Raw genomic sequence first — 55,474 nt, 5'->3', positions numbered from 1 at the left:
GGTGGATACTTGTCCTGTGTATGCTCCTAGCTCAAGTATTTCACCTTTTATAACACCTCTCACGCTATATTCTTTGCGGCTTTCACAAACCTGCTTCTTGCACTAAATCTTAAACTTGAAGGTGGAGACTTGGTGGTTATAGCCCCTAACTGGAGAATGCCCTGACGGGCAAAAAACGTTGCTGTACAAATTACCAATTTTGCTGGTTTCTGGAACCAGGACTTATGCCATTCTGAAAGTGTCACTGTTTGGATTGTTGTTTGGATTGCTGTAACATTTCTTATGAGTTAGACCAGACTTTCTTTTTTTTTAAATTTTTTTTTTCAACGTTTATTTATTTTTGGGACAGAGAGAGACAGAGCATGAACGGGGGAGGAGCAGAGAGAGAGGGAGACACAGAATCGGAAACAGGCTCCAGGCTCTGAGCCATCAGCCCAGAGCCCGACGCGGGGCTCGAACTCCCGGACCGCGAGATCGTGACCTGGCTGAAGTCGGACGCTTAACCGACTGCGCCACCCAGGCGCCCCAAGTTAGACCAGACTTTCATGTGAGAGCAATAAAGTGAGAATGTCTTCTGTGAACATGCTCCTACTTTAAAAAGGATACAGATTTAGATTTTATTAAAAAAATTTTTTTCAGTGTTTATTTTTGAGAGAGAGAGAGAAAGAGGGAGGGGCAGAGAGGAGACACAGAATCAGAAGCAGACTCCAGGCTCTGAGTTGTCAGCCCAGAGCCCGACGTGGGGTTTGAACTCGTGAATTGCAAGATCATGACCTGAGCCGAAGTCAGATGCTTAACCGACTGAGCCAGGCAGGTGCCCCTAGATTTTATTTTATTATGATTTACAAATGAATGTAAATCTCCTTTTATAGGAGTTAGACATTTATCCTCAACAATTAACCACTGAATTCATTTTCATGAACAAGCTTTAATTGCTCAAATTAACTTCATTACAGAAGTTATTCTAAAAGCCAATTTCATTTCAAACTGTAGTTATGCTTATTTGAATTCAATAAATCATAAGATGAAAATAAAGTATGTAAAAATTTAGTTCAAAGGTACATTCTACTATAATATCCTGATAAATAGAACAAAGTTATCTTTATTCTGCAACATAACATGTATTTTTCTTGGTTCCTGATATGCAACATCTACTTATTCTCAGGTATGTACATTTCAGTTTATCCCCCCTCTATGGGAAAATGCCTAAATTTTAATTTTACATCGTCAGTAGAAAATAGATGATTATCTTCAAAAAGTTAAAGTTTTTTAACTTATGTAGATGATGTCATAGATACTGTTATTAGTACATATGAATCTTAGTTATTATAACATGACCAAAGAATGATCCATAAATGTACCTCACATTTATTGCAAGCATAAAGAGAGAGCAAGAAAAAGCAAGAATCTACTCTCTGAAAGCCAGGCTGGTACTCTTTCAATTAATTTGGTTTTTTCTTGCCCTCGTAGGACTGTGGTACGAGGATTCATGGAACGGTCAATGCAGAAATTCTCAGGAAAGAACATTTAATTTCTCACCTACTATTAATTTCAGTATGAGTCACCAGATTTATTCAGGGACATAGAATGGGATCTCAACTCCTCTCCAACCGTCATTGCTATACCAAGGGCTTTATATATTTTCCAGAATATATATATGTTACCTAAGATAGCAAAATAAAATACTTGATGTATATTAACATGAAAAGTGCATGCAAATCTATATTTGTACAACTGATTGAAAGAGGAACAAACTATGCAGTGCTAGCGCTTATTACTCAATTCTTTCCTCTGGTGGTAGGTTCTAAGCAAAAAACTGCTGGTGGTTTGAGAAAATGTGGTGGTGAGTCCATATCGGCACCCAGGACCCAAAGCAAAGTACTATTTCTGAAGAGTGGTTGAACTCAAAAAGCAAGAATCAAAATGTACAAAGGGACGGAAAGGGTCTTAGTCTCTTTGGGTTGTTTATTCCTCACAGTTCTAGAGGCTGGAAGGCCAAGATCAAGGTGCCAGCAGATTCAGTGTCTGGTGAGAACTTCCTTTACTGGCTCATTGGTGGCCATCTTCTTGCTGTATCCATCCTTGCATGGCAGAAGGGGTGAGGGACCGCTCTGGGGTCTCTTTTATAAGGGCACTAATCCCATCATGAGGCACCACCCGTATGACCTACTCACTTCCCTAAGGCCCCACCTCCTAACACCATCACGTTGGGGGTTAGATGTCAACCTATGAATTTGGTGCAGGAGGGACATAAACATTCAGTTCCTAACAAGGATGCATTACTATTTATATGTAAAGAAGCCAGTATTGTTTAGATGCACTCATTATATGGTAAAATTAGAGCCTATTCGCTTAAAAAACAATGATATCCAAGTAAAATTTTATGGGAAAGAATTTAACCAATAAACTTGAATCAAGAAGACAGTGAAATGTTAAGGAGAACACGTATCAAGTAAATAGTGTTGGTTCTTCGAGTGACACAGAAAAATACCTAAAATGGGGGCGCCTGGGTGGCGCAGTCGGTTAAGCGTCCGACTTCAGCCGGGTCACGATCTCGCGGTCCGTGAGTTCGAGCCCCGCGTCGGGCTCTGGGCTGATGGCTCGGAGCCTGGAGCCTGTTTCCGATTCTGTGTCTCCCTCTCTCTCTGCCCCTCCCCCGTTCATGGTCTGTCTCTCTCTGTCCCAAAAAAAAAAAAAAAAAAAAAAAAAAAAAAAAAAAAAACGTTGAAAAAAAAATTAAAAAAAAATACCTAAAATGATTACAATACTGTAATTTTGCTAACACACCAAAAGAAATGTGTCCCCCAGTGAGCAAGGGAAAGGTATCTTCCTAAACTTTTTTGAGGTGAATGCCTGCTTCAGAATAGGCAATTTTACCCTAATCCATGTAGGCTCACAGAGGAGAAAAGGGTTGGCAGTTTCCCCTACTGGTGATATCAGCAGATTGTGCACTAATTTGACAGAAAGAGGTGAGCTGAAGAGTGGGTGGTTTTTGTTTCCTGCTTTTCTAATAAATCTGTTACAAGTTTTCCAGTCACTTTCATGGTAAAGTCACTACATGGTAAAGGATGTCTCGCTAGTTTTACAGACATCTTACATATTGAAAAAAAAAAAACTAATAGGAAGAAAAAGGCATTCAATATTAATATTGTAAAGAAAGGGTTTTATTATAGTATTTAATGAAGATAAGCAGCAATGTTAATACAAAATTCTTTCTCAAGGACATTTTGCCCCTTGCTGTTTAGGAAGGTACAAGTAAAACACTTTTGGAGGCACAAAAGACACAAAGTTTCTTGTTAGGGTGTATCAGTAGCCCCGGAATCTGCAAGCCCCTTCAGAGCTCAGATGACTAAGGCACCGAGGAAAAGAACACACCTCCCCAGGGCGGTTTCCATGTAACCTCTGCAGAGAAGGTGAGCAAGAATTGATCATGCAAACCAGGACATGGTTGAGAGTGAGAGGGTGCTGTTAATAATCACACCAAAACACCAGGTGCAGGTGAATCAGGAGTGGCAAGCTGGGACACACCCAATAAAGACATCCTCTGTAGCTCTAAGAAGTAAGGGCAAGTCGGGTATTGACGCACTGGTTCTCACTCCAATTTGGAAGACTCACTGCAATAGAATTTTGCACAAAGACTTTGTGAGAGGCCTAGGCGGGAAGCCCTGTGCTCTAGAAAATGCATATCGTGTGTGTGTTTACCCTTTTAAAGATAACTATGGTTTGAACAGATCAATTAGATAGTTAACATAAACTTTTCCCCTCGCATTTATCTTTTTAAGAATTTTATTCATTTTCTTCCCAGAGAAGGCATGTACTCTAGAAGCAAATGCCTTCACCCCCTCCCTTTAAAAACAAAACAAAAAAATTATTTATTTATCTGTTTGTTTATTTATTTTTTAGAGAGAGAGGGAGAGAGACGATCTTAAGTGTGGCACAGGGCTCCATCTCACGAACCGTGAGGTCATGATGACCTGAGCTGAAATCAAGAGTCTGATGCTTAACGGACTGGGCCACCCAGGAGCGCCCCCTCCCTTTTTTAAGAGCAGATATCCGCCCCCCCCCCCGAAAACACATATACACCTCCAACCCTCTTTTTCTTCTACTGAATGTATTATTTATTTTTAACTGTGGTAAGATACACATAAAATTTACCATCTTAAACTTTTTCAGTGTATAGTTTAGTAGTGTCAAGTCTACTCATCCAACCCTACCTTGCAGATCAGATGACTAGCATACTAATGAAAGAAAGACCACTAGTAAATTCAATATTGAGTTTGAACACAGGCTTATAGGCAACTAGAAACATTCCAAGGTATTTACAAGCAAAGGCAACAATGGCATGGATTCCCCCAAATATGTAGAATTCTCTAGATTTTAGCCTGTTAATTTTCTCTCCTTATTACTGTAGCAGAAGTCATTTAAACCATTATATTAACTGGGAGATTTATGTTGAGCACCTGCCTTGCACAGAACCTCAACTCATGAAATAAAGGTCAGGCAGTTCTCAAGGAAAGCCATGATAGTTCTGTCATTGTGGAAAATATTATATTCTATGAAACAGTGTACAAACAATGCAAAATAACACTATAAACTATAGACTATTATATTACTAGTCTTTTGAAAACGATGTCTGTAAATAAAGCATGAAAGAATTTTAAATTTTAGGAACTTCAAGCATTTTCTTTAAAATGCTCTGTATATGCTTTCTATATGATCAGGTCTTGAGGTAAAATATTTGATCTTCAGAAGTGCAAAAGGATTCCCTGTTATAAGTAAATTCTTATTTTCTTAGAACTACAAAATATTTTCTTCTATGTCATAAATTGATAGTAAGCATATCATGTACTAGGGATAACAACTAAAGATCAGGCAAATATACTTGTTGAGAAGGCTTTAGAAAAGAATATACATTCAGATTTTGAAATAAAATATCCCTAAAACCATGGCCAATGTTCAGCTAGCCAGGAAGTACCAGTTTGGGCGCTGGGACCATTTCTGAAAGGCCTGCATTCTGGATGGTCAGTGTCTGCACCTTACCAGTGTTAAATATTTTGATTACCATCACTACTTACAACTCTATAGAGTTACTAACTAATAAACATAAAAAGACAACTAATAAACATAAGACAACTCAGAAATATAGGACATAAAAAGACATTACGATTACCAACAGGTTGCTGAAGGACAAACTTGTGTCTCTTACTGCCACATCAGTGTTAAACATCATTATCAATAAAAGTTAAGAACTTCTTTACCAAAGAGCTTTCTTCAAAGACTGAAGGAGCACTGCCACACCAAGAAATGCGCATCTACAATTATTATTAAATGTAGGCGTTTAGAACAGTCCAATCAGCAATCTCTAAAAAGCTAGTATGTATTCATTAAAGCAAAGTACTGCCTAGATATGAGTGTCTTAGGGAGTTGCTTGGCTAGTTGAAGGCTGGGGTTTCACTTGTATATTCAGTACATAATCGTGACGGAAGGAAGAGCGGACAGTGCGATTCATTAAGGGCTGAAGGGGGCGGAAATTGTCCACCATTCTTTTCTCTTTCTCCCCCTCCGAAGTGAAGAGCAGGGTCCGAAACTGCTCAAGCTAGAAATAGAAGTAGGAAGCATAAATGATTTCAATGGCGTAACAGTTTAACTTCATGAATAAATTACTTTTATTTTTACAATTCCAAAACATTCGTCTAAAACTAGATACAGAACAACTTATTTCTGGTTAGGAATGCCTTCACTACTAGACAGGGAATAAAATGTATGAGGAGGAGGGTAACAGGAGGTGGTGAAGCCAGCAGGGTACTTGGGATCCAAAGACTGGGGGTCAAAGGCCCTGTCCCCCCCCCACATTAGCCCTTTGCCAAGGACAAGTTTTCATCTTTGATTCCAGGAACCTCATCTTTAAACATTTTTTTTTTAAATGTTTATTTATTTTTTAGACAGACATAGACAGAATGTGAGCTGGTTAGGGGCAGAGAGAGAGGGAGACAGAATCTGAAGCAGGCTCCAGGCTCCAAGCTGTCAGCACAGAGCCCGGCGTGGGACTCGAACTCACGAGCTGTGAGATCAAGACCTGAGCCGGAGTCGGTTGCTCAACCAACTGAGCCACTCAGACGTCCCATCCAGGAACCTCATCTTTAAATGGGCAAAATAACTAGCCTACAGAATACTATAGGGAAGGCCTGATGTATACAGTAACAGTGCCAAAAATGTTTCATTTTTTTCAAAATGTAACTGAATCATTAATGTAAACAATGTCTTCTTCATTGCTCACTGTACCTGGGCATTGCAGGGGAAGGCAATGCATATGGATGTCTTCTTCTTTTTACATTTTTTTTTAAGTTTATTTATTTATTTTTGAGAGACAGACAGAGAGCGAGCAGGGGAGGGGCAGAGAGAGGGAGAGAGAGAATCCCAAGCAGACTCCGTGCTATCAGCACAAAGCCTGATGTGGAGCTTGAACTCACGAACCATGAGATCATGACCTGAGCCGAGACTAAGAGTTGTATGCTCAACCGACTGAGCCACCCAGGTGCCTGTAGTATGGATGTCTTCTTAACAGGCAGTGAGATGCCCCCAGCCAGCACTGTCCAATAGAACTTTCTGTAATGACGGAAATGTCCTCTGCGTGATTCATTATCATAACCACTAGCCACATATGGCTACCGAGTGCTTGAAATGTGGCTAGTGTAACTAAGGAACTGGATTATTTACTTATTTATTTATTGAAAGTTTATTCATTTATTTTTTAGGAATCTCTACACCCAACGTGGGGCTCAAACTCACAATCCCAAGATCAAGAGTCACATACTCTAATGACTGAGCCAGCCAGGTACCTTGGAACTGAATGTTTAATTTTTATTTTAATGTGTTTATATTTCAGTGCAAATGGCCATGTGCAGCTAGTGGCTCATGGACTGGACAGTGCAGCTCAGTACAAAGAGGAGCAACCCCAAGTCAAAAGCTTGTTCTCTAATATGGTGATAGCATCATTCGCCCCCCTGGCTTTCCGAGCCACCTTATTATGGAACACTGGACTTCAAGCCCGCTGTAAAATCTTTTCACAACATTTCTCCTCAGTCAGTCAGGCACGCTGCAGCTATGGAGAGGACAGCCTGGGGCACAGTAGGCAAGCATGTGAAGATGTGTTTCGATCAGGCCAAGTAGAGCTGCGGAGGCAGGATTGTGACCAGGGGCGAGTGGCAAACATAGGGACCGTATTTGCAAATTACGCATATACCCTCAGAAATTAAGAATGTGTCCAAGTACTTAAGATTTATTTTTATTCAACTAATTGCAAAAGATTAGAAATCGCTCAAGTATCAGTAAGTTACATTAGATCTATAAAATGGACTAGTACATAGCCATTAAAAGTGATATTGAAGATGTTTATTACCGATAAAATGTTTCACATATCACTGAGTGAAAAGAGGAACAAAATGGTATGTCCAGAATGATTCCATTTGGTGAAGAAAATTATGTATATTTATATAGATAAAAGACTAAAAGGATTTATGTGTACGTGTATAGATATACAACTAGAAAGATTTACCCAAACAATGACTAACACTGATTATAGGTGACTAGGATTATAGATGACAGCTAATGTTTTTTTTCTTACTGAATTTTCTGTGTAGAGATTTCATTTGAAAACTCCTCACATGGGCCACTGACTCTCTGATTTATTTATTTTACTGACTTATTTTTCAGTGTTAGGTTGATTTTTGACGTTTATTTATTTTTGAGAGAGAGAGAGAGAGGGAGAGAGAGAGAGGGAGAGAGAGAATGAGTGGCGGAGGGGCAGAGAGAGAGGGAGACACAGAATCGGAAGCAGGTTCCAGGCTCTGAGCTGTCAGCACAGAGCCCGACACGGGGCTTGAACCCACGAACCATGAGATCATGGCCTGAGCTGAAGTTGGACACTGAACCAGGGAAGCCAGCCAGGTGCCCCAGTGTTATGTCAATTTTTAAATGTGAAGGATAAACGCAGACTAAACATATAGGTCACCAAGCCCAGGCTTATGAACAGGTAAGCTCTATGTTTTGCCATTTGTTTTTGGTGGCTTTTATCAGACAGATTTAAAAAAATTATGTGGTCTAATTTACTAGTTGGTTTCTTTAGGACTTCTGGTTTTGATATATAGTGAAAAAAGCTTCCTCCATTTGGAAGTATAAAAAGATTTTCCTACGCTTGTCCTAGCAGTGTTTTTAACATTTAATATATGTGGAATATATTCTTGCATAAGGTCTGCATGGTGGATCTAATTTTTCTCCCCCAAATGCCTGCCCAGTTGTCCTCGCATTAGCATTTACTGAAGAATCTCATCTTTTCTCCCCATTGAGATGAGATGCTACCTTTATCACAAACTAAATTCTCATATGTACTTAGACATATTTCTGAACTTACCGCTTTCTTCCCTCCAGTGATCTCTTTATTTGTGTGCCAGTACCATACTATTTAATTATTGTGACTTTATAAGTTTGTAGATCTAATCATCTCTCATTTTCTCTCTCAGAATTTTCCCTGGCTATTTATGCTTGTTCGTTTTGCCACATGATTTTAGAAGTAGCACATCTATCTAAAAATCCTATTGGCATAGTGAATGGACCACATCAAATTTATGGAGAATAAACAGTGGATAATAACGAGTCAGGGAGAATTGACATCTAAAGATATCTTTATGGTGTCTTCTGATTCAATAACATGGTATACATTTTATGAATTCTTCTTTTGTGTCCTTCAGGGATATTTTAAGTTTACTTGTTAAATTTTCTTAAGCTTATTCCAAGGCATTTTATATTTTTGTTTCCATTATAAATAGGGTTCATTCTTCCATTGTAACTTTATATCATTGCATCCTTTAACTGATTGTGATTTATATATAGTGATATATATATTCATATGTGCTTTAAATGTATTGATTTCTAGGGGCACCTGGGTGGCACAGTTGGTTAAACATCCAACTCTTGGTCTCGGCTCAGGTCATGATCTCACAGTTTGTGAGTTCGAGCCCTACACTGGGCTCTGTGCTGATGGCATGGAGCCTGATTTGGATTCTGTCTCTCCTTCTCTCTGCCCCTCCCCAGCTTGTGTGCGCGTGTTGTCTCTCAAATAAATTAAAAAAACTTAAAAAATCAATGTATTGATTTCTACAAATTAATGTTATACTCCACTAATTACTAAACTACCTTATTTTTAAAGTAGTTTTTATTGTTTCTCTAATTTATTTTTTCTTTTCTGGTCTAATTGTATTGGCTACTTCCAGAACAACTTCCAAAGTGTATATGGTAACAATTCTTTCCATAGTAAACATGCTATTTACTTTTGAAGTGAGATCCATGTCTTTTTTGCAAGTTAGGGAAATCTCCATTCATTTCTATTTTATTTAAAAATTTAAAAAACTGAATAGTACATTTTGCTAATGCCTTTTAACAATATATGGAAATGATTACATGATTTTTCTATTAAGATTCACTGATATAATGAAGTATGTTAATATCATTCCTAATAATGAAACATCCTTGCTTTACTAGAATATATACTACTTTGTCAGAATGTGTATGTTTCTTCTAATGTACTGCTAGCTTCTGTTTTTCATGTATTACTTTTGCTTCCTTTAAAACATATTCTTCAGAGATATCAATCTTTAGTTTACTTTTAATTTTTAAAAATATTTAATGGGTGTTGGTATCAGTTATCTTGGCTTCATAAAAAAGATTTTGGAAGCCTTTGCTCCTATAAAAATGCTTTGTAATTAATAAAAATCCCATAAAGCAAGCATATACAAGTACCATTATAGTTTAAATTATGAATTAAACAGGATTTTGTGCATTGAATTTAGTAATTAGTGGCAAGTAATTACCACTTAAACTTACTTTTTAAAAAGAAAATAAACTCCAAGTTCAAAACAACTGACTTAAACTTTATGGACAGACACTGTTGGATTCTGTCTTTATCCTGAGGTTCCAGAGCAAAATTTCCTTAAGGATTTTTTTTAAGTTTATTTATTTATTTTGAGAGAAAGTGCATGTAAGTGGGAAGGGACAGAGAGAGAGGGAGAGAGAAAGAATCCCAAGCAGGCTCTGCACTGTTACTGCAGAGCCAGATGTGGGGCTTGAACTCATGAACAGTGAGATCATGACCTGAGCCAAAATTAAGAGTTGGACACTCAATCGACTGAGCCACCCAGGTGCCCCTCCTTAAGGATTTTAAAGGGTTGTGAGCACACCCATCTCCAGTCTTCATTCTTCCCTTTAAAAGGGCCTTGTTTATATAGAGAGTCATATTTATATATAAAATACACAATACATAAGACATATGTCATTGCCAAATATGGAAGTAAAAAGCTTATGTGTCCTAAATTTTAACTGTTCTGTCTAGTTGGTTTGAAGAATTCCCCAATTTATATCCAAATTTTGAGATAAGATGTTAGCACATTTTAATAAAAATGTAGAAGCATTACAAGATGTTCAAAACCGATGCCAAAGTTTGAGCCCAGCCTTGTGTTAAAGGGGCAGACTAGCATGTCCTCATACAGAAAGGTAGAAAGAACATACCTGATCGTGATCAACCTCTACAGGCTGCTTCTTAATGATCCAGGTGACAGACTCGGAGAGGGGCGGGGTAGTCAGGGACCCCGAGTAGGTCCAGTAATCTGGGCAGGCGGGCATCAGGCAGGAAGGATCAAATGACCCAAATTCCACAAGGGTGTCCTGGCAAAGAGAAAGGGTCACCGAGTCATCATTTTGTGATGAAAACCACTCAGAAATCGGATGATAAGGCGATGATTCGAGGGGAATCTGGGGACCAGCAGTGGTCTAGAGTATCTCTGGGCACCTTTGGACAGAATCACACCCGCGCACTGCTCCTGTAATTAACTATGTATTTCTGATCATCCTCCATGGGAACACAGCCAAAAGCACTTTCCCCCTCCATTGTCGTGAGTTTACTGCAGGTGCTGGTCTCCTCTGAACTCTTCGGGAGGCGGGAGGCGTCAGGTGGTAGCTGGTGCATGAACAAGGAGGCTTGTCTTTCTCAAGAGAAACGAACAGAATTCTCCTTTCTAAAACACAACACAAAGTAGAGGGAGCCAGGCTCCTGCATCAAAAGGGGAGAAAGAGACAGGCAAGGAAAAAGAGGGAGAGCGAGAGGGAGGGAGAGGGAAAGAGGCAGTGGGGAGGGACTGAGGTGGGGAGAAGAGGGGGAGACAGGGAAGAGGAAGACTTCCAGGGAACAGCCCCTTTGGGATCCTCAAGAAGCAACAGTTAATCCTGGGGTCTGGACAGAGGCATCCATGTGGACGGGCCGGACGGAAACGGGTAACTGTTCTTCACAGCTAGCCAAGCCAAGCGTCCGTCCCACTCTTCCCTGCTCCCTGCCTGCGGGATGGGGATGGGCGGTCTAGCCAAGAGGGCTGGTCTGAGTGTTCCCACGGGGACTTCGAAGACGCAGCTGTGCAGGTGTCGGAGCAGAGGAGGGGACGGCACCGTGTTCCCGAGTGCCGAGCGCTCAGTGGCATGGCGGCAGAACCAAGGCAGTGGCGAGTTGTGTTCCAGGGCGCCTTGTCAGCGTCTCCACTCGGAGATTAAACATAAAATGTATTTCAAGTGATTTAGGGGGGGAAATTACCTTATGCTTGATTGATGGCAAAGTATCCACCAATTTCTGCAGCTCTTTGTGATGTTTTCCTAGCTAAAGAAGAAGCAATGAGAAAATATTAAAAACAATTGACACTTCACTTTTGAAATCAGAACAGAATATGAATTAAAATTAGCCACCTGGTGATCACATATAAACAAACCAATCACACTACTTAAACTACACTTAAACGGGCAATTTAGGTTGCTATAAACGTCACTGAATCAAATTAGACACAAAACAAATGAGCAGGCTGTTTGCTGATAGGGTCAGTGTGCCTGCGGGGAAAGGTGCCCCAGCTCCATTTAAATATCAGTTCGTTGGGCGCCTGGGTGCCTCAGTTGGTTAAGCAGCCAATTCTTGATTTCCACTGAGGTCATGATCTCAGGGTCCTGGGATCCAGCCCCCTTGTCAGGTTCCATGCGGAGCATGGAGATTGCTTAAGATTCTCTCTTTCCCTCTGCCCCTCTCCCCTACTTACATGCTCTCTCTCTCTCTCTCTCTCTCTCTCAAAAATAAATAATAAACACTAGTTCTTACATTGAAATTTTAATTAATTAAAATGAAAAACCGTACCATGGTCAAAGTAGCCACATTTCAAGAGCTCATTTGCCATATGTGGCTTGTTACTCTTGTTACTCTATTGGACTGAACATTTTTGTTTTCAGAGAGAGTGTGTGTGGCATGGGCAGAGGGACAGAGAGAGGGAGAGGGAGAGGGACAGGGAGAGAATCTTAAGCAGGGTCCATGCTCAGCTACTTGGCACACAGCCCGACAGGGGGCTTGATCTCATGACCATGAGATCATGACCTGAGCCACAATCAAGAGTTGGACGCTTAACTGACTGTGCCGCCCAGGCGCCCCTGGACTGTGCATTTTAATATCATTTGAAATATATTCATAGCAATCTCTTCTTTTAACCATTGTTCATTTTCTTTTTTTTTCCCTGAAATTGAAGTAGAGTTGACATACAATTTTACATTAGTTTCGGGTGTACAACATATTGATTCCACAAGTCAATTATGGGTTTTTTTTATCCCAATATACTTAGATCTTAATATGAAATGTTATATCTTTTTACCCCACAATACAACACATCATGTAAAGTGGTAAGACTTTTTTACCTTTAAAAATACTCCTATCACAGCCAAACCATTTTCTTCCAGTGCTGCATCCTCAAAGTTTTCAAATTTGACTGCATTCCAATGTACCAAGTGCAGCTGAAACAGCATTAAAAGATGGTTTGATACATGAGCATATAGGATTGCTCCAAAACAGACAGCCTTATTCAACACATAATATTTTAATGTTTCCTTGCCCAAAATAAAGCCACTGAGAAAAGCATACACCAATCTGGTGCAAAATGAGATAGAAATAAATAACAGGAAGAAATGTATGCAGGAACAGCAATTAACATTACTTCTGAATAGAGGGATTTATTTGGAGAAAAATAAAAGAAAACAAATACAGCAAAGTGGGTAACATTTCAGGGAGGGAGCAAACTTTGTCCATTCCCACGCTGTTTTGGATATGAAACCGTCATATCCAAAATCCATTTGCATCTAAAGGAGAGATGTTTATATTGAGAGAAATAGATTCTCTGTATGGGAATTAAACAAGAGTTGAAGATAAATTTATTTGAGGGATAACCACTTAAAATGTGCTTCTTTTCACGGTAACATTTAAAACCAAATTAAGGAGAAATTGTAAGAATAAATTGTGTTTCCTTATGTGGTCCCTGTACTTCCCTACAAATTATTTCTTGTCCATCATTTGCCAATGCATCATCACCAGTCTCCCAAGTAAGACCCTCAAGGTCACAGTTAACTTGCTCTTCTCCTCTCCTGAAGTGGACCATGCCTCCAAGTCCTGTTGCTTTTATTTCAGAAATGCTTGTTAAATCTTGCTCTTTTTCTGTTTCTATTGTCACAGGCTTTATTTAGGCTCCTCCCAATTCTCACTTGGATTAATTTAATCTGGTGGCCCTGCATTGTTGCCTGGTTTATAACTTCAGGCTATAATTTGAGCCTAGCTTGGAATTCTGGAAGGATTCCGTTTTAGGATCTTAAGTTTCATTTCTGCTCGATTATGTGAGATGAGGGCACGTATCATTTTTACATGTATAAACTGGGAATAATCAAATATGCCCAAGAGAGCTATTTAGCATTTATAGGAATCATTGGATTTTCCCTGATAATTTCTTAGAAATTCAGCATTATCCTCACTTCACGGCTGTCGCTGTTCCCAAGCTGCTCAACATACCTCTGCCGGGTAACATTTGCTGTCCACAGTGTGCTCGGAGCCCCAAGCATCAATGGCCCCCCAGTGAAAATGGAATTGCTTCAGTCGGTAGTTGTGTTCCAGGGGTCCTCCCTCGATCACTGAAATGGCACATCCAACAATTCAGGGGACAGTTTTTCATACCATGGAGGAATGCAGGGGAAAGGCCGACTCTTTGGGGGGACCTTCTATGTGAACTGTCTTAAATGGGGCACACTGTATTAGATACACGTGTATATAAACTTGATTTCCACGCAGTCAGTACAGGTATAAGGGCAAGACTTGCACTCTGAAAGACACTGAGAATTAACACACTCCAAGCTCTGTACAACCATGAAAGGCCAATTCTTGACTTATTTTTATATTCTATATTTACTGTGCCCACTTCTTTTTTTACAGGAACACGAAACAAGGGTTTTATTAACAAAGTCTTATAAAACAATTTCAGAAAGTGTACATCAACATGACACAGACTATAGCCTACTTTAGTTTTTTCTGCACAAAAGTGAACCTTGAAACTCCTGTAACTAAGAAAACCGTTGCCTAACTACTTTGCATTTAACCTGGAATCACTGTGCGCATAAGATTACTACTGCAGTACCAGTAACACAAATTGATAGGTTTTATACTGGACGTCACATAAAAAGTACATTATCAAGTAGACTTGTCTTGGGACTCCTGGGTGGTTCAGTCGGTTAAGCGTCTGACTCTTCACTTTGGCTCAGGTCATGATCACAGGCTTTCTTGGGATTGAGCCCTACATCAGGCTCTGTGCTGACAGTGTGGAGCCTGCTTGTGATCCTCTCTCTCCCTTTCTCTTTGCCCCTCCCCTGCTCATGTGCATGCACACTTCTCTCTCAAAATAATAAACATTTATTTAAAAGTAGATTTGTCTTGGGGCGCCTGGGTAGCTCAGTCAGTAAGCGTCCGACTTCAGCTCAGGTCATGATCAGGTTTGTGAGTTCGAGCCCTGCGTCGGGCTCTGTGCTGACAGCTCAGAGCCTGGAGCCTGCTTCAGATTCTGTGTCTCCCTCTCTTTCTGCTCCTCCCCCACTCACACTCTGTCTCTCTCTCAAAAATAAATAAACATTAAAAGTAGATTTGTCTTATTTTAAAGTATATGAAAGTCAATTTAAAATGCCCTACCCCCTTTTCCCAACACTGAGATTAAAACAAACTAATAAAAGAGTGGAAAATTGAAAACCAGGACAAGAGATAACTTTCTTTAACAGATGGGCTCAGGATAGGCAGAAGCCTTCACTGATGTAGATGTGGAATAAATTATTTCAGGGAAAAAAAATCCCAAACACCTTATGAAAAAAGTATACAACTCTACTTCAAAATACGTTATTTGCTCACTACCAAAGACAATATCATTTCAAATCTTGTTTCTGTAATTAAAGCCTAGTCAGTCATCAAAAAAGGTTAGTGCAGATAGAACCTTTCAAAGTTAAACAAAAGCCACAAAAATTTACCTAAAAGCCTTAAAGGGTGATTTATTTCAAATTTTCATTTTCAGATGTAATTATAAGAATGTTGGGGCGCCAGGGTGGCTCAGTCAGTCGAGTGTCTGAGTTCAGCTCAGGTCATGATCTCACAGTTCATGAGTTCAAGCCCCGTGTCAGGCTCTGTGCTGACAGCTTGGAGCCTGGAGCCTGCTTCAGGCCCCTTCCCTGGTCATGCTGTGACTCTCTCTCAAAAATAAATAAACATTAACAAAAATTTTTTTAAAAAGAATGTTAATTTGTCATGTCAACAGATAAGACCATAAGTAGATCCATCATGTTGGAGGGTTTTAATGACATTTAGGATATTCCTGCCACAATTAACATGTAATCAGTGCATTGCTTACATAGCTGCATTATAGAAATGAATCAAATTCTAGAAATACCATAAGTGAACTTACTTAATAAAGGAGATCATATAACATAAACTATCCATGGGTGCTGTGATGTATGCAGCTTTTCGTTTTTGTTTTAAAGCAGCACCAGAATACTTTTAAAACTGCTTGACAGATTTCACCATGTCAAGATTGGTTACTCCTGGGGGTGCCTGGGTGGCTCAGTCAGTTGAGCATCCGACTTCAGCTCAGGTTATGATCTCGCAGTCTGTGAGTTCGAGCCCCATGTTGGGCTCTGTGCTGACAGCTCAGAGCCTGGAGCCTGCTTTGGATTCTGTGTCTCCTTCTCTTTCTGCCCCTCCCCCGCTCATGCACACACACACACACACACACACACACACACACACACACTCTCTCTCTCTCTCTCTCTCTGTCAAAAATAAATAAACATTGAAAAAAAATTTTTTTAAAGAATTGGTTACTCCTGTATCATTTTCTAAATGGTTTTGGATGTAAATAACTAGTATCAATATCAGAAGCTTTGTATCCATTTATAACTCAGAACTGTAAACATCTAGGTTTGGTAGGAACAAAAACAGCATTAAGAAATCACACGAAGGAATGACACTCGTGCATGTATGCAGCTGGATTCCCATGGTGGCGATATTCAGTCACTCATAAACATGTCTTCTCCATGATGATCATTCCCATTCACTTTGGATTCTTTTAGTGAATCACCAGTTCCCTTTTCCACAAAACATCCTTTTGTTTTAGGGGAACTTGGTTCTGTTGGTTTCTTCTCTTTTTTTCTCTTTCTTACTGTCATTCCCTTGTTCCTCTTCATTATTAATTTTACATCTTTATCACTCTCTGATTTCGTTTTCTGATTCTTTTCCTTATCTTTACTTTTCTTCTTCTTGCTTGTTGGTCATTCTCTTTCATCTCTGCTTCTTTCTTTACCTTTCTTCTCCTTTTTATATCTCCTAGGGGATATAACTAGACATTTTTCTTTTAGGTGACCTAGGCTTTGTAGGAGATCTTGTGCCACGCCTACTTCATTGGGGTTGTCTGTCTCTGCTTGCATTTCTGGAATCTATGGCTGTGCTATAACTTTTTGGTGGTGTTTTGGAACACTCCTTTTCTTTGTCTTCTTTCTTTTTGCCCTGGTTTTTGATGTACTCCTTGACCTTCTACCTGTCTCTCTGAAATGAGATCTTCTCTGTCTTGGACGTTTGGATCATCCCCTACTCCTTGACTTAGAATGTGATCTCCTTCTCGATCTGCTTCCTGACTGCCTGTGCCTAGAAGATGAGGGCGTTCGCCTCCTCCTAGAACATGCTCTTGACCTTGAGTTACTGCGCCTACTTTTTAAATGTGCAGTAAAATGCAAATTTCTCTTAGCATATTTATCCAACCCAATCTCATAAAACTGAAGTATGGGGACAAAAGATATTCTTTCTTTTTTATGCACTGATACTTTTTTTAAAGTAAACTCTACACCCAATGTGGGATCCAAACTCATGACCCTGAGATCAAGAGTCATGTGCTGTACCATGTGCCATCATGTGCCAGCCAGGTGCCTCTTGCATTTCAATTTTGGAAGATACTACTGTTTTTTTTCCCCTTCCATTGAAATAAAATAGGACATTTGCAAGTGAAAACTTATCACCCATGTCCCTTTGGACAGAGTGAACGATGTGAGTCATCCACACTGTACCACTGTCCTTACCATGTTGGATAATAAATACCTTTTGTTTGGCTAGTGTTTTCTGAACTAGTGAAATAATACTTGAAATGCAAAATATCCAGATAAAACAAGACTTTAAAATCATCTTTCCTCAGACTTTGGGTTGTACTGATTTTTTTTTTCTTGAGTTTGCTAACACATATTAATTAGTTCCTCATTTCTTCCATCTAATCCAACCCTGGAGATGTCTGTTCATGGTTAAACCAATATAAGAGCATAAAACCCATCTATCTCAACTACCTTAGTGATCTTTAGAGTTTACTGCATCATTAGTTGAGTTTTATGTGCAATTACAACAATCCCAGGACTAAATACGTTGGATATGTCATGCAGTGGTCTGCTATGTATCTTATTGCCTTTTGAAAATACTTTACATAATTTCTTCCTCTAAAAAAATGTTTTGAAAGAGGTGAGCAAAGACACCAATGACCACTTTTCTTTAAGGGGCAGGAGAGGTACAGAGACTAATACCACCTGATTCACTAAAATAACAGGAGGATGGTACTAAAGCATACTGAAATAAAAATAAAATATTTTCCAAAACCTTGCTTTTCTATGCCAGCTCCATATTGGGAGCTTGACTTTGGCAAAATCCAATCTAATCTGTTGAATGAAATTGAAGTTCTCGTCCCATGTTAAGTGACCAAGGCAGAGGGGAAGGCTAGCTTTTCTCTCCTATCTCCAGAAAAACACTGGCAACATATTCTGGAAACTTACTGTGTGTCTCCTCCAAAGATAATGAGCAAGGCAGAGAGGAGCTGTTACTAGTGGGTGGCTGCAGGGGGAAGGGGGCAGAACTGGTCTTCAGGTGTGTTTTGATTCACCCACACAATACTAAATACATCTTAAAGTTCATTGCCAACATTTAAAGCTAGACAATTTCCCATAAAACTCTACATTTCTAACTGGAGAATGAGAAGGCACATGGAGGCACATGGAGAATGAGAATGTGGGGCACATGCTCCCACCAGGCAACAACAGGCTAGATGGGAGAAACGGCCACCACCTTTCGACGGTCCTGCCAGTTTCTCAGTTGCCATCACTGCCATTTGTCTCAGATTCTCCCAGCCTGGCTCATGCTCATTACTTCTATGGCGCTATAGGCACCTCTCCATTTGTGATCCCTGGGAGAGAAGTGAGATGCCCAGGCATCTGATTTGGGCACTTCTAACTCGAAAAATCATGAAATCTCTACATGCACTGGATCCACAAAAATTGTACATAGGGGAGAAGTGAGACAGGGAGGTATTCTCCTATATAATGGGGCTAAGGGCATGCACTTTATAGGAAAGGGACCTCAGTTTGAATTCATTGGCTTTGTGCCATTGGCCATGTATCCTGGCAGTTTCTAAGAAGACTCCCAATGAACCCTATCTCTTGGTATTCACACCCTTGTGTAATGCCCTCCCCTGAGTGTGAGCTGGACCTTGTGACTTGCTTCTAAGGGTAAAAGTCATGCGATATGAGTTTTGAGATTAGGTTACAAAAAGATGCTGGTTGTCATCTTGCTTGCTCTCTCTGACAAAGCCGGCTGCCATGTTGTGAGCTGCCCTACGGAGAGGCCCACTGGGCAAGGAAAAGGGAGTGGCCTCTCGCCAACAGCCAGCAAAGAAACCAAGACCCTGAGAGAAACTGAATTCTGCCAACAGCCACGTGAGTGAATTTGGATGAGGATCCTTCGCCAGAGGAGTCTTGAGATGAAACCCCAACCACAGCTGACACCTCCATCACAGCCCAGCTCGAGACCCAGAGCAAGAGTACGCAGGTAAGCTGCACCCACATTACCCCTCTCTGGGCAAGGTCTGCAGAACTGGCTGTGTATCAGCTCCTGCCTACCTCAGGCCTCACTTGGCTGCCATTTCCTTCTTGCACTTACACACAGTAGTACCAAACACAAGCATTGCACTGCCTTGAACCTCCCCCTCCATGCAGACAGCCCAGGTGTCACCCCCTCCAGGAAGCCTTCTCCCACTGGACCCCACCTGAACACTTCCCTCGCAGCGCTTGGCACTCTGCATTAGCGCTGTCTGTTCATGGGTCTGTCTCCCCACCACAGTATTAGCTCCTTAAAGGTGGCGACCATCCCTTCTTCCTCTTTCCATTCTGAGCACCTGGCACAGTGTGTGGCACTTAGAAGATTCTCAATGAAACCAGGAACTAAAGAGATAGACTGCAAAGTATCTGTTGGGTTTGTTAATTGAAACATCACTGGTAACCTCAGCACGAGCGAAGAAAAAGGTGGGGTCGGGTGGGGCAGATGTGTGGATGACAGGGGGAAGTACAGTCAGCAAGAAACAGGCAGAAGGGAAACAGAAGATTGTAAATTAGAAAGCAGAGTGGTCATAAGATATGTGGAATAACTGGGGTGATGGAAATGTTCTCAAATTGGATGGTCCTAATGGATACACCACTCTGTAGGTTTGCTACAAATCATTACATTGTTTTCTCCCAAAAAGCAAATGTAAGACCAAAATTAGGAAGGAGAACTCTTCAAATGTCTGGGGAACATTCTTCCTGGGTTTACCGGTGATACCCCAGAAAAGTGTAAAGTGACACAAGATGGGGCAGGAAGCACCCTTTGGGGAGCAACAGGACCCATCTCTTCCTCTCTTTGAGGCCTAGTGACCTAGCTGATGAGAGTACTTTCACAGGAGGTGAAATTAGAGATCATCCATGGACCTCAGCCCAGGCATAATTTAGTGCCATTCCCCACGGCATTTTGCATCCCTCACATGCACTGTGTCCTATTCAGGGGAGCCAAACAACAAAACAGTACCCAGCAAAGGGCAGTGCTATGAGATGCTCACATACCTTCTCTTATTATCCTTTTAATTTCTGTAAGGTTGGTGGTGATGTCTCTCTTTCATTCCTGATTTCAGTAATTTGAGTCTTCTCTTATTTGTTTTCTCGCTCCACCTAGCTAAAGGTTTATCAGTTTTGTTGATCTTTCTGGAGAACCAACTTTTGACTTCACTGGTTTCTGCTCTGTTCTTTGTGTTTGTTTTGGGTTTAGTTTGCTCTTCTCCTTCTAGCTCCTTAAGGTGGGAAGCTAGATTATTGATTTGAGAAATTTCTTCTTCTCCAATAAAGGCATTTTCATCTCTAATTTCCCTCTAAGCACTACTTTTGCTACATCCCATCAGGTTTGGTATGGTTTCTTTTTGTCACATACCTTCCTCAAACCCTTTCTTTACACACCTTATCCCGAGTTCTTTGTAAAGCACACTGTAGCAGCATTTCCTACTTGTTGTTTTTTTAATTTATAGACATTGATATTTATTAGCTCCTTTCCTTTCTACAATTAGAATTGGTTCTTGCCTTTCTTCATTTCTAGGAAGTCTTTGCTGTCTTTTACTTTTTCTTTATTTTTTATGTTCATTCACTCTTTCCTTCTCTTTGAATGCTATTAATTATTTTGCAACAGCATGGAGAAATAGCAATGAAGAATAAGCAGGAAATAGGAGGCAGTCACTGAAATGTGGAAAAAGAGAGAGATAGAGAAAGTTAGATATTTATCAAAGATTAATGGTATTTTAAAGAGAATGATTATTAAAGCATAATTTAAAAAAGGGTTACCTATTTTGGTCCTTCCTAACAAAATAAGTGGAAAATTAGCAACCTCTCTACAATTTTTCTGGATATTTTATAAAAATAGTGCGACACTGACACACCTAGGGAAGGTAACATCGAGGAATAATCAATTTAGTGAGTTGTGCTTGGAGGTACCTAAGGAGTTATTATGAGGAAAATGCAGGTCATTTGTATTCCATCTGAGATTGCCCTAGCAAATGGGTGGATAAGAATTCGTGAATCTATTGTTAAAAAGGGGGAAAGAATGACTAAAAAATGAAACAGAAAGCTATTTGCCTCAAATGATCTTGAGATTAACTCACTTGGTTAGAAACCTATTTAACAACTTCCCACAATTTCCAACTCAGTGAAGGAAACCTATATTGGAAACAGTCTCTAGACCGTCAAGGTCATTAGAAAGCTGACCAACATTTAGGATCCTCAGAAGAAAAGAAAGAAGGTTGCCAAGGACCTAGACAAAAGTGAGACTTGAGAGGGTTGCTGTGCATCCAGAGTGTATGTAGGAGAGTTGGTATTTACAGACTGGGTCTGCCCATTGGTGTAGTCGGCAGGAGTAATGCTAGAACTCCTGAGACAAGTAAAGCTCATTGTCATGCAAGATAGCTATCTGGAATATAGGAATTTAGGTTGCTGTTTTGAAGATTTCTGGAATCCTTATATACAATGTAACACTACAGCATTCCAGTAATATAGCTTCCGGTTGAGACAGGAGCACACTATAGGGTTTTGAAAAATTAGGAAAGATACTAATGAATCTGGGAGGAAAAGGAGTAATTTCTTCTCAGTTTGAGAAATGTAAGCAAGATGTTCAGGTTTGGGGGGCCACGTCATACCACAGAGGAGAAAGGAAAAAAATGGGGAACATAGAAACACCTAAGCTCTTAAAGACAGGCCTGAGCACTTGGTGGATCACAGCAGAGAAGTACATCAAAGGGAAGAGAGCCAGAGAGAGAGAATTCCCATTGGAGGAGCAGTCTGTTTGCTGTTGGGCCAGAGAGCCATGTCTAAGTTTCAGAGCAACCCTAGGAAAATGCATACAGAACCAAGATACAGTTGGGAATTCTAGAGCGAGGATAGATACAGGACTAAACGCTTCCATTTATGCTTTAGGTTACATTTTGTACTTGATTCATTAACACGTTCATGGGCTCATTTCCTCATATTCATAAGAGAAAACTAATTTCCTAAAGGGTTTCTCAATCTTGGCTCTATTGATATTAGGGGCTGAATAACTCTTTGCGAATGTTGTCCTGCATACTGTAGGCTCTTCAGCTGTTTTCCTGGCCTTGACCCACAAGACAACAGGTGCACCCCACCCTCCCAAGTGTGACAACTTAAAATGCCTACGCATGTTGCCAAGTGTCCCCAGCCCCTGGGGGAGGAAGGGGTGGTAAAACTGCCACTGGTTGATAACCACAAAGAGAGACTATTTCAAATAATAATTATTTCAGATGAAGACTATTTGGTACCATCAAATCTGATTTGAAAAGGAAAAGAAAAAGAGAAAAGAAACCTACATAGAATTAATCACATTCTGTGTTCAATAGATACTAAAAGTTTTAGGTAAACTTTGAAATCATTCAGATTAGTTTATATCTGGGTAGGTTCAAAACCAGAGAAGATTCAAAAGCAATATAATATCTGATTTTGAAAATCTCCTTTAAATTGTGTTTCTTCTAAATCAACAAAATTAACAGAATTTGAGTTTTCATTTTATAATATAGAACTGGTTGTTAAGATTATAACTTCACGCACACATGAATATGCTTTTTTGCCCCATTTCAAAGGTACTGCAATCTGATCAGTTAAATCTGATTAAATAGTATTACTATTAAATGTAAAAGTGTCTTGTAAAGTCAGCAAGCAGAGAAAATCAGTACGTATTCAATACACACAAAATAAATTTCAGGCAAAGCTTTAATTTCACAACCTATCTTCTGTCTATACATAGAGATACACATACTTATTAATAAAAGTACTACCTATACTAGTAGAAGAAAATGTTCATAAAAACTCGAAGGGATTTTTTTCATACATTGAAAAAGCTGAGTGCAAGGAGTCCCAGTCCACCGCTCATAGAGGTCCATGGTCCCAAGGAGGCAGTGTGGTGTGGCCTGTGCTCACATCAAACTGTCCCTTTAACTCCAGACAAGACCACCAGTCTGACCCTCACCTGATTTATCTGTAGAATCTTCAAATTCCACGAGGAAGGAGTACCCGTTATTCCAGACGTGGAGGCAGGTGGTCGGGTCGTAAGAGATGGTGAGCGGTTTTAAGCCAGGATCATAGACACTGTCCCTCCACCGGATGTTGATGGGCGACTGGCGCTCGCCCGCCGGGACCAGGTCCACGCTCTCCCAGAGCGGGTGCACTAGGAGAAAAAGCACAGCGGGGCTATCATCAAGACGTCTGCTATGTGGGATCACACACGAGGCAATTCTAGTTGTGGGGAGTGTGTCAAGGCCCATGGAGTCTACATCTTAGGAATTAGCCACCTGGGGGCTAAACGGACTGATTAAGGCAGAGGACAAAGGCAGCTCAGAGAGCACCTTGCACGGGCACAGACGTCTGCTGCTTTGTCAGACACAAGCGACTCAGTCCACCCTCTGATTTCACCCTAACCAAGTGCTACCCGCTCTTGTGGTAACAGTAAGACGCGTGCAGATTAGCACTGTGTAGAAGGAGGAGGGTACCTTCAAATGAGCTGTTTTTCTTTATTGATAATTTTCTGAGCCCCACTTACCAAACCAAGTTTACATACAAATACAAATCAATGAAATTTCCAATAATGAATTATTTCCAACAAAGGAAATGTGGGAAGAAGAGGAAGAATTTTTGGAAAGCAAATGTTGAACCAAGCACTGTAAGTTTTTGATCGCTTGGCTGGTTGAAATAAACACTTGTGTGGCATGCACCTGTAACTTAACTTGCAGTTTTGAAGATCTCTGGATTATTTACACAATGCAATATTACAGTCTTCCAACTGAGATGGGGGAGACAGTCTTGGGTTTTAGAAAAACTAACACAAATGCCAAAGAATCTGGGGAAAAGAAGAGTACTTTCTTCTAAATTTGAGACATACAAGTAAGATGTTCAGGGTTTGGGGGCCATATTATACCAAGGAGAAGAAAAAACAAAAACAGGGGACACAGAGACACCTACATCTTTAAGGACAGACTTGAACACTTCTTGAATCACAGCAGAGAAGTGTGTCAGAGGGAAGAGAAGCAGAGAGACGAATCCCTTTGGTGGGATTATATGATCCTATATAAGTGTGTATGCTGAGTTCACCTCCTATATAAGCAAACGTGAGGATTAGGCAACCATCCTACAAAACCCGGGTGGAATATTAGTACTGCTAAGGTCCCTCAAGTTCTGTCACATGCATAGCTATGGACATTATATATTAAAGTGTCCATGCACAGTTTGTTCCCCACAGACACAATATAGCACTGACGATGATTTTTCTACAAAGAGCCAAGCACCAGGTCTTTGTGCTAAATTCCTGATAAATCTCAGCAGACTTCCTGTAACATAGACAGAGCAGCTGCTGAGACATCCATGCATGATGTGATAGAACCCATGTGCATGATACAGGGTGCTCCAGTTCTCTGCCCTTTAGTAGCACCACGGACAGAAGAACCAAGAGCAGCAGAACAACCAGAAGAAATATGAGTTGAGATAAATCATTACCAACAATGCTCTGTACCTCACTCCACCTCTAAGAAAGAGTCTAAGGATTTGAGAAAGTGATGAGGTAGCTGTGACTTAGTCAATCTCCTGTGTGTATGATGGGGTCCCTTGACACTCCACTTTTCATAAAATAAAACAAAACCAAACAGAAACTTACCACTGTTTACTCTTTAAAAATTTTCTTTTTAATGTTTATTTATTTTTGAGACAGAGAGAGACAGAGCATGAACAGGGGAGGGTCAGAGAGAGAGGGAGACACAGAATCCGAAACAGGCTCCAGGCTCTGAGCTGTCAGCACAGAGCCCGATGTGGGGCTCAAACTCACAGACCGTGAGATCATGACCTGAGCCGAAGTCGAAGTCGGATGCCTAACCGACTGAGCCACCCAGGTGCCCCTACCACTGTTTACTCTTACAGAGAAGGCATCTCTTTCTGAGCTAGCTGCCCCAAAGCTAGAAATTCAAGATCTTAGCCTTGTTATTTTTGGAAAAAGAGCCCCAGCAGTATAGACAAAGCTCTTCAGGCAGTTACTAGAATAGCGATTCTCAATGAAGGGAGCAATTCTGCTCCCAGGGGACATTTGGTAATGTCTGCAGATATTTTTGGTTGTCGCAACTAGAGTTAGGTGCTACTGACATCTAGTGGGTAGAGGCCAGGCATGCAGCTAAACATCCTAAAATTCCTAGGACAGGCACCCACAAGAAAGAATCCTCTGGCCCCAATTACCAATAATACAAAACTTGACAAGTCTTTGTCTTGGGCTGAAAGATAGAGGCAAACTCAAACTATCCTCTTTTTCGTTTTCTTTTTTCATATAGCCCAGTACTCCCATCCCTAGAGAAATCTGAACCCAGGGTTTTTGTTTTTTTCCCTTAGTGTAAAAGAACTGGTGAAGAACGAGAATTTATTTTAGAAAAGAATGACAACTTTCTGTTTCATAAATCCTAAGTGAAAAATATATATGAATTGTTACAATACAGTCACAATCTGATTACAATGCAAATTCCTTGCAGACAGGAGCCATATCTTCCTCCTCTGTTTGTTCCCCTATAGTGCCTTATTGAATATACGTCCTTTCATTTTCATATTGATTATCCATCTGCCATTTCTGGAATAAAAAGGTCTATTTCATTACCTGTGTAATATTTTTTAAACTTCTAGAATCCCCTAGAAAAGCCCTGATTCGGTTTGATTATTTTTTGTTCTGATTTTAACACTTTTACTTCCAATTTAGTTAACATACAGTGTTATATTAGTTTCAGGTATACAATATAGTGATTCAACAATTCCATATATCACCCTGTGCTCATCCTTAAACCCTATCACCTGTTGCACCCATTACCCCCCACCCAACTCCCCTCTGGTAACCATCAGTTTGTTCTCTATAGTTTAAGAGTCTGTTTCTTGGTTTCTCTCTCTCTCTCTCTCCTTTTTTCCCCCTTTGCTTGTTTGCTTTGTTTCTAAATTCCACATATGAGTAAAATCATATGGTATTTCTCTTTCTCTGACTTACTTCACTTAACATTATCCTCTCTAGCTCCATCCATGTCCTTGTAAATGTCAAGATTTCATTCATTTTTATGACTGAATAATACTGCATTGTATATGCGTGTATGTGTGTGTATATATGTATGTGTATATATACCTCTTCTTACCCATTCATCTGTCGATGGACACTTGGGCTGCTTCTGTAATTTGGCTATTGCAAATAATGCTACAATAAACGTAGTGGTGCATGTATCCCTTTGAATTAATGTTTTTGTATTTTGGGGGTACATACCCAGTAGTGCAGTTGCTGGGAACTAAGGGGTAGGTTCCTTAACATTTTGAAGCATCTCCATATTGTTTTCCATAATGGCAGCACCAGTTTTGCATTGCTACCAACAGTGAAAGAGGGTTCTTTTTTCTCCACATACTCGCCGACACTTGTTGTTTCTTGTCTCTTTAGTGATTTTTGTCTCTTTCTTGTTTCTTTAGTGATTTTAGCCATTCTGAAAGGCGTGAAGTGATATATCATTGTGGTGTTGATTTTCACTTTCCTGATGATTAGTAATGCTGAGCATCTTTTCATGCGTCTGTTGGCCATCTGTATGTCTTCTTTGGAGAAATGTCTGTTCATGTCTTTGGCCCATTTTTAAATTGGATAATTTGGGTTTTTTGTTTTGTTTTGAGTTGTATAGGTTCCTTATATATTTTGGAAACTAACCCTTTATCAGATACGTAATTTGCAAATATCTTCTCTCATTCAGTAGTTTGCTTTTTAGTTTTGTTGATCATTCCCTTTGCTGTGCAGATGCTTTTTATTTTGATATAGTTCCAATAGTTTATTTTTGCTTCTGTTTCCCTTGCCTCAGGAGACACACCTAGAAAAATGTTGCTATGGCTGATGTCAGAGACATTACTGCCTGTGCTCTCTTCTGGGATTTTTATGGTTTCAGGTCTCACATTTAGGCCCTTAATCCATTTTTTACTTTATTTTGTGTATGAACTGTGGTCCAGTTTCATTCTTTTGCATGTAGTTGTCCAGTTTTCCCAGAACCATTTGTTGAAGGGACTTTTTCCCACTGCATATTCTTGCCTGCCTTGTCAAAGATCAATTGACCATATAATCATGGGTTTATTTCTGGGTTTTCTGTTGTGTTACATTGATCTATATGTCTATTTTTGTGCTAGTACCATACTGTTTTGATTTCTACAGCTTTGTAATATAATTTGAAGTCTCGAATTGTGATACCTCCAGTTTTGTTCTTCTTTTTCAAAATTGCTTTGGCTATTTGGAGTCTTTTGTGGTTCCATATAAATTTTAGGATATTTTGTTCTAGTTCTGTGGAAAATGTTGTTGGAATTTTGATAGGGATTGCATTAAATGTGTAGATTCCTTTGGATAGTATAGACATTTAAAAAATATTTATTCTCCCAATCCGTGAGCATGGAACGTCTTTCCATTTCTTTGTGTCATCTTCAATTTCTTCCATCCATGTTTTATAGTTTTCAGAATACAGGTCTTTCACCTCTTTGGTTAGGTTTATCCCTGTGTATCTTATTTTTGGTGCAACTGTAAACAGGATCAATTCCTTGATTTCTCTTTCTGCTGTTTTGATATTAGTGTATAGAAATGTAACAGAGTTCTGTACATTGATTTTGTATCCTGTGACTTTACTGAATTGATCTATCAGTTCTAGTAGTTTTTTTGATGGAGTCTTTCCAGTTTCTGTATGTAGTACCATGTCATCTACAAATAGTGAAAGTTTTACTTCTTCCTTCCAGATTTGGGTCCTTTTCATTTATTTATTTTGTTGTTGTCTCATTAGTGTGGCCTGGATTTCCAGTACTATGTTGAATAAAAGTGGTGAGAGTAGACATCTGTGTCTTGCTCCTGACCTTTAGGGGAAAGCTCTCAGGTTTGCCCCATTGAGTATGATGTTCACTGTGAGTTTTTCATACATGGCCTTTATTATGTTGAGGTATGTTCTCTCTAAACCTACTTTGTTGAGGGCTTTGATCATGAATGAATATTGTACTTTGTCAAATGCTTTTTCTGCATCTATTGAATTTGGGATTTTTCTTGTTTCTTGAGATAGGCCTGGATTGCGATGTATTTTCCTCTCAGGACTGCCTTCGCTGCATCCCAAAGCGTCTGGATTGTTGTATTTTCATTTTCGTTTGTTTCCATATATTTTTAAATTTCTTCTCTAATTGCCTGGTTGACCCACTCATTCTTTAGTAGGGTGTTCTTTAACCTCCATGCTTTTGGAGGTTTTCCAGACTTTTTCCTGTGGTTGATTTCAAGCTTCATAGCATTGTGGTCTGAAAGTATGCATGATATAATTTCAATTCTTGTAAACTTATGAAGGGCTGTTTTGTGACCCAGTATATGATCTTGGAGAATGTTCCATGTGCACTCGAGAAGAAAGTATATTCTGTTGCTTTGGGATTTTTTCTGCATCTATTGAAATGATCATATAGTTCTTATTATTTCTGTTATTGATGTGATGTATCATGTTGATTGATACTTCAATATTGAACCACCCTTGTATCCTGGGAATAAGTCCCATTTCATCATGGTGAATGGTTTTTTTTAACGGATTCTATTTGCTAGTATTTTGTTGAGGATTTTTGCATCTTTGTTCATCAGAGATATTGGCCCGTAGTTCCTTTTTTTGTGGTGTCTTTATCTGCTTTGTATCAGGCTGTTTACTGGCTTCATAGAATGATTTTGGAAGTTTTCCTTCTATTTTTTGGAATAGTTTGAGAAGAATAGGTATTAACTCTTTAAATTTTTTTTTTTTAATTTACTCTTTAAATGTTTTAAATTTTGCCTGTGAAGCCGTCTGGTCCTGGACTTTTGTTTGCTGGAAGTCTTGATTACAGATCCAATCTCTTTGCTGGTAATTGGTCTGTTCAAGCTGATTCAATTGTAGGATGCCTGGCACCAAGAGACTCTGCAGGACCTTCCCCTCTGAGATACTCAGACTGTGGCCCAGGAGTTGAGAATTCACATTCTTCAAAACCAATTCGTGAGGGTCTCCTGTAAAGACCAGGCAAGAAGGGGACTAACAAGCAGATCCCCAAGACGACCCCTCCTTTCACCCTGACTCGTCCCCCACTCCATTCAGGAAATGACCAGAATCTATTCTCACCCATGCAAACGCCAGCCCCCAAATCCCAGACCTATTCCTTCATTGCTCTTTTATGACCTTGATGCCTCTGTCAATTTATGTCCTTCGATTCACGAGGTCAGCTTCTGGAAGATTTTCGACCCCCACTCCCACCCCAAACCTCCTCCTCTGGAACCCAAACCATCCCCCCACCAGGGGCCCTTGTCTACTGTGGCCTTAGGGAAGACAACTTTTGCCAACGGTTTGATCTGCTAAAAATAATTCACATTTTGTTCTCCTCTCCCATCCTCTTCCTCCATGTTAACAAAATACAGAATAAAACAATATCTTGGTAGTTGCTCATACTTTCCCCCCGAATAGGAAGACGATTACGTGTTCTGACTAACAGTGCCTTCATTTTCAGGTTCTTCTTGTATGAAGAAAATGAAATAAACAGAAACTGTGATTTTATCAACTATGGTTTCAGTGAGTAGAGGTACACCGTCATCATGAAGGAGTCACTAATCTATTGCTGACAAGCATCAACATCTCTTTAGATTCCATGGAGAAAATGTGCTCGGTTTTAGTTCTTATTAATAGGACTAGTCCCGGCTTTGATTTCTTTTGTGCCTGTACCACCCTATGTGTCCAGCCTCAGGAGTGTCCCTCTTTCACCTCCTGAAGCACAGGAAGCACGTTCCTGCCTTGGTCCCTCAGTTCCTGCTCCTCCCTCTCCTCAGAAAACACTTTCCCCTCACTCAGCTCCCATTGTCTGTAAGTCTTGGGCTTTACCGTCACCTCCTCAGTAAAATGTTCTCTGGCTACTCTTATAATATGATCTTCTTCTTATTTTTTGATCATAACACTCTGATTTTTTTTCTTTCAAAAGATTTATCCCACTGGTATAATTATTATTGTATTTATATGAAGGGTAGCAGAATATGCCATTGTACGGAAGGACAAATAAGTTTTATTCTACCCTTCGAGGTCCTTAGCTGAGACACCTTCCCCCCCACTGTAATAAAAATATAGATTAGTACGAGAAAAATTTTTGATTATCTATTTCCTGACTGAAGACCCACAGAGGTATGAGACTCCAATGGCAGTCAGGCAACTGAGCCTTAAATAACAGGGGAGCTAAGGAAAGGTGCAGAGGCCCGAGGCTTCAAAGCGGAGGAAGGCAATTCACAGGAAGGTGAGAAGAGAAAATGCAGGGGAAGCCAAGTTTGCCCTTCCAAGCAGGTAAGTCTCTCTAAAGAAAAAGCTGTCTCTGGTAATAACTCTCTTCCTGGTCCAGCCCCCCCCCCCTTTTAATGTAAATTTCCCTGATGAAAGGATAACTTCTACTCTCCTTTCAGTGCTTCTCCTGTGTCTGCAGTTTCTCAAAATAATCAGCTCAAAGTAATCCTTATGCCAAAGAGGCATATTTTGAGGTGGTGAAGGGTAGCAAGATACACCATCCCATATGCCTCTTTGGCACAAGGATTATTTTGAGCTGATTATTCTGGCAACAGCCAACACAGGAGAAGCTCTGAAAACTGAGTAGAAATTACTCTTGGTGTAAGGGAAATCTCCATTTATAAGGGAAATCTCCTTGTGCATGGGTGTCTCCCTCTCTGTACCAGGAGAGAAGGATGACTATACATCACCAGACGCTCTCATCAACAGGAAAAGGCTAGACTTAAATCCACCTAACAACCATGCCCTTGTTCACTGTGCTTTGTTTGGTAACCTCCCATAACTGCCCCCCTCAACATCTTTTGTCTTTAGCTGAAGATGGTATTTAAGGTGATGGCTGCGGCCATCTCAGGGAGCTTCTCAGTCTTCCTAGGTCTCTCCCATGTGTCCAGGAGGTGTACAGGTTACTAAACTTGTGTTTGTTTTTCTCTTGTTAACCTGTCTTTTATTATGGGTGGTCTCGGCCAAGAACTCAGAAAGGTGGAAGGAAAATGATTTGTTCTCCCCTACACATATACGCGTAATTATCTGCCTCTCCCACTGCTCCACAGTCTACAGCTGAGCTGGCTTTCAATCACTGCTTGTGCACTGAATGTACAAGATAAAGAGCATCCTTGAGAAGGTTCCAGTCCCCTTTTCTGTTTATTCCTAGTACCCTACTGATCACCACATTACTTTTTCATTAAGGATCTTTCAGGTTTATCTCTTCCGTGCCTGGCCCACGACCAGCAGCCCAGTTCAGGCCCCTACACCCCAGACTTCACACCATGCTCCTTGATTTCTTTTCCTGCTCTCTCATTCCCCTTTACTCCATCTTCCCAAACTTTGGTTTTGACATTAGCTCCCACCACGTTGACCTTTCCTTCTTTTGAACTCACATCATGTTGACTCTAGCCCTTTTTGCATCCAACCATTGCTCGTGCAGTGTGCATTTGCTTTATCTGCTCACGGGGCCCGTGTCAAGGCCTCAGTGTTAGGGCCTGTGTCCTAGACTTCTACAACCTCCAGGCTGAACTTGGTACCAGGCACAAAGGAGGCACTTAATGCTTATTTTATTGATAGAGAAAACCAAACAAGTTGATACCAAGGCTCTCTACCCTTACCTCACTCACACCAATAGTCTCTCCAACCAGGCAAGCAGGTTTACGCCAGTAAACCTCCTTTGTTCTACTGGAGGCATCTCACAATGTTGTGGGAGACTGGAAACACCATTTTCACCATATGACCCTTACTGCCTGTGAAATGAAGGTCTTTGCTCTCTTAGACTGATTTTGGGAGTAAACTTCTGGATCACAGGGACAGATCACCTGTGCCCTCTTTGGATGCATCTTGCATTTTCGGTTAACCATTAAGGCTTATTGGTTTCCGTTGCTATTAATAGATCCCACTCATCAATGGCCAGACAATGGAACCTTTAAATTAGCTATATTTAAAAGAAAAATATTCTTTATAGAGAGCTCTCACTTGTCTTACTAGTAAAAATCACAGAAATTAGACTTAAGAATTTTCCTTTCTATGTAAGATTTATAGGGAGCACTCAAGGCCTAACCTCCAGGCTTAAAGTATGCAGGTAGCCATGAAAATCCTGAAAGCTAGGAAGTGAATTTAAAAAAAGCACCTGAGGGGCGCCTGGGTGGCGCAGTCGGTTAAGCGTCCGACTTCAGCCAGGTCACGATCTCGCGGTCCGTGAGTTCGAGCCCCGCGTCAGGCTCTGGGCTGATGGCTCGGAGCCTGGAGCCTGTTTCCGATTCTGTGTCTCCCTCTCTCTCTGCCCCTCGCCCGTTCATGCTCTGTCTCTCTCTGTCCCAAAAATAAATAAACGTTGAAAAAAAAAAAAAATTTAAAAAAAAGCACCTGAAACTACCAACAAGGCTTGTTTTGATTCTACCTTCCAAGGATTGATAATCAGGCCCTGTCAGCTTCAGGCATTCCAATGCAATGTCCTTTGCAGGTGTTTCCTGACCCCCTACTACAAAAGAATTCATGTCTTCTGGACAGCAGCAAGATGTTTTAAATTATAAAGCCCTTTTTATCTCCACTTTGAAAAGATCCAACTAAATGTAGAGATAAAAAGAATGACTACACAAACCCCCTTCACAGGAAACAGGACCAAAAATTTCTCCTAGGCCCTCTTACAAATGATCTGTAAAAAGCATTATTCAGGGATTAATAGAAGCCCGTGTTGAATTATGTACCCAGAAAGAAGGGTTAAAATGCTTTCTTAAATGTGAGAATGTTAAGATGCTTTATACAGACTTTATACAGAGAAAAATCTTTTCATTCCCATTTTAGTTAAAAACCTCCCTAATTTAGTTAAAAGGACAGGTCAGTCTTTTGATATTCGGGCTGTAATCTAGTTCTTTGAGGAATTAAAAACAACTCTTGGTCTTATAAGTCTCTATGAACCCAGAAATGCAACTCTAGAAGCCAGTCAAAGCCCACCTATCTTTACCAATCCCCAAACCTCACCTATTCCTCTCAAAGTATTTGTGGATATCGTGAAACATCAGGATATTAAAACAGTGTCCTGTACTTTTTTTTTTTTTAAAAGGTAAATTTTAAATCACAATTACCCTGAAATTCTGGGAAAAAACACATTTTTTTGCATTCATCCTGTCCCTTGAAATCATAAATCTTACGTCTTTAAAATGTAAACACAGCCCACAATTGCCTGAGACTGAACAAATAAAAGGGAAAAAGAGGTTTTTTAAAAATACAAACTTCTAGGGGCACCTGGGTAGCTCAGTCGGTTAAGTGGCCAACTTCAGCTCAGGTCATGATCTCACTGGTTTGTGAGTTCAAGCCCCGCATCGGGATATCTGCTGCTTGCTCGGAGCCTGGAGCCTACTTCAGATTCTGTGTCTTCCTCTCTCTGTCCCTCCCCTGCTCTCTCTCTCCCTCAAAAATAAACATTAAAAAAAAATAAAATAAACTTGTAAAGGAGTTCTATTTCATTGGTTTGTAGGCAAGTGCTTATAAGAATTGAGTATTCCAAAACTCTGGAAGATAGAAACCCAAATGCTCTGTTAAGGATATGTGATCCGGGGAAATATCCAGTACTAAAGCTAATTTAAGGTTGTTGGCTTAATTAAAATAAAATTGTCTTTAGCATTGTGCATTAAATATAAGACTTTTGGGGCGCCTGCGTGGCTCAGTCGGTTGGATGTCCGACTTCGGCTCAGGTCATGATCTCGCGGTCTGTGAGTTCGAGCCCCGCGTCGGGCTCTGTGCTGACAGCTCAGAGCCTTGAGGCTGTTTCGGATTCTGTGTCTCCCTCTCTCTCTGACCTTCCCCCATTCATGCTCTCTGTCTCAAAAATAAATAAAAACATAAAAAAATTTTTTTTAAATATAATTTAAAAAAATCATAAAACAGAACTAGGTAAGAATCTCTAAAACTAGTGGAAAAACTGGATTCAAGCAAAACAAAAACATGGGACTCAATGAACTGAGGATGATAATTATAATTTTGGTGACTTTTTGTTTAAAATATATCTGACTTTTTGAAATGGTTTTTCTTTTTTTTTTTTTAAATGTTTTTATTTATTTTTGAGACAGAGAAAGACAGAGCATGAGCAGGGAAGGGGCAGAGAGAGAGGGATACACAGAATCTGAAGCAGGCTCCAGGCTCTGAGCTGTCAGCACAGAGCCTGACGCGGGGCTCGAACTCACGGACGGGGAGATCATGACCTGAGCTGAAGCCGGACGCTTAACCAACTGAGCCACCCAGGCGCCCCATGAAATGGTTTGTTTTTCAAGATTGAGGAAATCTTTTCTCTTAAGCTAACTGACCTATAATAATTTGATAAATTATACTGTTATAAACAGAATTGAAACATTTATCTTTTCTCCCTACCTGAACCCTCCATAATTCAGAAAATGAGTATTCTTATATTTTTTAAAACTTTTTTTTAAGTTTATTTATTTATTATGACAGAGAGAGAGAGAACCAGCAGGGGAGGGGCAGAGAGAGAGAGACAGAGGATCCAAAGCAGGCTCCACACTGACAATGGAAACCCTGAATGCAGGGCTCAAACCCACGAACCGTGAGATCATGACCTGAGCCGAAGTTGGACGCCCAACTGACTGAGCCACCCAGGAGCCCAAGTATTCTTATATTTTTATGGCAATACATTTATTTGCATAAGGTCAATAAGAATCTGTTCTCCTGTAACAGGACACAATTGGAAACATAGGTTATATTACCAAGGCTTTGACTGGAATGTAATATTTGATACCTATATAGATTTAGATATGACCAGACAGCTTTAAGGAACTAAGATTGGCTTCATGGAGCCAATAAAGCCCCCTGGAAATATTGGCCTTAATATTAACCTTGCTTACAGAGTTCCCAGCAGCCATACCAAATGATAAAGAAGGTTAATTCATGACAGGTATATGGGAACCTCAGAACATTTGGAGAACCTCAAGAAGAGAAGAATTCACCCAAATCTATAGGTCTTACAGGCAAAGTCTGGCAGGTATTTGGTGCAAGTTTTGGCTTGGCTTCTGGCCTTGGTGCTGCTAAAAATATAACTAGAAATTCCTTATGAAAAGTTCCAGCAGGAAGAACAAATATTCTTAAAATGTCTATACTACCCAAAACAATCTGCATATTTAATGCAATCCCTATTAAAATGCCAACAGCATTTTACACAGAACTAAAACAAATAATCCGAAAATAAGCATGGAACCACACAAGACGCCGAATAGCCAAAGCAATCTTGAAAAAGAACAACAAAGCTGTAACTGTCACAGTCCCAGGTTTTAAGATATACTACAAAGCTGTAGTAGTCAAAACAGTATGGTACTGGCATAAAAACAGACATATAGATCAATGCAACCGAAAGAGCCCAGAAGTAAACCCACTATTATATGGTCTATTAATCTATGACAAAGGAGGCAAGAATATGCAAGGGGAAAAAGATAGTCTCTTCAACAAATGGTTCTAGGGAAACTAGACAGCTACATGCAAAAAATGAAACTGGACCACTTCATCTCACCATACACAAAAATCAACTCAAAATGGATTATGGACCTAAATGTGAGACCTGAAACCATAAAAATCCTAGAAGACAGCACAGGCAGTAATGTCTCTGACATCAGCTGTAGCAACATTTTTCGAGATATGTCTCCATGAGGCAGGGGAAACAAAAGCAAAATAAGCTATTGGGACTACATAAAAATAAAAATTTCTGTACAGCAAAGGAAATGATCAACAGAAGTAAATGGCAATCTACAGAATGGGAGAAGATATTTGCAAATGATATCTTTTTTTGGGAGAGAGAGAGAGAGCACGTGTGAGTGAGGGGAGGGACAGGGGAGAGAGAGAGGGAGGGAGGGAGAGAGAATCTTAAGCAGGCTCCACACTCAGTGTAGAACTTGATGCGGGGTTTGATCCCATGACTCTGGGATCATGACCTGAGCCAAAACCAAGAGTTGGCCACTTAACTGACTGAGCCACCCAGGTGCCCCTGCAAATGATATATCTGATAAAGGGTCATTATCTAAAATATATAAAGAAATTCTACAACTCAACACCCAAAACCCAAAAAATCCGATTTAAAAATGGACAGGAGACATTTCACCAAAAAAGACATCCAGGTGGCCAACAGACACATGAAAAGATGCTCAACATCATTCATCATCAGGAAAATGCAAATCAACACCACAATGCTGTATCACCTCACACCTGACAGGATAGCTAAAATAAAAAAATACAGGAAACAAGCGTTGGTGAGGGTGTGGAGAAAAAGGAAGTATTGTGCACTGTTGGTGGGAATGCAAACTGGTGTAGCCACTGTGGAAGACAGTATGGAGGATCCTCAAAAAATTACAAATAGAATTACCATACGATCCAGTAATGGCACTACTAGGTATTCACCCAAACAATACAAAAACACTAATTGAAAAGATATATACACCCCTATATTTATTGCAGCATTATTTACAATAGCCAAATTATGGAAACAGTCCAATGGTCCACCTATAGATGAATGGATAAAGAAAAAGTACATGTATACACAATGGAATGTTGCTAAGCCATAAAAAAGAATGAGATCCTTTGCCATTTGCAACAACACAGATGGAGCTAGAGAGTATGATGCTAAATAAAGTAAGTCAGTCAGAGAAAGACAAATACCATATGATTTCACTGATATGTGGAATTTATGAAACAAAACGAAGGAACAAAGATAAAAAGAGACAAACCAAGAAACAGATTCTTAACTATAGAGAACAAACTGGTGGTTACCAGAGGGGCAGTGGGGGGGGGAATGGGTAAAGTAGGTGAAGGGGATTAAGAGTACATTTATTATGATGAGCACTGAGTAATGTATAGAATTGCTGAATCTCTATATTTTACACCTGAAACTAATATAACACTGCATGTTAACTATACTGGAATTAAAATAAAAATTTTTAATGGTAAAAAAAAGGTAATTAAGCTTGAAATCTTGAAACTAGATATTTCCTATTTTTTTAAAGACTCCAATAATTTCGTAACAACAAGGAAAAGTTCCAGCAAAGGAGATTTAAAGGAAACTACATGGCCAATCAGTATTCTTGTGGTGGTTCTGTAAATAATTAGGCCAAATTTTTAAAACTAGACTTACTTTGTAAACAAATATTAAATTTGACTATCTTTGGTAGAAATCAGGGTGATTACAGAAAGGAAAAAGTATGTTTCAATAACACACCTATGTAAATACTAGATTCTAATACTGTCTGTTACAAACAAGGCTAGCTCCTAATTTCTTCTAGTCCCTTCCAATGCTTTGCTGCAACTGTCCAAACTAATGCTTTTGATTTTTGTTCCTCCTTTCTGAATTGGATTCATTTGAGAACTAAAACTGCCCTTTTTCCCCCGAAGCCCTGCAAAATAAATATAAACCACCTGATGTAAGTTCAGAGAAATCACAACAGCTCATGTGTAGACAATCTTCATGCCTGCTCTTCTATTGGCCACGCAAAAATCACCACAGACACTCAGAACTACAAACCAGGAAGTTCTGTCACACTGCCACTGCCTGCTCTCACTCTATCTGAAGATGCTTCGAGCTTGACATCTAGAAATCCTCTCCACCAGCTATCCTCAGAACAAAAAAAAACTGATGTATATTTTGACCTAATCAATAACCATTGTTTTTCTTTTGTTTCCACAGAAATGCCTGTTGTCTAATACCCAATGACTTGAACCAAAGGCCTAATTTTGAAAACACATCTGCATCATGGTAGAGATGAAATGAACTTAGCTGAATTGACTTACTGTCAGGACTAAGACTGGTTCAATGAGATGGAACAATTTGCCAGCTCAACTTTTTTTTTTTTTAATTTTTTTTTTTTCAACGTTTATTTATTTTTGGGACAGAGAGAGACAGAGCATGAACGGGGGAGGGGCAGAGAGAGAGGGAGACACAGAATCGGAAACAGGCTCCAGGCTCCGAGCCATCAGCCCAGAGCCCGACGCGGGGCTCGAACTCACAGACCGCGAGATCGTGACCTGGCTGAAGTCGGACGCTTAACCGACTGCGCCACCCAGGCGCCCCGCCAGCTCAACTTTTAATGTGTAGAAACTTAAGGCAAGTTTCAGAGGAACGAACTGCAGGGGCCACGGGTAGGCTGCCCCAAGATAGGCCACTTTGGCATGAATGCTATTTTGTGTTAAAAGCAAATAACCCCAGCAGGTTCAGGAAAAGCTCTGTACCTCTCCCTCAACTGCTTGCTTATACCAGGAAGAGAGCTACTAATAAAGAGTCCTCTTTACTTAAGAGACTGATCTTAATAGGGCAACCTTTGTTTTCCAAACATCTCTTCACACCTTCCTGCTAATGGTCTTCCTCCCCTTTGTCCTCAGACCCCTACCCCTGTCTGTAGCTCATATAAGCCTCATGTTGCCTCACTATACTTGGAATTTTCATGTCTGTGGATTTCCCTTATGTATGCTATTAAATTTGATCTTCCTTTAATCTGTCTCATGTCAATTCGATTCTCAGTCCGGCTAGCAGGAACTGGGTAAAAGAAATGCTTCCCCCTTAACAGTTCATATGATCACATCTACCCATTTCTCATTTCTTAAAATCCTACAGGCTCTCAAGATCACTTCAAGGCCCTTCCCAGACAACCCCACACTACATTAAGCATCCCTTGATATCTATTCTCTGTACCTGCACTGCGTAATAAGGTAACCACTCACCTTGCGTGACTGTTCAAATTGAGATGTGCTATAAATACAAAACAGCGAGGGACCTTAAAGACTTAGCACAAAGCAATGTAAAATATTTCATTTAGAATTTTTATACTCATCTCATGTTAAAATGAGAATATTTTGGATATGCTAGGTTAAATATTCTTCCTCCCCAACAAATATACTGGCAAAAATATTTTTAACTATATACTATATACATATATATATGTATATATGTATATGTATATGTCAAGTTTATTTATTTATTTGTTTTGAGAGAGAGAGCGAGAGAGAGAGGGAGAAAGAGTACAAGTTGGGGAGAGGTAGAGAGAAAGGGAAAGAGAGAATCCCAATGCGGGGCTCAATCTCAAGAAAGTGAGATCATGACTTGACCTGAAATCAAGAGTCAGACACTTAACCAACTGAGCCACCCAGGTGCCCCTTTATATACTATATTTTGCCTATGTTTTTGCTATTTTAGAATTAATTTTCCCATTTTATTGAGATGTAATTGACATTATTTGTTCTTTTTAAAGATGTAGTTATTAGAAAATACAGAATTGCCTATATGGCTCTCATATTGGTGGTTCACATTATTCATCTACTGGACATTGTTATTCTAGGCCCTCATTGTTTTTTTCTCATTCGCCTTGCCCTGTTACCATCCTTTTTCTTGAGCTGTACAATTTTCTCATGTGACTGAAGACCATCCTAGTAGGCCCGAGGGCTTAGCACAGTGATAGGATACACAGGGACAGCCCCCTCCCATGTGATATTGTTAGGGATGATCACAGAATCATAAATTGTCTTCTCAGAGCATGAGGGCTGTAAAAGGCACTTTGATGTTGAGCCCAGGTAACAGCAGCATACACATGCAGTCAACAACACAGAAGACTAAAGGCCACAGTTCCTGGGGGTCAGTTCAGGGCTGTTTGTTAGCTCCTTGTTGCTGCTGATACCCCTGAAGCTATTAATACAATTCCAAGCAGCTCTTAATTAGCCTATTGTTTCTCAAGGTTATTTGAATGTTAATGAAAAACTCTATCTGGGGCATCCTGAATCTGTATTGTTTAGGGATTATTAGAGTTCTTTGTGAACACATTGCAAAACAAACTTTTTACTACTATTGTCCTCTAGGATTTTTATCCTTCAAAATTAACTGGAGAAATAACAGAACAACTTTCTAACACAGTTCAACTATAATACAGACCAGTCCTGTCCAATAGAACTTTCTCTGATGATGGAAATTTCCATTGTGGTAAGTGCTAGCAACATGTGGCCATAACATTTTAATACATTTATATTTACATGAAAATACACACATGGGGTTAGTGGCTAGATTTTATACAGGGCAGAGAGTGGGGCACAGAGAAAGTGGGCTCTGTGCTGACAGCAGAGAGCCTGATGTGGGGCTTGAACTCACGAACCATGAGATCATGACCTGAGGCAAATTTGGACGCTTAACTGACTGAGCCACTCAGGTGCCCCCATACAGTGCCATTCTATTCCATGTTGTCCTAAAATAATATTTCTCTTCCATCTAAACATAGAGATCATGAAAAATAAGAATCAATGAAATAATAACAAATAAAAATACGTACTATTTCAATTCTAGATGATATTCTTTATATTTAATTAAGAATTAAAATTATTAAATTTATGTCATTTTGGTCTCAGATCACATGTTTAATTTTTTAGGACTTTATTCATTAATTTAAAGTACAGTGATTTCCCATTTACTCCTGCCCCCACACATGCAGCAACCCCCATTATGACCAACCCCCACCAGAGTGGTACATTTGTTATAATTCATGAACCTACACTGATACATGATAACACCCAAAGCCCATACGTTACATTGTAGTTCACTCTCGATGTTATATATTCCTTGGGTTTGGACAAATGTATACTGATCTGTATCCATCATAATATACACAGTATTTTCACTACCCTAAAAAAATCCTCTGCTCCACCTATCCATCCCTCCCTATACTCTAACACATGGCAACTACTGATCTTTTTACTGCCTGCATAGTTTTGCCTTTTCTAGAATGCCATACAGTTGGAATCACACAGTTTGTAGCCTTTTCAGATTGGCTTCTTTCACTTAGTCATATGCATTTAAGGTTCCTACATTTCTCTTCCTGGTTTCATAGCTCATTTCTTTTCAGTGAGGATATAAAATTCCATTGTCTGGATACACCATACATAAGGCATCCATTCAAGTACTGCAGGACCTCTTGGCTGTTTCCAAGTTTTGGCAATTATGAATGAAGCTGCTGTAAATATCCATGTGTAGGTTTTTGTATAGACATGAGTTTAAAACAATGCTGGGTAAATACCAAGGTACATGATTGCTGAATTGTATGGCAAGGATATATTTAGTTCTGAAAGAAACTGCCAAGTTATCTTGCAGGGTGGCTGCACCATTTTCACCAGCAATGAGTAAGAGTTTGTGTTGCTCCACACCCTCATACCCACTCGGCATGCTCAGTGTTCTGGAATTTGGCCACTGTAATAGGTGTTTGGTGATATCTTATTATTGTGTTAGTTTGTATTTCCCTGATCACAGATCACATAGTGGGGCATCTTTTTATATTCTTATTTGCCATCTATAGATCTTCTTTGGTGAGGTGTCTGTTAAGTAAGGTCTTTGATCTGTTTTTAATTAGACTTTTTTATTGTTGACTGTTGGGCTTCATTTTCTGATCTACTCTAACACTGAATGTTTTATGTGACAATTAACATAAATTTCAGTAGAAGATATACTAAGTGAATTTGATTTTATTTTCATCTTGGGTAACAGGGGCAGGCTTTTAGCTTTATTTTATCATACTACAAGTCCCCAAATTAGGACTGTCAACACTGTCTGCTACTTGAGATAACAGCGAACAGTGATCTGAGTCGACAGCCAATGATTCCCTGGGAGGTGAGAAGCAGGGACTGAAGGTGAATCCCAGAGCCCAAGGCCCTAGTAAAATGCTGCTTCCTGAATTTGCCATATCCTCCTACTTCATTTACTCCTCATTCCGCTTAACCCAATCTTTTTTTTTTTCTTAATGTTTTTATTTTATTTTTGAGACAGAGAGAGAGCATGAGCAGAGAAGGGGCAGAGAGAGAGGGAGACACAGAATCGGAAGCAGGCTCCAGGCTCTGAGCCATCAGCACAGAGCCCAATGCGGGGCTCGAACTCACAGACTGTGAGATCATGACCTGAGCCGAAGTCGGACGCTCAACCGACTGAGCCACCCAGGCGCCGCCCACTTAACCCAATCTTAAAAATGGTCACAAAAACATCTGATGGGGGCACTGAGCCTATGACGATAAGGACGGTGATGACGATAATCGTAGTACTAGGAGTAGGAGTACTTGCCAACACAGTCCTCACTGTACGGCGGCCACTAGCTACGGGCTTTGCAGGTTATCTTTTCTAGCCCTCAACGATCTTGGGTCATTCTTGGTCACACAAGTACACAACGGGGCCTTCTGCCGTCGTATTAAGCTGCCAGTGGCTCAGAGCAGCAGAAATTACAATATTCTCCCCAGTGAAAACAGGAGGGGCAGAGCAATATGCCAAAAGCAAAACCAAATCATGACTGTCGCCTGTTTCTCTTAGTAAGTTAAAAACAAGAACATCTGATGTGAAAAATTAATCAAGGAAAGCCCACACCTCCCCAAGCCACCGCGTTTTGTTTGTCAGCACTAAAAGAAGCAAGACATATGTATGTTGGACTTTAGACCTTTATCTTTCAACTCTCTGTTAAAAAAAAAAAAAAGTAAAACTTTGGTAGTTACATAAATATGACTCTTTTTTTCCATTTGAAGCCTCAGACCACAAAATGCCAGTGTTGAGAATAAGCCAGTCCCAGTAGGATGTGGGTCTGCTGGTAGGAAGCCACACCCAGCAACCAGAAATTTATTATGACTCCGACCAATTCATTTTAATGAGAACATTGTCAATGTTAGAGGAAACAAAGTAAATTCATAATAAAAATGCATTTGTGAAGAAGTTTCAAGTCCTTGGATTTAGCTAGATTAGTACTACTGATATAAAAGCATTCCTTTCTTACCTTCTTTTTTTAGTATGTGCTTATGATGTCAAAAGAGAGAAAACCCAGAGAGAAAAAGCAGAGAAACCCAGACTTAGGAGGAAACCAACATTTGAAAACCCTGCGTCAATTCCTTTAAGATAATAGAAAATATGAAAAATTCCTCTTTCACAATATACTTAGGCATTTTACCTCTCCACAAATTCAAACTCACCTCTCCACAAAAACATGCATTCTTATTCTCTCCTCTTGTCCCACTGATTTTTAACCAGGGCAATTCTGTCTCCCGCAGAGCTCATTTAGTAATGTCTGCTGACATTTATTGTTGTTCTAACTGGGTGAGGGTGCAACTGTCATCTCTGTGGATGACCACTGTGGATACAGGGCAGGGATGCAGCTAATCACCCTACAGTGCACGCTTCACGTGCAACATCACAGAGTGGCCCATCCCCCCGGTCAGTAGTGCCTCGGTGGACAATCCCTGCACCACAGGGATGTGCCAGGTAGCTGGTGTCTCAGGAGAAGAACGGGATGCGGGAGGTGGCAGGAGAGACCATCTGCCGCCTCCCTTGATGCCGCACTGACAGCAGAGCACACGCTGGCAAGCTGCTCGGCTGGAATTAACTCTGCAGTTTGTCTCTCGGGAAAGAATATTCCAGAGCGCGAAGCCACTGACCTGCTGGCAAACGTGAATACGCAACTTGCAGAACGTTAGGATTCACGGGGAGAACTCGCCGTCTGTGGATCCACGTTAGTAAGAAGACCACTGCTAACCACAACAGCACAGAACAGGTTCCAGAGTACCGGAAACTGGGACATCTCCCTTGTCCTATTTCGGCACGACATCCTTTGAACATGTTAGAATCGGTCAAGGAAAGGACTTTCTGAACCTTATGACGGTTTTGCAATATACGTGTATCAAATCATCACGCTGCACAACTTCGACTTACACAATGTTATGTGGCAACTACATCTCAATGAACCTGGGGGAAAAGAATTTTCCACATTTATCTGAGAAGACAAGTAGAGAAACAAGTAGCTGTTCTCACGGTTCTTAGGGCACAGAATCCCACTCTGGAATGCCACTGACAGCACGTGGATAAGCAGGACACACGTGATTGCTACGAAACCAGCCTTTCGCTCTCTCGAAGGCAACGGGGTACTCACAGGCTCGGTTCCGGGTTTTGTACGTGCAGGTGTAGAGGCTGCAGGGCCTCGCCGGCACGGAGCTGGGGATCTGGAATCTTCTCCACGGTGACCTGCATGGAGAGGCTTGCAGAATGGCCCTGAGGATACTCATCACCACCATGTTTAGCTTGAAATGTTGATCAGGCCCGAAATAACATGCAGGAACCTAATAACCTAGAGGGAGGAGGACAGAGAAGGCGAAGCTGTAAACAACCGAGGGTGACCATCGAGCAGAAGCTCTGAGTAGGGCAACAACATTAGGACTCTGAGCACACATGGTGGGGCGGGGGTGCGGAGGGGTGGAGGGGGAATGAGTCAAGAGTTAATCCACTCCTCTTCCTGAAAATTACCTGCCACTCCAGCAGGAAAGATCCTTTGCTGTCAAGTCTCCTTCCCACTTCTGCCTGCACACCAGCCACAAGGACTCCGGTTCTTCCCGCTCCCTATGCTCCCTCTGGCCTCAGGGCTTGTACAGATGCTCCTCCTTCTCTGGACCACTCTCCCTCCATCCCCACCTGGTTCTTCCCCCCCCACCCCCCTCCAGGTGTTCCACTCCAGCATCACTTCCTAGAAGCCTCCCCTGACCGGCACTCACCAGGTGAGCCCAGCACCCTCGTCTCCCTCATGGTGCTCCTTGCAGTTGAACACCTGATCAGGAATGTACTTTATGACGCCACCTTCCTGGCAGCCGAGCCCCATGGTGGTAGGGACCATGTCTGTCTCTCCCGTAGCTGTATCTCTTACTGTCTGGCACCTGATGGCCACTCAGTGACCTGGGCACACTTCCTTGGCGATAGAGAAGATGTTGATCTTAACTAATTTCAAGAACCACAAACTGTGAAGTGATGCCAGAATGTTCTAAGACAGTATGAAGGGTTTTTCCTTTTCCTAGATGCCACTGTCACCCATTTGTGGGGTTATTTATACTTCTGAAACACTTTGGAATGCTTGCCATTTAAGGGTAGGGCCCCAATCCCTACCTGTAAGATCTGAAGGACCCCCAAAGTTCTGTACGATCTGAAGGAGGGCCATAGCTAAATATGAGTCTAAGCTGGTCTCACAGGGATGGAAGTTCTGCCAGTAAACGTTTGTATTTCAACATTTATCGTCATTTCCTTTGTTCCAGGCACCATGTTGGGTGCCGGGATGCAAAGCCGAACAAGGCACGAACTCTACCTTCCAGGTATGCCATTAATTTCTCCTGCTCAGGGCCTCTTGAAATGCACATCATACGGGAAGGGAAACCATGACTCCTCAGATTGTGCCTTCAGCCTATTAGAGGCCTCTCAACTGTCTGGCAATGGTGGGGGAAGGAGAGGTGCCCAAAGGCATAAAAAGAGAAATAATGATCCCTAGCAATGCTGAGCAAAGAGGCAAATGTTCTCATTTCACCCTTTCCTCTCTTCATGTACTTCACTGGTTTTAACTGGCGGTGAACTAGCTCTTCTCCCCTGTGCTGCTGCCCTTAACCTTGCTAGATCTGAGCTAGAGGAGAGGTCTACATCTAAGGGAAAGGAGAGAAAAAAAAAATCACACCTGAAGTGTGTCCAGTAAAAACAGGAAGGAGAGTTACTTCCTGTTACTACCTGAAAGGAACCAGTGAGGGTTCCAGGCAGAACCCTTCATGACCATCAACGAGCCATGTGTCTGGCCAAGTACTGTAAAGTGACCTGTGGCAAGCAGCCAGCCTTGAAACCTGGTGCCATGTACCCTGTTGTATACATCACTTTGCCAGTGAACACACTGAACACAGGAAGCAAAGATGCATGGTCGCTGCATTAAAGGGGACTGGTAGAAAGTTCTGAATCCCATGGAGCCTCCTCGCCTGCAGGCCTAACTCCTTACCTGGGGTCTTTAGATCAGCGACAACTAAACTATGTTTGCATTGCCAACAGGTATCAGAAATTCTCAAACCAACATAAAATCACTTTTGTTTAGTTTTATGTGTGTGTGCGTATACATACGCATACACATTTTGGGGCGGCATGTCAATATGTACCTTCTTTAAGCTATGCAGATTTCAAATATAGATTGGTAATAAACTTTCAAGATATTATCAGGTTTTTTTAATGTTTATTTATTCAAGAGAGAGAGAGCATGCGTGCACGTACACACGAGCAGGGGAGGGGCAGAGAGAGAGAGAAAAAAAATCCCAGGTAGGTTCCGTGCTCAGCACAGAGCCCAACACGGGGCTTGATCCCATGACCCTGGGATCATGACCTGAGCCAAAATTAGGAGTCGGATGCTCAACTGACAGAGCCACACAGGCTGCTTCTCAAGATATTATCTTGATAGTGCCTTGTGCCAAATAAAAGTACCTCATTTTCAAATCCCTCCATTCACTGAATTAACTCATCAGGTGTATGAAATAATAGACCATCGGCTACCTCCTTTCAGAATCTATTTCTTTTTTGTCCTTAATTTTTTCTTTTGGCAAACTTCAAATTCGTACAAACAGTGGAAATACTATAATAAAACCACCTCTATACCCAATACTTTATTCCAACAATCATCTGCTGGTGGCCAAGCATCTACCCTCTCTTCTACTTCCCCTCTCTGTATTACTTTGAAGCAAAAGGTCGACATCTTAGAAACTTATCCATGATTGTTTTCCATAGGAAAATATCTCCAAATTTATAGTTTCTTCTCCACAAAAATCATCTGTAGAAAATACCCTCTGGTGTTGTTTATGGACAGAATATGAAAACAATCAATTTTCCAAAATTAAAAACGTGGCAAAAAAGCCCAGTAACCTGATATTTTCTCAGTACCTGCCTATCCCTTCATGTAAACATTTCACCTCTCTCTTGATATCTCCACCCTAATCTTGGATGAGAGTCATATCAAGACCTTTATGCTTTTTTCTAACTTGTAAGACTATGTGCAGCATGAAACTGTATAATTTATAATTGCAGATCAGCAGAGTAAAAGGATTATATGAACTGAAATATGTAAGAATAAGGCTTAATGTACACACTTCATCTTATGCAAGAAAGAATCTAGAACCAGAGAAGAAGGAGAAACATTTGTTCAGTAATGCTATACATGACGTTGACTCTTTCTGTGACTTCAAATGGTCTAAGGGCTGAAAAAGCTCTCAGAAAAGCTGGTAAGTGTTGTATAAATGAAAGTTCTTATTATTCAAATCGAGTTTGCTAAAATGCTACTGATGCTATAAATGCAAACACTAAGAAAACAGAAAGCAGTTTGGGACAATTTTTAATTTCATGTTTTTTGTTTTCTTTTTGAGACAATGCCATTAAACAATTCCAACTACAGAAGGTTCTTTCTGATAAAATCAATTTGACGGTAACATTTTTTTCTTTTTTCTTCAATGTTTACTTATTTTTGATATATAGAGAGACAGGGAGAGAGGGAGAGAGAGAACGAGCAGGGGAGGGACAGAGAGAGAGGGAGACACAGAATCCAAAGCAGGATCCAGGCTCTGAGCTGTCAGCACAGAGCCCAAAGTGGGGCATGGACTCATGAACCGTGAGATCATGACCTGAGCCAAAGTTGGACGCTTACCTGACTGAGCCACCCAGGCACCCCAACAATAAAATAAAATTTTAAAAATTGCTAAGAGGTATGGGGAAATCTTGCCTGAATTCTGTGCTTCTTTTCATTGATTTCCGTTCCTGACTTGAAGCAATAATGAGTGATTATCTCATGCAAAGCACCGAGTGAAGACGAAAAAGTCATGTTTTCTCCCCATTCCCACAAACTTACAATCTATAAAAAACTATTAAACATGTAACTTTTCTGGTTTTTTTTAGTTACCTTTTTATATTATGGAAAAATGTACATAATTTTTACCATTTTAACCTTTTTAAAGTGTACAATTCAGTGGCATGAAATATCACATTCACAACGTTGTGTAACCATCACCAGTATCTATACCCCAAGCTTTCATCATTCCCGGCATAAACTGTATCCCTGTTAAACAATAACTCCCCAATCCTCCCCAGCCCCCCCCCCCAGCACCCCCTGGTCTACTTTCTGCCTCTATGTATTTGCCTATTCCAGATAATTCATGTAAGTGGACTCATACAACATTTTCCCTCTGTGCCTGTATTATTTCACTTAGTATAATTAAACAAATACTTCCTAATCAAAGCCAGATGTGATGGCAGCTCTGACTTAATTCAATGAGAACACAGAGGGCAGAGGCTCTAAATTTTAGCAGGGGACAGCATCTGGACCATGTGTCACAGGAGAGAGACAATTTGAACAGGAGAGGCAAAGCTAGAGAGATAGGGGCAATGTCAGGGATGATGAGGACATTTGGGGAGGCAGGAGTGTTTAGTAGTCAAGGCTGGAGAGGACAACTGAGGTTGAAATGGGCAGAACCTTGAGCTTATTCAATAATCAATCCCAGTGTCAGAGAGAGGTCGGCAAACATATCGAAAAGGACTCCTTTCTTGCTTAACAATCTAAATGGAAAAGGAGACTTAGTAACTCCCAGGAACCCAATGATAAGTACAACATATACTCAAAAGAAGGGACATGCTGGTTGTCCTTCAAAGGGAAAGTTGCGATAAGACACAGCCAAGTGTGTGTCTGACTGCCAGGGGAGTTGTACAGACAAGTGGGTACCCACTTGGCCCTGCATAAGAGGCTGTGTGGGGATCTGAAGCATGTGAGCGTGGTGCCCAGCGAAGTCTGGGTGAATGATCCTTGGTCTAGCTCCACAGAGAGCCATCAGGAAAGTACCGTGGCATGGCCAGGGCTGTGCTCATTCCTTGGGCGACTGCCCTGCTTTCTGCAGTCATGCTGTCTGTGCACGACACTGAGGCTGGTGGCTGATGACACCCGGCCCAGAGGAAGTATCTCCTGCCCGCTTCTGGACTCGCTCTCTAGGGGTAAGGAGTACACAAAGTTCCAGCGAGCCCGCTGGTACCCTCAGCTCTTGGTCATCTTCTTTCACAAAGCCCACCAAGTTGTGGGCTGTGCGCAGGGTCTAGAAACCTGAACCATTTCTCTGTCTTCTAAGAATGCTGCTGACCTCACTGCAGTGAACATAGTCTCTGAGGATTATTTTTTTATATTTTTAGACCAAAAAATCCCGTTTTGTTACAAAGCCAAGTGTATCTGAATTTCCCATTATCCCAAGTCTGTTATGAATATTTGTTAAGGTGCTGGCCAAGCAGACGCCCAGGTGACGCAGCTGAAGGTGAAGCTGGATGGGACTGGAGATTAACTTGAAGAATATGAATTTCCAGGAGGCTGGAAGACCCTCAGGTATTATTCCACGTATACAGGATGGTTTCTGAGGACTCCATGCGCACAGCGCAGGATGGATGGGAGTGGGCAGAACGGACGCGGGAAGGTCCGTGACAAGGAGATTCCTCCAACCATCCTTCATTCAATCCATCACTCTTTCATCCTTTCGTTCATCAGGACGTCAATCAAGCAGCTACCAAATGCCAGACCCTGGTCTCGGATCACCGAGGAAATAAAACAAAGTCCCTATCCTGGTGGAAATTACATTCTAGTCGGGGAGACAGATGATAAACAGCAACGTAACACATAAGTCAGTTGCACGGACAATTAAAATAAATTCAGTGAAAAGTAGAGCAGGATGAGCTGACTCTGGAGTGCCACTGGGAAAGGAGTGTTGTTTTTGAAATAAATCGCTTGAAGGAGGCCTTACTGAGAAGGTGAAGTCTGAGCAAAAAGTTGAAGGAAATGAAGGAATTAGTTCTGGGGCTATCGGGGGAAGGGTATTCCAGGAAGACGGAATTGCCTATGCAGAGATCCTGAGGCGGGAGCATGGCTGGCACATACAAGGGATAGTAAGGAGCCCAACACGGCAGGAGCAGAGTGGACTAGCAGGACGGTAGTAGGAGACAAGGTGGAGAGATCATGAATGCCAGATCAAGTAGATTTCTAGGCCACTGTCAAGGTTCTGTCTCTAATTCAGCATCTCTCACCCTTGACATTGTTGACATTTGACCAGATAACTCTGTTTGGGGGCTGTCCCATACATTGTACGATGGTTAGCAGCATCCCTGGCCCCTACCCATTAGATGCCGATGACACGCTCCCTCCATTACGACCACCAAAAATGTGTCCTGACACCGCTGATGTTCCTTGGAGAAGGGGAATCACCCCTGAGTGGAAACCCCCGCTCTAAGTGAAATGGGGGACACAATGGAGTTTTGGGAGCAGAGAAAGGACACAACCTGATCTGGATCTTTAAAAGATCATTCAGGGTGCCTACTGGAAATCAACTGGGATGGGAGGCAGGAAAGAAGCAGGGAGATCACTCAGAATAATCCAGGGGCTGGAACGAAGGATGTCGTAGTGGAGGTGGCGAGAAGCAGTTGGGTGTTGGCTGTATCCTGGAGAGACAGCCCGTAAGATGTGAAAGAAAGGACTCAAGGATGACTGAAAGATTCTCCGCCTAATCAGCTAGAAGGACGGAGTTGCCAGGAACCGAGATGAGCACCACAGTGTGCAGAACAGGTTTCGGGTGGGACAGGAGCAGCTCAGATTTGGGCACTTGAGTTTGAAATGAAATTCCAGGAATCCAAGTGACAGAATATGAAGCGCTGACGGGACAGTGACAGTAGCGATGAACCAAGGTACTCTGTATGCAAGAGACTGCCACTTGGGTAAAAAAAACCTAGGATCCGGCACTCAACTGGAAGAGAGAAGAGGGAAGAAGTTGAAGAAGGCCCCATGATTTTATGGAGGGATGACGTTGACGGTAGAAGGAGGATGAGTCCCTGGAGAGAGAAATAAGCCCGCTCAAGGAGCAGGTGGGAAGGGAAAGAGGTCACTCTTCCCGTGAATCTTACGGAGTTGAGGTCCAAGGGGACAGCGGGAGGAAAAGTCTAGGAGAGAGTCAGTGCAGCCCTGGTGCTCAGGAGAGGTCCTGAGGTCAGAGAGAGAAGAAAATTCCCTTCCCTCCCCCAGGAGTAACAGGTGTATAGAGGGAGACTGACAAAGTGCAGTGAGGAAGCCAAGAGACAGAAGGAAGAGTCAAAGGCGATCAAGGAAGGAACAGAGCATGGAAGGTCAGGGGTGAGGAGGGTTCCAGGAAAATTCAAATAAACAGAAACTCAACTTGGCTAATGCTGGGCTACAATACCTGTAGCAACACGTGAGGTTATTTATGCCAAAGCCTAAAGATAATCCCCTCTGTTATATTAAAATTATAATTTATTGATAGTTAAATTTACCTGTTGATCTCATAAAACCTTAACTTGTAAAAACCATAAATAATGTTTATCAAACATTATATATAACAATGAACTACTAGTATACATTACTAGATTTCACAGAAAATGCATCCTTATTTAAGTTTGTTCTTAAAGATGGGACAGTAGCTTGAATGGGCCCCAGGAGCGCTCCATTTTTTTCACTATATGCCTTTGCTATCACTAATTATTTATGTACATCCTTAACTTTTACTAACATGTCCTTTGTCTGATGTTTTGCAGACTTAGAAATGTATGAAAAAAAGATTCTAAAAGCTTTTAAAGAATCATTAATAAATTATGTATTTATTAAATGATAGGGAGAGTTGATCCTTGAACAACACAGCTCCATTTGTATGTGGGTTTCTTTTTTTTTTTTTTAATTTTTTTTAACGTTTATTTACTTTTGAGACAGAGAGAGAGCATGAATGGGGGGAGAGTCAGAGAGAGAGGGAGACACAGAATCGGAAGCAGGCTCCAGGCTCCGAGCTGTCAGCACAGAGCCCAATGCGGGGCCCGAACTAGTGAACCATGAGATCATGACCTGAGCCGAAGTCGGACACTCAACCGACTGAGCCACCGAGGCGCCCCTGTGGGTTTCTTTTCAACAAATACAGTACAGTAGGGTAAATGTATTTTCTCTTCCGTATGATTCTCTTAATATTCTTTTCTCTAGCTTACTTTAAAGTTTATTTATTTATTTTGAGAGAGAGAGAGAGCGAGCAGGGGACGGGCAGAGAAAGAGGGAGAGAGAGGATCCCAAGCAGGCTCCGGGTTGGCAGCACAGAGCCTGACATAGGGCTTGAACTCATGAACCGTGAGATCATGACCTGAGCTAAAACCAAGAATCGGAGGCTCAACTGACTGAGCCACCCAGGTGCCCCTAGCTTCCTTTATTGTAATATAGTATATAATACATATAATACACAAAATATGTTAATTGGCTATGTTATTGGTAAGGTTTTTGATCAACACTAGGCTATTAGTAGTTATGTTTTAGGGGGAGTCAAAAGTTATAGATGGATTTTCGACTGGGCAGGGGGTTGGTGTCCCCTAATCCCTGTGCTGTTCAAGGGTCAGCTGTAGTTTGAACTCTGCCTGATTAAGCCATTTATATGTATGCAAAACAGACAGAAAAAAAAAAGTACTAACTAAAGGTTACAATTACACTGAAGAAAATTCCTTAATTTTCATTAGACTGACTCTCCATTTTCTCACCTCCTGAGTTCCAAAGGAAGCCAGTCTTTTGCAATATGCCCTGAAATGTAAATGAAAGGTTAAGCTGTCACGTCTTGACGAGAAAACGGAGCTTCTTCCTCTCACCCACTTCTTCCCCAAGATCGTGATCCCAATCTGGGGTGGCCAAAGGTTTCAAAATACATTTCCAGTAACTGTTTTGTGTGCCACAACCAAGCTCCCCTGTGGTGCCGATGAGATGGAATTTTCTTCCTCCCATCAGATTTCCAAAATATTCAAGTTCTCTCATTCACTCACAATTCACATTCTTTATCGAGTCCCAACTGTGAGTGGTCACAACCTTTCGCCTGGCTCCAGGGAGAACAGGGCCGGTGTGTACAGGCACAGAGAACCGTGCCCTTGATGATCTTGGCCTTCTGGTGAATTTCAGTCCTGGTTCTGACATAAAAATTATCTGAGAAAGGCCCTAGATAGCTGAAAGGTTTTCCATATTCCAACATATTCTGAGGGATGTGCAGGCAGATAAGGGGTAGGGGCTGGGGAGCTTCCCTCACCCGAAAATCTGGCTACTCCTTTCCTTATTCCAGCAAGGCTTTTAATAGCAGAGAGGAGGTGGCCACATTATCTGTAAAGGACTAAGAAGGAGAAGCAGAAAGCAATATAGTCTGTAGTATTCAGACGCTGGGAGAGAACAAGTTCGAACCAAATTCAGGTGTACACATTAACTTCTGTATTTCTCAAATTTTCCCAGGGAAAATACAGGGGACGGGAGGGTGCTTACATTAATATTAAAGAGTTGCCACCAGCCTTAAGGTAGCAGCGCTTAGCAGTGAATGCCACAAAGACTCATAACTATCAAAAATGTACTTAGGCGTTTTTCCTTCAGTTCTGGGGCGGGGCACAAAACAAAAAGGCCAGAAGTAACTGCGGAATGGAGAAGGCTCAGATTCGTCCACGTGACACAGCTGTGATGCTGAGTCCCTGCCTTGGGGGTGGCTGGGACTCCGTCCACAGACCTTGGTATAATCGGGGGTGGGGGGGAAATACAATCCAGACCCAAGTTAGTCCCAGTTTGTCGCGCCTTGGTTTCCGGAACTGCAATCTGAGATTTTGTAGCCCTTACCCCTGTCTACACCTATTTCACAGCAGGTTGGACTTGAGTTAATTCACATCCAACCACCCCTGGCAGCGCTCTCTCCTAGGGAACTGCCCTCACGCCTCCCCGCCAAATTCCCTCAGACAACTGTTTCCCCGCAAGTGCAATAACCCTAAGGAGGTGCAGCCATCTAGTTGATGAGTCCCATGGTAGAATAGGGCTGCGGGGGTGAAAGAGCGGCGCCCCGCGGGGACCCCGGCAATTCTCGCTGGACCAACAGCTGTCCCGAGTCTGAGACCTGGCGTGGTGGGGCGGGGGGTGTGAGGAGGGTCTCAGCCCTCCCCGAGTCGGCGTGTCTCCGCTGTAGCCCCCACTCCAGTCGGCTACCGGCCCTTACCTTAGCGTTTCTCCAGAGCGCGAACCTTGGCGGCTAGCTCTAGTCCCGGGACCTGCCGCTAGTGCGGGGGGCCATCATAGCCACGCCCCACCGTCACGCCCCACCGCCTAGGCCACGCCCCTCTCATTTAGGCCTCTCCCCACAGGGCAGGACCACGCCCCTTCACGTCCTTACGTGCTGCCCTGACCACGCCCCCCGACCGTGCTCTCCGTAGTCCGCGGCCTGGCCCCTCCCGCCCGGCCACAGCCGCGCCTCCCCACCCGGGCCACCGCCCTGAGCTCCCCCTGGGCCCAGCCCTCCACCTTGGTTACGCCCCTGCGCTCCGCTCTGGCCCCGCTTGCCCCGCTTGCCCTGAGCCCCTAGCGCTCCCTCCTACCAGGCGGGACTTGATCGTAGGAATTTGAGATCGCGTGGGCGGCCTCCCCTTGTCTCTAGAGAAACACTCCCGGGTCTGGGAACTGAGCGCTGGCGACATTTTGTCGGGTGCAATCAGACTGCAGGCTTACGAGCCTCGTGTAGAGAGAATGATTTTCTCAGGTTTCTCCCATTTGCAAACATGAAGACTGAATGTACTGAGAGCACGTGGCTCAGTAGGGAAACGCAAGCATTGGACGAGTCACGCAGCCGTGTCCCTTTCCCGCTATTTTCATGTCCACTTTACCTGAGTTTGTTCAGGCCAGTTTTCACATTTGAACTAGAATTTGAAACTGCCCCTTTGTGCCAGTTTTCACATCCTCTCAACCAGAACTATGGGCCAATGTTTTTTCTAGTCCCTCAGCCAACCTTAAGTGCTAGACAGACTAGTGGAGTAAACAGAATTCCTGTATTTCCTGATGCCTCCTCCAGATGACCTTGGCTAGGCACCCAGTGAGCTTCGGCTGTCTACGGCCTGTAGAGACACGACCACAATGAGACTGAAACTCTGGTTGCAGCCCTGTGTGCGCTCTGAAATCACTGTGCTAGCCTTACTCTCTCCACTTAAAACTCTGGGTCCACAAGAGAAATGTGAAGGTTATAACCAGCTTTTCTACCCCTGTGCAGAAATCTGATTCATTAATTCAAATCCTATTTTTTGAGTACATGCTCCCGTAACAAAGGAGATGAGCTTCAAGGAGCTTAGAGTCTGAAGTTGTCCCAACTTGGGACTCAATGTGACAAGAAATGATGAGAAAGAGAAGATGTGGCAAGGGGCTGATAGGTGGAAAAGGATTTGGTAAGCACAAGTCTTCTTGATTTGATTAGTAGGGATATTTTGGGTAGCAAACACAGGAAGCCACTTTTATGGGCCTTAGTATACTTCTTTACACAAT

The 55,474-nt window shown here is 41.5% G+C and overlaps 1 protein-coding gene, 1 long non-coding RNA gene and 1 pseudogene across 5 annotated transcripts; all 3 read right to left on the bottom strand.

Annotated features, from left to right (window-relative positions):
- Window positions 1-3,142: 3,142 nt before the first annotated feature.
- Window positions 3,143-54,261, bottom strand: CA5B (carbonic anhydrase 5B). 4 transcript variants are annotated; one of them, XM_030305049.1, is made up of 9 exons: window positions 54,165-54,245; window positions 52,693-52,732; window positions 44,249-44,443; window positions 23,273-23,470; window positions 13,904-14,022; window positions 12,766-12,861; window positions 11,633-11,695; window positions 10,561-10,716; window positions 4,024-5,596 (listed from the first exon to the last, which is right to left on the bottom strand). In XM_030305049.1, exons 3-9 carry the CDS (start codon window positions 44,388-44,390, stop codon window positions 5,417-5,419), a joined length of 954 nt encoding a protein of 317 aa, XP_030160909.1. In that variant the 5' UTR covers window positions 44,391-44,443; window positions 52,693-52,732; window positions 54,165-54,245; the 3' UTR covers window positions 4,024-5,416. The 4 variants fall into 4 exon arrangements, with proteins under 4 accessions (XP_030160911.1, XP_030160908.1, XP_030160909.1 ...); XM_030305051.1 differs by lacking the exons at window positions 4,024-5,596; window positions 52,693-52,732 and adding an exon at window positions 3,143-3,614; XM_030305048.2 differs by lacking the exon at window positions 52,693-52,732 and having other exon boundaries at window positions 3,902-5,596; window positions 54,165-54,261.
- LOC115507010 lies at window positions 5,670-6,379 on the bottom strand. The gene is made up of 2 exons (XR_003966529.1): window positions 6,134-6,379; window positions 5,670-5,897 (listed from the first exon to the last, which is right to left on the bottom strand). It is a non-coding gene; the product is annotated as an uncharacterized LOC115507010 (long non-coding RNA).
- LOC115507095 lies at window positions 16,174-19,526 on the bottom strand (annotated as a pseudogene).
- Window positions 54,262-55,474: the final 1,213 nt, after the last annotated feature.

This window comes from Lynx canadensis, chromosome X (genome assembly GCF_007474595.2).
Source record: "Lynx canadensis isolate LIC74 chromosome X, mLynCan4.pri.v2, whole genome shotgun sequence".
Taxonomy (NCBI): Eukaryota; Metazoa; Chordata; class Mammalia; order Carnivora; family Felidae; genus Lynx; species Lynx canadensis.
This window is presented reverse-complemented; position numbering and strand designations above follow the sequence as displayed.

Excerpts from the sequence above, each read along its gene's own strand:
- CA5B (XM_030305052.1), bottom strand. The coding sequence starts at position 43,938 with ATGTTCAAAGGATGTCGTGCCGAAATAGGACAAGGGAGATGTCCCAGT. Across the intron at positions 23,471-43,757 it reads GTATTCACGTTTGCCAGCAG|TGCACCCGCTCTGGGAGAGC; the intron begins GTCAGTGGCTTC and ends TTTTTCTCCTAG. Across the intron at positions 14,023-23,272 it reads AGATTCTACAGATAAATCAG|TGATCGAGGGAGGACCCCTG; the intron begins GTGAGGGTCAGA and ends GTGCCATTTCAG.